This window comes from Rosa chinensis, chromosome 1 (genome assembly GCF_002994745.2).
Source record: "Rosa chinensis cultivar Old Blush chromosome 1, RchiOBHm-V2, whole genome shotgun sequence".
In the NCBI taxonomy this organism is placed as follows: domain Eukaryota; kingdom Viridiplantae; phylum Streptophyta; class Magnoliopsida; order Rosales; family Rosaceae; genus Rosa; species Rosa chinensis.
In genome coordinates, this window is record NC_037088.1 from 1,574,266 (window position 1) to 1,634,021 (window position 59,756).

The following is a 59,756-nucleotide window of genomic DNA, read 5'->3' on the forward strand; positions in this document are numbered from 1 at the left end:
ATATATATATATAGACACACATAGTCATCCACTCAAAAATGCCACTAGTACCAACTATAGTCGTAGTTAACCTAATAACTCTAAGACAATAGGGTAATCATGCTCATAACAAATATCAATCATATTCATAACAGATATCAATCCTATTCATAACACATATCGATCCTACTCTTAACAAATATCGATCCTGCTCATAACAAATATCGATCCTGCTCATAACAAATATCGATCCTATTCATAACAAATATCGTGAGATTTACTCACCAAACGATAAAGGTAATCCGTTCAATAATGAACCTTGTGAGATTTCTCACCTCGAAACTCCCGCTGCGTCTTCAATACAAAACAAGGTAGCCAATCCACAAAATAGCCGTCCAAGGAGTACTACGTCACGTACCTAAGGAATTACAGCTCTCATTCAGTCAATGAAACACAAGGAATAACGTTCGAAACCCTAAATCGAACCAAAATTCCCAACGTGATGCCAAAAGAGGCAAAACCACATCCGAGACCACCCAATGTCTCCGGAACACTTATACGATCGATATGTCAAAATCACAAGTCGATCGAATGCTCAAATCCTCAAGGATCGAATAAATCGATCGGTATGAAACTGCAAAAATCATAACAATTCCATACGAACTCCAAAATTTACATATTATATATCGAAACGCTCGTATCAACGAGTAGAACATATATAATATCAAAAACAGTTTCTTAAGTGGCCGGAACACCGCCGGAACGCCACCACAGACAGTGGTGCACCGCCGCCGGCCAAAAACTCATTATTTCTCAAAACTCTCAACATCAAAAAGCTTCATCTAAGCATGCTTGTGAACTTTCATAACTAGCTTGAAGTCAGAAAACAAGCATAAGGGGTCGAAAACTACCTCACAAGCCGTGAACAGTAATCTCAACTGAGTTGAACTATTTCCACGTAAATCGATCAAAACAAACACCATAGATCGATCAGGAAGCCTATTCTGAACTCAACCAAGGAAGCATGAAGCCATGAAGTCGCCGGAGTTGTGTTTTCCGGCCGGGTCTGAAAACGCTAACTGCACCGCCTTGCAGCGCCGCACACGGTGGATCTCGTCGCTAGAGAACACCACAGGGACGACCGGACGGAGGAGGCGAACTGATCTGGAAAGTCTCGTCGCCGGAGATGGCCGGAGCTCGCCGGAAAAGCCGGGTCGAATCACCGGGTTCGGGTCGGGTCGAGCGCAGGTGATGAGAGAGAACGGAGCGTTTCTGGTTTCCGGAAAAGGAAAATGCAAAAATGGAAATAGTAACTTTCCCGAAATGGAAACCTCTATATATAGCAACTTTCCAAATTTTTCAAACGCTCATAACTTTCTCATACGAACTCCGATTTCGGCGTTCCACATGTCTTCGAACTCGTATCGACGCGCTCTACAACTTTCGTGAAGGAAGTTTTAGGAGAATCCCAACGAATAAAAAGTCAACCTTTGGCAACCCCCCTAAAACCATATTCTTCAATTAATTATTCGCCCGAAACACTCCCGCTCCATCCACGAGCCACGAAACCATCCAATAGTTATAAAATTAATTCCGGAAAATCCTCTGAAAAATAGTTATGAATTTCAGGGGCATCAAATGCATAGAGGTCCAAACAGTGTCATGCACACAAAATTGTTCATTGCGCTATATTCAATACTCTTATTTACACACTTTAATCTTACATCCACATACTGCCACATGTTTAGTACCTCCATTGCTTATATCCACATGAAATCCCACTAGAAAGATCAATCCTCGCTCCTACCATGATAAATGTTCTCGATACTGGGGGGACTTGTACATCCTACTCGCCATGCTTGAACGATGTATATTCTAGGGGAATAGTACACCCTACTCGCCATGCCTGAACGACCCATACTCACATGCCTCAATGCCATATACTTGCCATGCTCAAGCGGCGTGCCCCCCATGCCTTAATGGCACATATTCTCCATGCCTCAGCCTCACATACTTGCCATGCCTTAGCCGTACATACTTGCCATGCCTCAACCGCACATACTAGCTATGCCTCAGCCGTACATTCTCGCCATGCGACAGTGGTGTACACTCACCATGCTCCAATGGCATATACTCGCCATGCCTCAGTGGCACATATTCGCCATGTTTCACTGGTATACTTACTCGCCATGTTTCAGCGATATATTATCCATGCTTCAGTGGCATACTCGCCATGTTTCAGCTATGTCTCACTTATGCTTCAACAGTATCTCACTTATGCTTCAACATTATCCTATCTACGCCTCAACGATATCTTATTTATGCTTTAGCAACATTTTATCTGTGCCTCAGCAGTTTATTATCTTTGCTTTAGCAACCTATACTCGCCACACTTTAGCAGTATATTATCCATGCTCCAACGGTATATTATCTAAATTCCTGCAATATCTTACCTATGCTTCAGCAGTATCTGATCCATGCTTTTATGCCTAAGCAGTATCTTATCTATGCTTCAGCAGTATCTCACCTATGCTTCAGCTGTATCTCACATATGCTTCAGCAGTATCTTATCTATGCCTCAACGTTATCTCCACGTACGCTTCAGCAATGTACTCGCCATGTTTTAATAACACACTCACCATGCTTTAGCCACACACTCGTGTAGTACCAAACTCACCATGTCCCAGCGATTCCCTTCGCCATGTTTCAGCGGTGGACTCGCCATGCCTCAATGGCACACACTCGCCATGCTTCAGCATGATATATTCTCCATGTTTCAATAGCACACTCACCATGTTTCAATGGCACACTCACTATGTTTCAGCGATTCCCTTCGCCATGTTTCAGCAGCGTACTCGCCATGCCTGAGCGGCATATATTCGCCACGCCTTAGCAGCATACTCTATGCTCATGCCTTAACGGCATTCTTTGAGCTCTATGCTCATGCCTAGCAGTACACTCTTGCAAACCTGCCCATGGCAGTATTATCTTTGCTTACATATAACCTCACTATATAATCCATCCAGGACTCTACTTTCGCCCACTCGCCTATGGCAGTTACATCATAGCTTACACAGCCTTGCTATCTTCTGTAAACTGGCTAAACAAACAAGCTGGAATAGCTCAATTGGCTAGAGCATATGTTTAACAACAACAAAGGGGCTGCCTAAGCAGACAACAACAATACACACTATCTACTTCTTCGGTGCACCCTTGAGGCAGCTATACTCATACTCTTGGCTCCATCCTCACAATACTAGTTCTCGCCCCAACTCCAAGATCTTATTTCTCATCATCACCATGTACTCAATACTCCAATGATCGCCATTATCCTGTCACTACCTATGGCAGCTCCCAATGAAATCGTTTCATTATCGCCATGTCATCTCTCTCCACCAAAATATCGCTAAAGACCAAGCTGAAATGGCTATATACATCAATATCACCAAAGCATGGGCAAGCTATATAGCAATCCCAAACTACTGCCTAACGCGTAATCAAACTGAAATGGCTATACACATCAATGTCGCTAACGGCTGGTTGTGCTGATATAGCACTACAAGTGCTATCAATCGCAAACTCTTGTACCGCCTATCGCGATCAAGCCAACCATGGCTCGTACAATAATATCGCCTAAGGCTAAGGGCCTAACTCCAAAAATATTGCTCAAGGCTAAACGCCTAAATCCAATAATATCGCCAAGGCTATAGGCCTAAATTCAATAATATGGTCAAGGCTATTGGCCTAACATAATATCGCCAAGGCTATAGGCCTAAATTCAATATTATCGCTCAAGCCTAAAGGCCTAAATTCTATAATATCGCCAAGGCTATCAGCCTAACATAATATCCCCAAGGCTATAAGCCTAAATTCAATAATATCACCAAGGCTATCGGCCTAACATAATATCGCCAAGGCTATAGGCCTAAATTCAATAATATCGCTCAAGGCTATATGCCTAAATTCAATAACATCGCTCAAGGCTAAAGGTCTAAATTCAACAATATCGCTCAAGGCTGTCAGCCTAAATCCAATAATATCGCCCAAGGCTAAAGGCCTAAATCCAATAATATCGCTAAAGGCTATCAGCTAAATCAAAGGCTATTAGCCCAAACAAAACAATATCACCAACGACGGGTCCTACTCAAACAGCTAAGTATTAGCACTCGCAAACCCTTGTATTGCCAAACAAGCGATCCGCAATCGAGCTGAAATGGCTAAACACGCAATCAAGCTGAAATGGCTAAACACACGATCAAGCTGAAATGGCTAAACACGCGATCAAAATGAAATGCCTAAAACTAAATATCGCTAATGGCATGGTTGCGCTGACATTGCCGAGCGCTATACCTCGAAAACCCCTAGCTTACCAAGCGTTACACCAAATACATACTAAATATCGCCAACGGCACGGTTACGCTAGTAACTTGACGCTATCCCAGCAAACACCTAATATCGTCACAAGCATGGTTACGGCATGCTTTATCCGATAAGATATCGCCATGTTTTAGCTCTCTATTATACAATATAACCATGAGTTACTTCTCCAATGCACGATATCGCCATACGTTCTTTATTATAGAATATCGCCATGATTTATCTCTCTTCAACACGCGAAATCGCCACACGTTGTCTCTCCATTATACGATATCGCCACGTTTTATCTTCCTCCATTATATGATTGCATGCCATGACATGCGAAACAATAAACAGCTGTGCTAGGCTTAACAACAGCGACATCGCCACGTACATTCCAGCCACTATCGGCTATATTCATTACAGCCATTATCGGCTTCACGCCAAAATTAGTAGTGCTATCGCCATATGCAAAAGTGGGCTGACATAGCCAAGGCTATCCCAGCAAACACCAAGTGTACCAAATACACCTTATAGTGAGCACACCTGATGCCATATGCTCACAGACCCCGGTGCAAACCCTATAACCTAAAGTCTCGGGGGACTAGTTACCCCAGGGAAGAAGCTCTCGCCAAGTGTCCAACTAGTGCTTGCACCATTTCTACATTAAAAAAAAAAAAAATCACCACCCCAGTCAAGACTCCTCTTAGCTAGAGACTTGAGGGACTGGGTGTAGTACCTGTACGGAAGGCATGCGTTGAGTATTCTCGCCTTGCACTTCCAATATTTCTACCATGATATAAAGTCCCCACCCAAAAGAACTCTTGACCGGGGACTTGGGGACTTGTTGGTATATATACTGCCCAGACACAAATATCGGAAGCACAAGGCTCACTAGCCACTCAAAACAATACTAATAATGCCCAGACATGATGCCGATATCATACACTTGCAGTATCGGATAGGCCACATCTAGGTCCATATTGGAAACAAAGGGATAACAAGCCCTAACCTACACTATAAATACATGCCTCTCAACTAATTCAAGATAAGCCACCATTCTCCACTTACTCCTACCTAGTTTACATTCTTACATGTAACTTACTTAAGCATCGGAGATTTGAAGGCTGGCTAGCCCGGTCTTCCCTCTGACCTCTGTTCATGGCTGGCAGATATGGAATCCGGAGATGGAAGCTCTCATGACCACCCTATTTCTTACACAGAAATAGAGTAGATGGAGAAAATGATGATAGAAAAGAGAGTGGAGAAATGATGAAGTAGTGGTGGTGATAATGGAAAAGATAGAGTAGTATGGATAATATGGCAACGGGATTTTGTTGGGAGGTGGAATGGAGGTTTTGTAGTGGAGATAGAGAGAAAGAAGATGTAATGGGGTGGTATGGATGATGTTCCTCTTCCTTGTGAGAAGATGTGCTTAAATAAATGGAGAGAGATGTGTGAAATGGTGATTAGAAGCCAAAGCAAACAGTCATAGCCTTGTAAGAAGTATGGAGGTGGAGTATGAGAGTGATAATTGATCACAAAATCAAAGGAAAAGAGTATAGGAGTCATGGTGTAGGTTAGAGTAGGTAATGATGAGAAAAGATGGTGATTACACCCTAAAACATGGAAGATTTTTGGGTGATGATGATAGTGGACTATTGAGTAATATGGAGAGTTGAGATGGTGTGGAAAAAAAGAAAAATGGATGGAGTTGATTTTGAACAAAAGGTTTGGGATTTGGTTGTGACAGAATGATGAAGAATGGATGTAATGGAATATGTACAATGTTACTCCTCCTCCTTACTCCCCCATGAATATAGCCGAAAAGTACATGGCACCACCATGAGTGGTGGTGGGCTGCCATTTGTGGTGGTTAGTCGGAATTTGGAATTTAACATTTTGGTTTACATTTGATCGTCATTCTTTCTAGCTCCAATTCTGATAGGCCCACCCCGAATTTCACCCTGAAATCCAAGGTAGCCCTGTGGGGCCCACCTTAGGAATAACTCTACCAAAAATTTGGCAGAGTCACCCTTAAAATGGACTACCTAAAACCTGTAGAAACGCATTCACACTTCTAATAAGCCATCCTTATTCTTCTAGAGTCGCCCTGCTCCCCAAATCACAACAACTCCACAATTAACAACTAAAATCTGAAAAATACAACATAATCTAATTACAGAAGCGTAACTCCCAAACTTTACAACATTTGTCCCATAAGTTATCAGAGCAATCTAAAGAGAAAAAGAACTCATAATACAAGTAGGTTCAGCGATTACCCTACAATATGAAAATAACAGTAGCAGATGTTATGCCCCTAATCCTACTATGTTGAACCAGTTACTTTGCAAAATGGGCAAATGAAACCGAAGGGCCCAGGAGGAAAGTACATAAAAACGTTAACGTGAGTGGACAAAAATAAGTAATTGTAAAGAAAAGGGACTTTATGCTTTCCCACATTTATTCCTTTAAAAACTCGATGCATGCAACAATGGTAAAACATTTATCTTTAAAATCGAGAACCTCGTAAAGACAAGTCAGCCCCGCTGATTAAGGAAAATTGAACTAGCCCCGCTAGTCAAAAATAATATAATAAGTAGGGAAAAAGGATAGCAATACGAGTGAGCCTCCCAGGATCGGGTGATAGCCTCTCAGGCTAAAGTACTCCCATACTACCGTATATACCCTTACGCTACTATGTGTGGCGATTAGGATACTGGGCTTCAGTATTACTATCACAAAGGCAGTAACCAGCACCACAAAGACGGACAGGCTTCCGTGATCCCATCACGTGGCCACAAAGGCGAACTCAATGCTAGCATGACAAATAATCACCCAAAGTATGGAATAAGAAAAATATTCGCAAACCAGTAAATCCATAAAGCTTCTCCAAATTCTCACAGTAAACCAAATATATCATCGACGTGTCTCACACACCAAAAGTATCTTCTCAAAACCAACAACAAATAAGCGAGAAATAATAGATGAGTATAATTCCCTCAAAAATCCCATTTTCGAACACCTTTCAGAAAACTCAAAATTGGCGAATGAAAATATAATATGCAATTCCGAAAATCACCTCGGAAAATAATTCGTCAAAAAAAATCAACATAAATCATAAATTCAAATCTGAGCATAACAAATTCATATCCGAAAGTCATGATGGAAGACCAATCAATAAATCAAAATAAATCTGAAACCAATTCATTTCAGAAATCAATTTATAATCTGAGATCAAAATATATGCTCGATAATTGAAACGATAATTGAGTAAATCAATAATTCAGAAAATACTTTGCATAAATCATTAAAATCAAAGGTCCACTCACAGTATACGGCTAACGTGGTACCCAAGCGTAAGGATCCTCGTTAAGCGATGGGTCAGTACATCATCCTGTACACAATTATATTCCGTAAACAACAATTCGACAAATAAATATGATTCTAAAACGAAACTCGAAACCCCTCGTAAATCAATATCTCCATTTCTTTCCGGATTCATGCCAAACTCCACCACTAATATCAATCCGTCGATTAAAGTATTCCATAGCGGAAACAAGGGAAATCCGAAGGTTGGATTCCCATAAATCGACCTCCGAAACTCCAAACTTCGGAAATTCATAATCGATGTTAAACTTCTCCAAAATTCACCAAAATCACACTGTCAACCTCTACAACAAATATAGGATTTAACTAGTTAAAAATCGAAGCCAGAAACCTGCTTTACGCACCACCCACAGTGGCGGCACATGGGCCCCACGCGCCGCCGGCCACCAAATTTTGGCAGCAACACCTACTCAACAAGCCTAACAACTTTCTCAACTGTGACAAAGTCAAAAAATACCTCAAAGTGGTCGAACAATTAAGCAGCCTGATTGTACAGTGATATTTTCCAATTATGCTTTCTTCCTCCATGCTTCAAATCGCTGCAAGAGGTTTGGAGAGCTTGAAGTTCGGTTCAAGGCGCTTCTAAAGAACCTGGTTTGGTCGCCTGTGGTGGCCGAAATCGAGAGAAACTGGCGTTGACCACTTCTGCTACAATAACCGTAAGCTTCTTAATGTTGGTTCTTCATTTTCCAGCCATGATGCCGTGAAATACCATCGTGGGTGTGGCCTGGAGGTGGAGACGATTTGATCAGTGTCGGTTGGGTGTCGTTTGTTGGCCGGAGTGGAGAGATAGCTGAAGTTGCAGAGGAGAGAGAGAGAGAGAGAGTTACCCGGCCACAGTAAAAAAAAATTGAATTTATCCAACTTACCATCTACAATAGCTTTTGTATTTTGCTTATAACTTTCGCATACGAATTCCGATTTTCACGTGCCACATATGCACGAACTCGGTTTAACGTCCTCTACGACTTCTATGAAAAAAAATTTCTCAAATTTTGACCCGAACATTTAGGGCCACTAAAAGTATTGAAACAGTGTACAAAGTGAAAGTAATTGTCGTTTACCATCCAAATGACTAGTAAACCGGTAAATTTAGGTTCGGGACGTAACAAATTCTCCACTTCAAAACCCAAAATTGATGTTTTCTTCCCTTTTGCAACTAGACCTGTAAATGGACCAGATTTGAATCGGATCGACCTGAATCCAAATCCGTTTACTTAAAAAAAATTCAATCCAAACCCGCTCCGTTTACTTAAAAAAATTCAATGGCGGATCATTGATAGTTCGATCCAAATCCATATCCGCCGGATTAACGGATACCCGATCCACTAATTTGACCCATTTATAATTTCAAAAATTTTAAAATTTTAAATAGTAATATTAAATTTATAATTTTATATTATGATACCTCATAAAATATTAAAACAACATGAACAGTATCACCAAAAGTAGAGTTACATTATCAAAATTCTTACTGCTTCTTAGAGTCTTGGGTGATGGACTGTCCCTATATTTTATATATTTTTTAAATAACAATATTTTATTATTACTAACACAGGCCGAATCATTAACAGATCGGATCAACCTAAATCCGTATTTGATCCGTTAAATAAACGGGTTAACGGATTCAGATTATTAACGGATCAAAATTTCACTCCAAACCCGTCCAATAGCCACGGATCTGGAGCGGGTCCGGATCAAAATCCGGTCTATTTACAGGTCTACTTGAAACATTCTTAGATAAATAAGAAAATGATTTAGTGAAAGCTAAAATAAACTCAAAAACAAGTTAAGATCAATATTTAGGGGAATGCATATATATATATATATATATATATATATATATATATATATATATATACAGATCCTATCTAGAGCTGAGGTCCGCTTTGAAATTAAAGTGTGAACTTGGAGTTTTTTGTCGCTTTTCGGTCGCACATCCACATCTCAACTGTTCAATTTTTAGGTACTAGTGTTTAGATCATCTTTGCAAATTTTCAGGCAAATTGATGATTGTTAAAGCAATGATTACTGCCTTAAAGCTAGTACGGTTCAGGTTGACAGATTCAGTCCGTCGATTGGTTTAAGCGAGTTATATATATATATAGACACACACACACACACAAGATTCTTCTCAAGTAAGGATATCCTTACCTAAGCTTAAGGAACGGATTTTCAGTTTTTAACCACTTTTCGATCACATATTCACATCTTAACCGTTCAGTTTTTATGTCCTAATGTATAGATCACTTCTGCAAATTTTCATCCAAATTGTTGATCATTAAGGCATCCAAAACTGAAATTTACACGAACCGAATCTGTCGAATCAAAACCGTTTGTGTTCATTGTTGTAAATTGCGGTTTTAAGTGCCTTAACGATCATCAATTTGGCTGAAATTTTACAGAGATGATTTATACATTATGACCTAAAAACTGAATGGTTAAGAAGTCCGTACCTAAGCTTAGGTAAGGACTACTTCACCCGATTATGAAGAAATCGAGTCGGGTTGCCAGCCGATTAGCGCTGTTAGATCATAATATATATACATTATGATCTAACAGTGCTGATCGGCTGTTAGATATCTAATATATATAATATATATTATATATATATAATATGATCTAACATTATATATTATATATAATGTTATATATATGTTATATAATAATGTTATAATATGATCTAACATTATATATATATATATATATATATTATCTATATATATAATATATATAATAATATATATATATTATTATATATATATAATAATATATATATATTATATATATATAATATATAATATATATTATTATATATATAATATATATATATATATATATATTATGATCTAACAGCGCTGATCGGCTGGCAACCCGACTCGATTTCTTCATAATCGGGTGAAGTAGTCGGTCAGCATGTAGGCGGGAATTCAACGGGATTAGGCGGTCCTTGGCTGGCCTGGGCGTTCCTAGTCGGGTTTGGGCGGGGATAGGCGCTTGTCTTCTCTCTCATCTGAGTCGTCTTCTCTCTCTGTCTCTGCCTCTCTGGGTCGCGACCTGACCCTCTCTTCTTAGCAACCTCTATCTCTTTGTCAGCCCTCTCTCTCCTCTTAAGTTTTCAGACCAGTTATGAAGCACAAAGTCTTCAAGATCTGTGCTCTGTAATAATGGCTAGAAAGAGAAAAACTAGGCAGGTGATGAAGAAGATGAATAATGCGGCTACCTTAGTTTTTAGAAAAATTATCTTCAATGACGCGGTCATCAAGAGTCATAGCTGCAATGACAGCTTTTACTTACTTGGTATAAAAAATAGAGTCCCACTCTCTCTCATTCTATCTTGTAACTTCGTAACTATTTGTTTTTGTCTTTCACTGAGCAAAGGAGAGTGGTTCTCTCCTTTTATTTTTTGGGGAAAATGATCATTTACCCAATTTTGAGGTTAATTAACCCCATTTACCCAAACACGCTAAGAGATTGCCCACTTACCCAATATTATATATATATATATATATATATATTTTGCCCCAATACCCAATTAAGTATTTTTTATTACTTTTATTTATTTTTAGGACAGTTTTGCCCTCTCCTTCTTTGTCACTTAGAGAGAGAAGTCATCGGAGACCTTGCCAGACTCCGGTGACCAGTGGCCGGCGCTGACTCCAGTGACCAGACTTCTGCGATTGGTGACGGAATTCGGCGACCGGTCCCCGGAATCCTGAATCCGGCTACCAGACTGGTGATAGGATTCCGACGTCTAATTTTATTGCCCCCTAATAATATCCAGTAATCATATTATTGCCCCTCAATAATCATATTATTGCCCTTCAGTGATTTGCATAACCTCCCAAAACCAAAATAAATACACTACAAGCACAATTGATCAATATGTTCAATTCTACATGTTCACTTTTTATTTTATTTTTTTCCTTCCCCATTATTGGAGCTCACAGTTTACCAAAAAAAAAAAATGGGGCCACCCAGAAAATGCTCTGGGCACCCACTTGAGTGTGAGACCGGTTCGTTTTTTCACCGGTGCTTCCTCGACGGCGGTTTGGAGGTTGTGACCGGTCATGACTGGAGTCTCTGTTTTAGCTTCTCGAAGACGACGATAAGGCCGCTACTCTCAGCCGTCTTGCCCCTCCGAAACGAACACGATCTCGGACCCAACCCGGACTCAAATTCAAACTCCGGCTGCCTCTCCAGCATTACTCCCATTCCTCACTGATTCTGATCCCGTTCCGGCCACTCAGGACCTCAACTTCGCCATGGTCTCTAGTCTCTGAGGAGACGGCCACTGAGCCAGCACGCTGCCAATCAGAGATTGGGGCCAACGGCGACAGCCACGTGTTCGGGTTCGTCATGTTGATTCAGGCCATGTCCACCGGCGAGACTGCTTCTGACAGAGCAATTCGATTTCACCATGAATGAGATGAGAGAGAGTCGTGTTGTGGATGGAGAGAGAGAGAGAGAGAGAGAGAGAGAGAGAGAGAGAGAGAGAGAGAGAGAGAGAGAGAGAGAGAGAGAGAGAGAGAGAGAGAGAGAGAGAGTCTGAGGAGAGTATTTGTTAATTAAAATGATGGCAATACTGTCAATAGATGTTAGATTGAGTAAATATGAGTAAAAAACTCTCAGTGAAGTGAGTGAGCAATTTTTAGGCTCAAATTGGGTAAGTGGTCACGGCCCCTATTTTTTATTTTATCATTCACTGGACAAAAGGGCGTGGGACACCTTTTGTTGTATAGCCACTTCAATTGATCAACAAAGAGACAAATCAATTGGATTAGTCTCCGTTTATAATTGTCATTTAATTATAAAAAAAATATATATCTTATTTCTAAATCACTTAAGCTATATAAGTTTTAAAAAATTAATAAAAAATAAAAACCACCTAGGCCCCGGGTTACCGCCCGACTAGAGCCTAGTGTTTTTTAGAATTTTGCTAACAGTAAAACCATACAATTTCCAATAGATTTAAGTCACAAACATTTGAAAAATTCATATAACTATCATTTATTATACTGTGAAAATTAAGTTCTCTTGTATATAAAGATACTAAGCTATTTTGATCATATTCTTACCCTTCTTGATAGAATTTCTAACTACGCCATTAGGTATGGCAATGATGGCCTGTCTAAAGACTTTTCACTACCAGAGCATCAAGCTTGGAATATGCCCTTTGGGCTCTGGGTGTTTGGACCTTGTCTGTGGGCTAGCCTATGTTGTCTTTTGGGCCATGGACAGCCAATTTAGTTTAGGTGTTTTATTTATAACAATTCCTTACTTGTGTAAGAACCTATGCTTGTTAGTTTTTAGTGAGCGTTAATGAGTTTTTTTTATTACTTTGCCTATTTACTATGTCGTAGTGTTGACATAATTTTATAGGCTTGCTTTCATTAAGTAAGCATGACACGTCTAATGAATGGACTCATCCTTTGTATTACTGTGCTATCACCACAACTTCTTGTATGTCTGTAAATATTAGCAGAAAGATATGTAATAATCATTCTGACAGCCTTACCTTTTACCAATGCAAATCTATGAGATGATTTATTCAAAAAAAAAAAAATTAAATTAGACTGTAATTTTTTTTTTCTTTTTCTTTTTGGTATTAGACTACAATTAAATTAAATATAAAAGAAGCAAGAAATGTTTTTTGGTTTATGGGGGCTAATGTATTTGTCCAGCAAATTAGGGTAGGGAGGAGGAGCCACATAAATTTACCAACCTATCCTCCATATCATTTGCCTATAAAAACCAGAAACACCAATCATCATCATCATCATCATCATCATATCTTCTTGTTTGGGTAATTGGGTTTTGATTAAAAAGTGAAGAGAATGCCTCTGACGGTGTTGGACGCGAATATCTCCAGCTTCGACAGCGTGTTTGAGAAATTCAGAGCAGAAGCACCAAAGAATAAGGCCAATCTCATCCTCTTCTTGGCTGACAAAGACCCTGCCACTTCTCTCAGTTGGTGTCCAGGTATCTATCTATCTATCTACTCAATTTCCCTCTGGGTATTCTTCAATTCTTTGGTCCTGTTCACTCCCCAATTTTCCTACTTTATAGTCTCACTTTCGATTCTTGCCAAATTGGTGTTACTTGCTGTCTCCTTGCTAAGGTTGCGCGTGTTCAGATCATTGAAAAGTAATCAACTTTCTGACAAAACTGATCCGTTAGGCTTACTAGAATCAATTGGAAAGTGTCATGTTGTGGTCCTGTTTATCTTCTTTCTCACTGTGGATGCTAAATGCACATCAGAATCGTGCTTTGGGAGTATCGTCTGTTTTGAGGGAGCCTGAATCTGTAGATAGGTTATGTTTATAAATGAAGTGTTTGGAATAGGATAGTTCAAATAAGAAACTAAGCTACTCTATGAATGTGAAAATGGATTCTTGGCATTGACCTGTAGTAGTCTTCACACTGGTTGGTGAGATGAGAAAAATTGGATTATGATCTTATGACTTCTGCTTATGGCTCCAAAAAGCCTTGACTTGATAAAAAAAAGCAGGTGTTTTCAGCTTTACCAAACACCTACTTGTCCAATGAATAACTATTAGTTGGGCATGTGACTATGTTATTTATTAATATGAGCTAGTATACTTGGGAGGAGGATCCTCTGATTCATTTTAAGTCGCTGATTTTCACTTTTTCTGTGTCAGATTGTGTGAGAGCTGAACCTGTAATCTACAAAAAGCTGGAAGCTGCACCCGGTGATGTCGCACTTCTGAGAGCATATGTTGGAGATAGACCAACATGGAGGACTCCTCAACACCCATGGAGAGTGGACTCAAGGTTTAAGATTACTGGAGTTCCAACACTCGTCCGCTGGGAAAATGATGCTGTCAAGGGTCGCCTTGAAGACTATGAAGCGCATGTTGAAAAGAAGATCGACACACTTGTTTCCGGAAATTAAGTTTTTATAATTCCAGCAGAAGGATGTTTGAATTTCCATATGTTATGTGACTTGTTAGACTTCATGTCAAAGTTTAGCACCAATGGAATTTGGGAAATAAAGGTTCCAAGCTAGGAATGTGTAATTCACAATATAGGTATTAAGGATGTGTTGCAGTTGGCAGTAGCCAATTGTTCTGATTTCTTCTGCCAATTTACAGTCTAAACTATGAATGGTCCTGCTTATGCAGTTTAGAAGTCATCCACATTACAAGCACAAAACGTTTAGATACATTGGGCATCAATACTGATTGATGCATAACATAAGCTCATTTGGATTTGCCCGCATTCTTTTCTCTCGCATAATCCGAAGGACAACCATTTAATCTGCATACGATACATAAACCGAAGGACAACCATTTTAATCTGTATACATACCCTGACATACAGAAGGATAATAAAGAGATGGATTCACAACATCAACATCAAGAGTTAACCTAGTAATGAAGAATCATAATCTTGATGAATTTGGTCTACTTGTCGTTTTTGAAGTATTTGAGAAATTAAGCTATTAAGCTAATGAAAAATTAGGTTATAATTCACTGGAGCTATGTTAATCAGTATAGATTATAAATTATCAAGAAAAATAGTCATCTGCAGCAGAACTTCATATTTCTTAGCTAGACAAGTCAGCAGTGCCTGATAATAGCGAGGGTAATTGAAGGTACAAAAGTTCAATGAAAATACCTAACATATTTGCCATTTGTTATATAAATTAGATTTGAGGAACAATTTATAGATTTATATATGGTGAACTGGATTCACTAGAACATGATCAGAATAATTTACCACAACCTCTACTAACTACACATGTGGACTAAACTTCTCTATAAGATCAAAATTTCTTTGCAATTGCTGTACAAACTCCTGAGCTCCCTTCTTTATTCTGTGACCTGGCAATTCCTGCAAAACTTCAGATAGAGTAAAATTAGCCTGCTTTTAGTTTACTAATCGTGGAACACATGTTGACATGTTACTCACAGAAAAGTAAATTGAAAAAAATAAAGCACGCAAGAAAGAAATGAAAGTCCTCAGTACAACATTATACCCATACATTACTGATAGTCATTGCTGATATAGTCACCAGTTCTCCTTAGTCTACCATTGCAAGGAGATAGTCTACCACTAATGTATTGGTACAACATTTTACTGAACGGAAACCAGAAAGAAGGATGACTGAAAAACTTAAAAAGTGGGTCCAAGTTCCAGAAGTTCACTCTTGCAACTGTTTAATAGACAACACCTCCCTAACACAGAAAATTCGGAAATTATATAACATAAATAAACTATTAGAATAGTTTATCCAGATCCCATTTCTAAGCCTGTCAAATATCAACTTCAGCTTCTTAGAGCTAGGGTCTACTCTTAAGTTTCATATTCATCCCACGTTCTCCATTTAGATAGATTCTCAAACAGATACCAAAATCATGTTTTTTTTTTATTAAAAAAAAAAACTTCTTTTCTAAGTAACACAGATTAAGGCATTAATTTTTTGACAAAACTTGCCCCTCATGCATAAATCTTATATATTTGGTTCACATAATCAGTAAGAAGGTATCACAGCATAGCAAATTGCACAATAGAAAAACATTAAACTCACTAATATCATTACAACACAAAGCTCAACCACAAAGACTGCCCGGAAGTAGCAATAAGATCCTTTACCTATATATGTGAAAGCCAAAAGCACATCATCAACCTCGGATCATCTTAGATTTGAGCCTTTGAGAGGGTTTGAGTCAACTTCAAACTAATGTCACCATAAGGGACTTCTTGTTTTACATCAATAAGATCATAACTCTTCAAGACCTGAAATATACCAGGAATAATTACATTTACTAATAATAACAGATGGCAAAAGTTTATGAGAACAATTACATACAAACACCTACTTAAACAGGCAGCAAAAGTTTTGCTTGTTTACAAGGTATAAAAGGAACAAGCAACTAACCAATTTAACAAAAGATTGAGCATCCAACAAGTTGCGTTTTTTTTTTTTTTATAAAAAAAAGGCAGAAAACAATTTTCTAAATAGGGACCAAGACTTGGAAAGGAAAATGATAATTATTAAATACTTATGCCTTGAGGAAACAAGTTGGAAACTTTGGCTGCTAAGCCATAAACTGTTAAAAGTGACTCTTACCATTTATTACAGAAAACAGATAGGAAACTCAAACTAATAGCTTAATTAACACCAAGCATATCAAATGGCTGAAAAGGATAAGAAAAACAGACTGAGATAGCGAAATCATACAGAAAGTTTTGTTTCCTCAAGGCATAAATATTTGATAATTATCAAGTATCCCGAATTGTATGCATACTTCATTTCAACGATCAGTGATATACAGTGGGCATGCTACACCACAAAACTTCAAGTAATTTTTATCAATTTACTTTCCGACCAAGACAATGCGAAAGAGAGCACATTTCTTTTACCATATTTAAACCACATGATGCAGCATAGAAATCATTTATCCAACAATATGTTGTCCATTGTTTAAATGCCACTTCATGCAATACGAAAAAATTTAGTCAATTTGCATTATCCTGCTGATAAAGAATTTGTTCAAAACATTTCTTTTTTGCCCTTATTTTATTCAAAGCAATAGCCTAAAAGAGATGTCGGAGAAAAATTACCAGTGTTTCAAAGAACATTCGAGCACATAGCTTTCTTCTTTTTCCTTCTAAAATTTTGTTCAAGCTGAGATCACTGGATAGGTCTTCTGGAGATTGGCTTTTCAAATATTGAGCTACAGCCCTGCACAGAAAATGAGAAAAAAACAATAAAATATGAAGGTAACTAGATACTGAGAATACAAACATACCGTGACAAACATCAAAGCATCCTTTACAAATAAAGAGAGAAAGGATAGAAAGAGAAGGACCTGGTTCTGACCGACAATGAATCAACTCCTTCTGTCCCTTGAGAACCTGGTATAAGCATAGATACATCATCCAAACAGTGGATGTAAAAGTAGAGAAAAACATGAATGAAAGTAATATACAAGTTATAGTTCAATCAATGATAAATACACAGATGAAATAAACATTTTTCAGTTACCAGCTGGTGTACGATCATCTGCTTCCAGAAACCAAAGATCCTACAATAAAACATTTCAGCAAGTTAGACAACTGTGTCATAGTTAACTAGTGCGCATATCACATTATTCATTTCATATCATAAAACATTATTCATTTCGTATCATATTATACATCACATTTATTTACCACATCATATAGTATTGTGTTAACTAGTGCGCTTACCACATTATTTCTTATATGTTTCACCCATTGATATTATAACTTGTACTGTAATTTTTGTCCTTCAATAGCCTATCAAGTGTATTGTATAAAGTACGACTACACACATAAAAGAAACTAAATTTTTGAAATTAACTAGATAGAAAGGTAAGCTTCAAGCTTCAAAGAGTATGGCATGTTCTTAATAAACATAGCTCAGTCAAGGCTCATTCAAGCATTATAAATCTCAAAAGAGTGAGTTGTGCACAATTTTTTCTTCTTCCTTTTAATAGGGAAAGAGTGAGCTGTACTTGGTACATCAAGCTGATTGCATCATGTTGGAACAAGCCTCGGGTTCTTTTTAAAAAGCCTCTAATATTATACTGGGCCTTACATCAAGGGAATCCAAAATCTAGTGCCTCACATAAACATAAAAGATAAACTGAGGTATGCATTTTTCAACAAAAGAACCAAATTGTAAAATGAAAAGCAGAAGGAATGTAAAGGATAAACACAATTCACATAAAAACACATATACAACCAAATACTTAAAACTTACTTCTGCTTCTGCAGTCATTGACTCAGGGTTATGTGAAGGACCAGTGTAATCAGGGTGTACCCCACCCTCTCCTAACATTGTCAGTGTTCCAAATTCAGATCCAGCTGACACTTGTAAATCTGGTGTCTGCAGTATTTGAGTTCCGGTATTTATTTCCAATGAATGAACTGAAGCTGATCCCACTTTTGGTGATGGGGCAGGAGTAAAGTCATCTATCATCAGAGAATGCTTGATTGTAGGCGAATCGGGTAAAACCCCATCATGTTCGACACCTCTAAATTGTTCAGCGTCTTGGCCAGACCCAGTTGCAGGAGAAGAAGGGGATTGTAGACCCTTCACTGGCGAAGATTCATTGGCAGGGACAGAGTCTCCAACCCTGTGCTCTAGGGAGACATCAATTGTAAGAGGAGAGAAAGGAGGAAGAGGAGACACCACAGCCCCATCTTCTGAGACCACTTCGGTTGTGGGAGAAGGAGACGTTGGCCTAGGGTCTGGAAGAGCTTCCTCAAACAAATGGGATTTTGTAGATATGTATGTTTTGTCGTAAATGTTACTAAGATCAGAGCACAACCCTGCAGACAGACACAGATTCTCATAAAATAAGCTCATTACTTTGGAAGACAAGCAGCAAGAGAAAACTGGTGAAGGAAATGACAGCTTAATTACTGGTTAATGAAGGCTGAAGGAACACTTGTTCCTTTCTTAAAACGTTTTTCAACTTCCAAATACCCAATGCAGAGGACGGAAGTTTCTTCCTTTTGCGGATTATATCACTGGCATCTTTAAGTCTCTTCCCAATAAACCTACAATTCACAACCTTGTCTCAGTAACCAATACCAGAAGAAAGTGGTCCTATAAGAATAATATCTGTAGTCTGTAGTCATACTTATTAGATAATACAACAGGATCATCAAAGTACTGCTTTTTTCTTTTCCTTGGTCTTGGCTGCTCAATAAGTGGCTGTTCAAGAGGTGGCTGTTCAATACGAGGTGTTGATTGGATTGCTGCAACAACAAGAGAAAAATTAAAAGGCAAGATAAAGTTGGGGATTTTTATTTTTACATCTAAAGCATATGATAAAATAGAGATGGTAATGCAACCGCACCAACTGAAACAGATGTATTAATATGCTGTCGGCCCTCTGACAAAGAAGCAACAGAAGCTGGTGTTTCTGAACTTGGCTGGACCGCTGGAGATGGCCCAACAGAATGTATACTTCCTTCCATAATTGGAGAAAGAATGGCTTTCTCATTTGTTGGTGGGTCATGTTGTTCAGTAACATCATTCCTATGACTGGAAGAAAATGGAAAGGTTTCTGAGCTAATATCAGAAACTGCATTGCGTTGAGCTTCTATTTCTGGAACATTTTCAGGGGAACTGTAGTCTCTATGACTCAAATTAAGAATTTCTGTAGGCTGACTGGGTCCAGGATCTTGACATCCAAAATCCTTCTGAGTCTCCTTTTCTGGACAGTCTGGAAGGGTAAAATCATCGCTAGGCCTCCGTTGTTCGTCTGTCGGACTAGGAACACCAGAAATTCCTTGAGAACCTTGAAGGTTTACCTCGTCATTATGTGTTGTTCGTTCATCTGTCAGATTGACCGGACTATGAGTACCCTGTTCCGGATGTGGGGGGATGGTGCTGTAACCATGGAAACATAATAACTTATCATACTGCTTTCTGAAATAAGAATTTAAAAGCATTACGTTGATAATTCAAAGTTCATTAGGAAGCATACTCCACATCCATAGGGGTAACATGTGAACCAAAATCCTCCATTTGATGCGATAGATCCTCCATCCGGATATCCTAAAAAGATTAAAGGTTTCAATCAGTAATATTGCATTTCCAATACCTTAGGATTGGAACATTACTATAAAAGAGAGCAAATACAAAAATAAAAAAAAAGATACCTCATCAAAAGTTATAGCAACATAAGGGTTTGTTGCAATGGGAAATTGTTCTGTGATATGAAATTAAAATATGTTAAGACTTGCATCAAAAGAGGAAGCATAGATAAAGACATAAGAAGAAGTAAGATGAATATTTCAAAAAGAAATTCACTTCAATAACCTGTTAACGTGATGTCCTCCTGATTCCCTAGATGATCATTGTGAGCCCTGAGGAAACAAAATCACTTGATCATAAATTGTTTGGAAAAAAAATATATAGAGCTGAAAGATGGACAATTGAGAATATTACCCGTCATAATCAAAGTCGGGACCGCAATCCAAAGCATCAAGGCATAATGTTTCAGGCAAAGTGATAGACTGAAGCGGTGCTTGCATTGCGTTCTCTGGCAAGCTCAAGTCTATAGAAGCAAAGGCCTTTTTGAGGCCATTCAATACAACGTTACAGTCCTGGTGAAGATACTCGACTTTCTTTGAGTAAATCCGAACAACCCCTAGTAGAAGGTGCCCCGACATTCTGAGTGCAATAGGAACCTCGGGAAACATGATGCGATCTAATAACCAATTCATTGGGAAAATTGTTAGCTAATCACTCTTAAACATTTAACTTTCTACGCAAATCAAATGAATATGAGAAATCAATCTACCAACAAATGACTGAAAAAGCATTCTGCAATGGAGCCTAGAAAGTGATGAAAAACCAAACCAAACTCAGAATGATTGGTTGTGAAGCGAAGATAAGTAGCAATGTTATTGGATGTATAGGAAAATTGAAACCAGCGATTGGAGAGAGAGATAGAGAACACCAAAACCATACCGAAATAAAATTGGGCAATTGGAATAGTCTAAAACTAAAAAGAGTATTCTTGGATGGATGAAATATAAAGATCTAAAGAGAAAGCAGGAAACTTGGAAGCAAAATTCGGAAACTGACCGACGGTGGAGGGGATGTCGGTGGCGGCGTAATGGGACTTCTTGAGTCTGTGCTGCAGATGGGCAGCGCACCATACGGTTCCCAATGGGCCCTTCCGAGCCAAGATTGTGTGCGAGTAGAACATTCTTCCTTGCTTGCTTTGCTTGCCCTCTCTCTCTCTCTCTCTCTCTCTCTCTCTCTCTTCAATTGAAACCGCAGCAGCAGCGGTTTGGGTTATAAGAGTTTTCCCCTTATGGAGAGATAAAGGGGTTTTAGGGTTATTGCCAAAAATTAAATACGCCGATTCAATTGGGGGGCGGGAAATATGAAACGTGCCGCCATTTTTTGGATTTACCAATACCCCACTCTTTTCTCCGGAATTACCTGCTCATGCCATTTATTTAGAGACTTTATTTGGGGATGGGAGGGGGCTTATATGTCAATTTCAAAACAAATTTATGGTTTTTGGAGACTTTTTAGAGAATTAATCGTATTGAATCTTGGATTATGTTACGAGCCAGCCCATAATTTAAGGCCCTTAATCCCCGTCTGACAGAAAATATGAGGGGTTTGAGAGTGAGAAGAACTCCAATGGGTGTGGGTGTAGAACAGAACAAAACTCCCTCAAGCGGGATGTCGTTGAAACTTGAAACACAACAAAATGAGTCTTAGGAATTAGGATAGTAACCTATAGTTTCATGAGATTTTTCAACCGTGCAGTTTCATGCATCCACTTTCCTCGAAGCCTATGAGTAATGTTGTAATTGAAGGCATTCCATCAGCAAATACACAAGCGATCCCCAATTGCTTGTTGAAAATTACTACCAACTTCTTAAATCACTATTAAACCATCACGGGCGTACAACTCATGTATTTCTAGCTCACAATGAAGACAAACATTTTGCAAACAATCACCAAATGAGTAGCCCTTCCCTTCCATCAAATGCTTATTCAAAGGAACCAGCTGCCAAGTCCATGCTTTAATTAGTACCTAAATAAAAAGACTATGAGATACCTTTCGCTGTTCCTTCAAAAAAGAGAGAGACGGAGTCGAACCAAACATTTGCCAACTAACAGAGCTAGCTGGTTTGCTTTGTTATTCTTTTCTGTTGTTGAGCACGTGTGTGAATGTTCTTAATTGTAAGAGGTAATTGTCAGTGTTTGATAACCGGGCTAGTAGAATTTGTGTTCTGTATGAAGTTAAGGTGAACATTATATATTCTCCAAGTCAATTTTCCTAGATAAATAAGCCAGTAACCAAAACACCAGCAAGTTTCCTATTGTTTTGATCATTCTGTCTTTTCAAAATGCTGTGAACTGGCCAGCTATTAATAATCAAAAACCCTAGCTACTGGTTCATAGCTACTGACGTAGAATAATTTTCCAAATAAGGTGTGGTAATATTGAGGAAAGAAGCATACTAGCAGAAAGCGGAATCAAAATGCAGTTCATCTCCATTTTACCGACAATGGTCATCTGAGAACCTATTAAATTTATCTAGTAGCCACAGTTGATATCTCAACGAATTCAATCATAAAGCTTGACAAGACTAACTGACTACAAATGATGATAAGTGATGCTTTAGAATCAAGACAATTAATTCAGTCAAAGTGAAGCTTGGACAGCACCAAATCTAACTAGCTCATTAACATCAGCTTCTACCACAAATGATAGCTTCAACTTGAAGGCACCAGTATTTCAGATCATGTGTTCTATTAACTGTCGGCTTATACGAGGATAGACTACAAAACCTCATGCCAGAACCATAAGAAGAGAAAATACTTTTGACTTTTGTTCTACATAGAAATGGTCTGTCCCAATTTTTGATACAATAGATACAATACAAACTCTCCAAACCCAAAATGTTCTGCCAGTTCACTATGCCTTGTTGACGCGAATTCTTTGGCCTTCAAAAAACTGCAGTGAACAAGATGTAGTAGAATAAATACTCACAGCATAACCAAAGTGGGTAGCAACTAATTCAGTAAGGAAACAAGTGCTCACATAGCTCCAATTATTCACAATAAAGCAGCAACCCATATCCATGCCAATGAAAACATAACCACCATAGATTATGACTACAATGTGAAAATCAGAAGGATGCAAACACAAGGAAGCATGCATCATGTCGAATGAGAACGGGTATTGTGCTTTGTACTACATATTGCTACAAAACAATTAGCAGGAAACTATGCAGATAAGAGGAGAACTAATGATGAAATTCCAAGCACATGCAAATTCGAAAAGAAGGCCAGTAATTCTCTCTTTGTTCATTGAATGGAATCATTGCCTTGGTAGTATGAGAAAAACACAAGAGGGATATCGATGAGCCTACAAAGTAACAGTAAAACTAAGTTAGATAAATGGGTGAACCTATATGTGTGTATGTATGCAGGGAACGGTTCTACAGCGGACTTGCACACTTTGCAATATTGCTGTTTCACTGTTCGATTCATTTACACGTACCTATATCCATGACTGACTGCAATTACATTTTCAACAAAGGTCATATGTTTATATCTTGTATAATCAGAAGTGCATGAAAACTTTAAAAACATATAAAAGAAAGGAATAAAGAACAAACTATGGTCAAGAATACTCAAGGGAAGATCCACACACACACACGTGTGTGCAAGTGTGTGTATGCCTATATAGTTAGATTCACCAATTCCTCTAAAGCATGACACAGAAGCTAAAACTTACAGTGCTGTTGAAAGATGAGATGGCAGCTTCTACATCCTCCTCTGATGAGAAAGAGACAAACCCAAATCCACTAGATTTTGAGGTTCCTGGAACCCGGGAGACCTTTGCACTAAGAACTTTTGCTTTTTCAGCGAAAAGCTTTTGGAGTGTATCTGTAGTTACTCCCTTTCCAAGATTTCCAACATAAACTTTGTGGGGGCTGTCGACAAATTGGGACTCTTCTGCCTGGACAAGTGATAAATCTGGTTGTAGAAGGGGTTTCTCGGTTATGTTTACCTTGATCTCGCGTCCTCCAACCTCCTGTATTAACAAGGAGATGGAAGCATACAATATGTCATCAATCAGTCTTTAACAGTGTTTATCAATAGAAACCTACGAATCTCAGAAACACTTACAGTTCCATTCAACTTCTCAACTATGGTATTTGCATCTTCAACAGTCTTTGCTGTAACAAATGCAAACCGGCGACTTCTTCCGGAGTACTTATCATACATCACCTATGACCAAAACAAAGGGAAAAAAAGTCAGTTTCTCATTCTCTTTTTACAATAAAGAAAGCAAACTCAAACTGAAAAGACATTCTATATATCGAAGGAAACAAATCCTCCTGTGTACTTGAGCAATACATATCTCCTAAGTCCCAACTTGGATTTTAAGATAGCAACCTCTTGAAATTATAAGCATTTAACATGTTTCAGCTACAGTTCGCTAGTTTAGGTAAATGTAAGCAGAGAAGCAATGAGATGAGGTACCTCAGCCTTCTCAACAGCACCATGTTCTTCAACAATTTTGGTAAGCTCGGCATTATCCACAGTCCTGGGAATGTTGCCGATGTAGACTCTCATGGCGGCCTTGGAAGACGGGTCGGCGGCGACTTCTTCGGCAACAGCATACAGCCTCTGCGAGTCTCTGGAGGTCAGCTTCAGATAAGAGCCCTGAAACGGTGTCGCTTTCAGGATTTGGAGGGACAGCTTCGGTGAGGCGTTGATGGGTTTTTTTGGGTGGTGAAGGAGATTGGGTGATGAGAAAAGTGATGAGATTGTCGCCATTTCTAACCAGAATTAGATGAACGCAAAGGTTTTAGAGCAGAGGGGAGAGTGAGAGTCTCGGAGGCATTATCTCATTATCTAAAAGGAAAAGCATCTCACCCGCGGGTGACGACCGCTTTTTATTTTTTACTATTTTTAGTCGTAGCCAAATTACCCCTTCTACTGTTTTTTCATGTAAGTGTGTGTCGATTTACTTCTTCTTTTTTTTTTCTTGTTTTTTAGAAAAATAGACAATATATTAATACACGAAATTACAAAAACGGAGATGACACTGAAAATCCGAACTACTTCAAGTAGAGAAGATGACTCACTCATACCCTTAAAATAGAACCAGTGATTACAGACACCATGAGCCGATAGAGGCTCAACTGTAACCTACATACAAACAACCTACCCTAGGAGTGTCGATACATACTTATAGCCAACCTCAAGAAGAGAGTAGCCCCTTCCGGCACCATATACCAAAATCGCCAGTATACGTGTAAAGGCGTCTTCCCATTACATTGACAACAAGAAAACATTGAAATTAGGAAAGCAACTAGTTCATGCATGGAGATGACACCAGAACAATGGCACAACCTTTAGACCTAACCCAATAACCCTCGCTCTAAGGGGTAGGGACTGATGAACCCTAAACACTTAAAAATCAAAATTAAACCCTAAAAAGAAACGATAACAAGTCGCCGCGAATCACCTCTCTTCACGAATGAGTCGACAATAGACCATGAACAGTGAGCACGGGAGATTCGGACCAGATCCAAAACCACAACAGTAATCCAATTTTTTCCCTGTCATTCCGCCAAACCCATCGAGACCATAAACCAGCCCCCATTACACAGGAGCATCACAGTGATAGCTCAAAAACCACCCAAGCAATCGCTTTGAACCACCGCCCCAGACTGCCGCCCTTCAAAATCAGAAAACCCATGGCACTTGGAATCCCCAAGCTCGGCCTCCGAGCAACCTGACGAATAACCTGAGAGTCCAAACTATCGAACTACTAGAGAAACAAATCAGCCCGTCCGACCGCACCATAGCCACATCGAGGCCAAAAGCCAACTCCAACGTAGAGGAGTGGTCGGACAAGCGGAGAAACCAAGTTGTTAACTGCCTATTTCCTGTTTCCTGTTTTTGCAGAGCAAAAGAAAGAGAAAAGAGACTCGTTCGTTATTGTCATAATCGAAGAAACTTTTAAAGTATATATTTTTAATATATGATCTATTACTCACTATCAATTTACATTCTGACATTTTAGTTTTGATAAATTGCTAAGTTATCCCATATCATTTTCAATTTAACATTTATTTTTCTGTAATTTCATCTAAATTTATAATAAAACTCAACGTGAAATTATTGTGATAAAATATTCAAAAGACATGTCTAAGCAACTTATTAGAAGTGAAAAACATCAAAATGCATTGATGTATTGTAGCATGTGAGTTAAACTTGACGACAAATTTAGACGAAATTACATAAAACTTAACCTCAAGTTGACAATAGGAGGTAAATTGACAGGGATTGAAAAAGTAACGGTGCAAGCGATCGAAATTGAAAAATCATGAGGTAAATTGACGAACATGGGAAAAAGGGGCCGAGAGGCCGTTTAATGCATAAATGGGCCGCTAACCTAAGGCCCGGTTGGTCCGCAGCATATATATATAAGTGGTAGTTTGCCTAGGGTTTTGTTCGGCCGAAGCATTTTCATTTAGAGAAGGAGAGGCAGTGTGATCTCGCGATGGCGCCGAAGCAGAGGAAAGCTCAGGTGAGCAGAAACCCGGATCTGATTAGAGGGATCGGGAAGTACTCGCGGTCCAAGATGTACCACAAGAGAGGGCTTTGGGCTATCAAGGCCAAGAACGGCGGCTCTTTCCCTCGCCACGATAAGAAGCCCGCCGCCGACGTCCCTGCCGTCAAGCCCCCCAAGTTTTACCCCGCCGACGATGTCAAGAAGCCTCTTATCAACAAGCACAAGCCCAAGCCCACCAAGCTCAGGTCCCTTTCCTTTCACTCCCATCTCTGTTTCTCTTGGTCTCTGTAGTATATATGTGTTTCTGTTGTGAATTGCTTCCAGGTATGGAAATGATGCGATTCCATGAAATTAATGTAGAGATTAGAAGTTACTGTGTTTACTTTCCAGCTGAAGCGATTGTTAACATATTTGATATTATGCAGGGCAAGCATTACCCCCGGAACTGTGTTGATCATTCTGGCTGGAAGGTTCAAGGGCAAGAGGGTTGTCTTTTTGAAGCAGCTTTGTTCTGGCTTGCTTTTGGTCACTGGTATGTTTTCTTTTTCTTAATTGTATGAGAAATTGTTTTTGCTTTTGGTTACCAAGTTGTGCCTTTTGTGTTCATGTCCCTGTGATCAATGTACATTTAGTTTGTTACGGTTGTGTGTCATTGTGCTGCTTGTTAGAACCTGCGGTATTGAAGCGATCAAGGGAACTTGATATTAAGTTGAAGAGAAGTATTTATCTGATAACCTGCTCATACGAGTGTTTCTTACAGAGCTAATTGTGTAACCTGTGGGATTAAAGTGATTAATTTTTTATAGAGTGCTTGATATCAAATTCAAGAGAACTATTCAGCTGTCTGGCAAAAATCTGCTCATATATGTCTTTTTTACAAAGCTAATTGGAGTGATATCTGTTGGTGTGCCTGACAACTTTTCATCAACATGTTCATGCCTTAAAACAATATTTCTTTCAACTATTTTATCCCAATATTTGCTTACTGTGTTTCTGTCTATCCAGGGCCATTCAAGATTAATGGTGTTCCTCTTAGAAGGGTGAACCAATCTTATGTTATTGGAACTTCAACCAAGGTTGACATCTCTGGTGTTAACGTGGAGAAGTTTGATGACAAGTACTTTGCTAAGGAGGGTCAAAAGAAGAAAAAGAAGGGAGAAGGCGAGTTCTTTGAAGCAGAGAAGGAGGTTGGTGTTTTATCCTTTTTTCTTTTCAAGTGTTTGGTGGGCATATGCCCATATTTTTGTCCTCTGCTTGATCTTTCTTCTGATCAGTGATAATTTTCTTGTATTGCAGGACAAAAATGTACTCCCGCAGGAGAAAAAGGATGACCAGAAAACTGTTGATACTCCATTGATTGAAGCCATTGAGGGAGTTACAGATTTGAAGACTTATTTGGCTGCAAGGTTTTCTCTCAAGCAAGGAATGAAGCCACATGAGCTTGTTTTCTAGAGAAGAAGTTGGAAGTATTAGGATTTGCCTTTCTTTCCTACATTTTTTCTAGTTTTGTTTGAACTTGGTGTCAGTGCTTGTACTCTATAAAGTTTTGTTGACATTTAAATATCTAATCAGATGTTTTTGGTCATGCATTTGAAGTTAATCATATAAGTCTTGCTTTTTTTTTCGTTTTTTCTTTTAAAGTTTTGATACAATATATGCATTTGAACTTGATGCGAGATGGATAATATAATCACGTTGGAACAAATAGATCAAGCTTACTCTGATGGTTTTCTATCTGAATAAATCTGATGTCCAAGAACAATCTACAAAATCATCTTGAATTGTTTATTGTGGTGTACTCCTGGTACAAAAGAAATTTAAACACAATTTATTAAAAAACAAGCTCCAGTAAGGTGGGTTAACAAAGAACATAAGGAACTGTAAGTTTTTCCAGTGATTAGTTTCATAGTAAGCTGTCTGCCCGAGCTGATAATCTCCTGAAGAAATTGCTTGGTGCAGAAGGCAGCTTGCTTCGAAACCTTGGGTGCCTCAAGTAATACAATCCTGCAATCAAAGCAACCACTCTAAAGGGGGTCACATAAAGAACCACAGCTGCACAAAGACTGAACATTATGAAAAGGCTGGTTGCTCTTGGGTCTCTCCAGCTGAGTAGAGACTGAAACCTTTCTCCTTGTGTTGCTATGTCACCCACAACGGTCTGTATCCTCCCTGCCACACTCCTAATCCTGTCATACCTCATTCGAACAATATCGTGTGGTCTTGAGCTCGGAAATGTGTCAAATTCTTCATCAAGCTCATCCGGGTGAACTGCTTCAGCCCATGAAAGCTTGATATCCATATGAGGAGGATGTCTAGGCCTGAATCTATAGTTCCACATTCCAATGAGGAACATGTAGACAAAAAGAGTTGGAAGTATCAACTCCGGGTACCAAATCAGTATCAGAAACAAAATGTGAACGAGGACTGTTGTCATGGAGTTTTTCCAATTGCATACATCACCAAACCATCTGCTCATGGAGAACATGCTGGAAAGCAGTGACATGATTCGAAAGAAGTTGGCTTTGCTCCTTCTCATGCTCCACATGTGTGAATCAACATCTAACATGTACTCTACCACCTCCTTTCTAAGCGGGGGTTCAGCTCTGCCAAGCCTCACTGCTACAATGTTCATTGCTTGGTATCGTAAGTTGTCTACTTGGTTCACTGTGAAAGGATGCAAGTAATGCGTTTTTGGCAGCAAAGGGTGTCCATAAACATAGATCATGTTAGCTAGAGATAGGGTGGTGAACCGAACTGCTAGTTGGAGTTCTCCCATTTTCTTTACTCCATTAGGTTGCAGAACAAGGAGTGGATATGAGTGTGTATACATTCGATGAGCTTCAAGTGTTGACAGTCGAATGCGTACCTTGCCAATTCGTGAATCTCTTGCTGCACTGGCTGCCATAGGTGTTGGTTTCTCAGAGCCACCAAGGTGGCAATTGTCGAAAACTCCCAACGTTATCACGGTGCAGGGATCATAAACTTCCCATGTGTACTGCTCATTCCATTTAGGACTCAGTGTGTCGAGAATTGTTCTGGTGCGAACCCATTTCTGGCCATATTTAGCTACACAATAAGCATCTGTACTTCCTCGGCCATCCTTCATCTTCATTGGAAGAAGCCCTTGTGCACTTAGAATCCCCACTTCCAAAATCCCAACAGGCTGCTTCCACAGCTGCCTTGCAGTTGGCCTTTGATCACTTATGTACATGGTTGATTCATCTAGAACATGGTATCCACCTTCAAGACAGACTCTCAGGTGAATTCTACTCGAAAACTTGAGTTCTTTCCTCCTATCAGCTTCCAAGATACCAAAGCCATACTTCTCAAGGTTGAACCAGCGCGAATGAACTGGCCTGTGGTCAAGCCGCTTCTCAAACATGTCAATGGGCATGCTCATCTTTCCCAGCACTTCATCTTTTGAAGGGTGGACTCGATCTTCAACAGTGACAATCAGATGCTCTTCAAAAGGTTCAGCTGCCACAAATACTAAATCTTCATTCCACAGTGGATTAGCAGTATTGCTTGGGCATATCTTGGTTCTGAGGACTTGGTTTCCAACCTGAGCTTTAACGAAAACTTCTGGGAGGTGGCTTCTGTCATTAGGCAGCACATCTTGAGCTTCAATCACATTCACTCTAAGGTACCACAGCTTTGGTGAGACGTATACCTTGGATCGGATATTGTAAACACCTTCACCATAGACTGTTGCAGCGTCTGAATGCCATGCATCTGGGAATGCTTCATCAGCCTGTGTTCCCATCCAAACTGCAACCATGATTTCACCTCTAACCTTGCCTTCTCCACGGCGGTGCTCAAGTCTGTACCATTGAGGAGCAAGTGGGCTATCCGGTGGAACTCTGGTGGGAATCTCATTCAAGTCGAAAACCACTCTTCCAAGATAATCGTCTCTTCCAATCATCTCTTTGTCTTTGACAAAAACTTCTAGTACAGATGACTGAATGCGGTCTTTTGAGAAAGCAAAGACCTGGTTCCACTCCGGATTTATTTTTCTCTCGAAGTGCCTTGTTCTTCCCTTATAGTTGCCCAGCTTTACTTCCACATAAGGATCACAACTTGCGGTAATGGAGCTGGGAGGGAGATCTTTGGCCTTCACAACTCGAACATAGAGATAAAACATCTGCTCAACAAGGTCATAAGTGCTTGCAAATCTCTCACCACCACTCATCCATCCTCTTCCTCCGTATGCTCCACCATTTGGCCACCTCTCACCAAGCTGAGGGTTGGTGTCCTTGAGGTCGTAGTCTTCTTCGTAGCTATGAGGGGCTTGTGGACGAACTGGCTGCATGGTTATGCTTGCTGCTTTCTGCACTTGATATTTTTGTAGGTGATGGAATGTTACCGCTTCCTTCGTCGCCTTCTTTGGATTTGGAGCGGAGGAAGTACCAATCACAGAAACAGTAGCAACAGCTTTCGGAACAGCAGCGAATACTTTGCTATGAGATAGGACTTTGTGTATGTCTGGTAGTTGATGAGACTTGGAAGGAGGGGCTTCTAGTGTTTGGGGTAGAGGAGATTTTGGTTCAGATTCTAGTGAAATATAGATTTTTAGGCCAATCTCACCCTTGACAGATGAGAAAAACCACTTCTTCTCTAGTTGGAATCTTTGATAAGCTTCCTTGCCTTTTTTAACAGTATTTGAGCAAGGAATTCTTACACTTCCAAGGAAATGTCGGCTAGGAATAGGGACTCTCCTCTCGTTGTACACAGAGACTTCAATGGTTTTGTGATGGAAGTTTTCAGTTTGGTGGATGTCGAAGACAAGTTTCTGGTTCCAAATGGGGTTGAGGTTCTTTGGAACAGTTTTGGTTCGGCTAAGCTGGTTCACAAAATCAACTTCTACAAATGGACTAGCAGACCCCTCTCCGTCTTTGGGCATAAGATCATGAGCATCTACAACTTCTACCACCAGCTTCATCTTGGCTGCTGTGAGAATCTATGAGGAAGTAACACCTCACAAGTGATCCAAAACTAGTTTCAGAAGCAAAGAAGTTGTATAAAGGAAGGAACACAATTTACAAGGATAAAAGAAGAAGAAAGAACTCTTGCACAGTGGTGCTATTGTTATTTTCGGAGAAGCAAGGAATGTCTTGATGAAGAGATGCCTGCCACTTCTTTAAAGATCGAAACCAAAAAATGGAGGGAAGCCTTGAACTTTTTCTAGAGTAGGAAAGTGAACATCTGCCATACCTTAATTCTCAAATTATGATTAGTTTGGTTACCAAGATATCATGAATTTGGTTCCAAAGCTCAATGCAAATTTTAATTTTAGGTTCATCCTTTTGATTTGAATAACCAAACAGGGCATTATCAGCTAGTATCATTAAGGCATCACTGACCTGACAAAGAGAACCTTTAGATATATATAAAGATTATTTTGTGTTTTCAAGCTGTGTTCGTTTTGCTTCTCTTAGGAGCCATATTTTACTTTAAAGCTTACGTTCCTTAATATCTATGAACCATCAGAGATTTGATTATAGAACTGGCAACTATTTTTCATATCACCTACTTTTGCACGTGGACTTCATAGTTCTTTTGCTGGGGAATCCTACCATTCCAATTGTGTTGCTTTTTGTTTCCTGAAGATGAAGATCGATATATCTAAAGCTAGTATTTGTTTGATGCTGCAACTTTCTTCCGGATCGATCACTTGTGATGCATTCCAATTGGAATCCTAATTACCATATTCCCATTTGACCCTTCCCTTTCTGTTTTGACAATGCAGGTCTTGTGCTACAGTAATAGGTGTTTGATCAAGGGCAAACCTGTCAGTTGATTGAACTCTGATTAGTTTGTTCAAGGAACATCCCTTTCTTGGGTAGGCAGTAATCAATCTGTATGTGAACTTTGGAGTAAAGTAGTTAGGAAAAGAAAGGCGCGCATAGTTGGAGGTCATGATTTGCATGCAAAAGCAAATCTGCAGGGCTTGTGTTGTGAGCTATCTCAAAGATGCTTTTCTTTCTGCTTAAATTATACACTAGGTTTCTTCTTTAATCTTGTTTTTAATTGTTGTCTCCCTCATATTTTCCATTGTTGAAACTGTTCAACATCATGTTCAAGCCAGCTCAATTCCTTTCTAAAGTACGTGGTTCAGATTCATTACATATGGTGGGCCGGATTGATGCACTTTCATAGAACTGCATTAATGGGCCACAAAACAAATAAATAAACGAAATTTGTTAACCATATGTTATGCTCTTTGAAGGCCGTTGTGAAGATCATTACTAAGATTTTGCTCTTTTAGACTTTTTAATCTAACACAGCTTTGGGTACATCACTAGAAAGAATGCCCGTCCGTTGCTGTGGTTTTTATTGTTGAAGGAAATCAGCTATTAGTGTGCCTAATCAAACTAGGAGTAGTAATAGGAGAGAAGATTCTAGAATCCCTAATCCTACGCTGATTAGTATTCCTTATAACATTATAATATGTACTTGTAATCCCTATATATAAGGCTCATATTCTCAATAATATGACACACAATTCTCTCTACATTCGCTCTCGAATCTATTTTACTTAAACACGTTATCAGCACGAACCCTAACCCTGAAATAAAAACCAAAAACAGTTACGCTGCTCCTAGCCCGAGCTAGCCCTACCACACCACCGCAGCCCATGCTGCCCTGTGCGCTGCCCCTGTAGCCACATGCCCCTGCGTCGCTGCCTGCTGCTTCGCAGCTCCCACGCACTCCTGCACGCCCGTGCGCTTGCAGTTTTGCGTTAAGCTGCTACTACTCCTGTAGCTTTACTGCATCTCTCGGCCAGCTGCACTTGCAGCCTTCTCGGCCCAACCTCCTACTGCGCCTCTGCTGCCCCTGCAGTCCTGCCGCAAGTCTGTTGCTCCTGCAGCACTACCGCAAGCCTGCAGCCCCTGCAGCCCCACGTTCCAACCATCTGCCACGACCAGGATTGCAAACTAGTTACAATCCTAACTTAGGATTGAACAGCTACTGCAATCCTAGCTCCGGATTGAAGCAGCTTTCGGCCTGCATCCTTGCAACCTTCGGTAGCAACTCAAACCTACTACCACCATCACCACCGAACCATTAAGCCACGACCAAGATTGTAAATAACTTGCAATCCCAGCTTAGGATTGAACAAACACTGCAATCCTAGCTTAGGATCGAACGACATCTTCAATCCCGACTTAGTATCAATCAACATTCTTCCAAGCTTCATAAGTTCAAGATTTCAAGCTTCAAACAAACAAGTAAGTATTTACATTAAAGTTCCCGCTTTCCGAATTTAATTTCTCCTTCTTTTCTTCGGCGACTTACAACCTCCCTTCTTCTACATCCCACCTTTCTTATAACGTGGGTTCGATTCTTGAGAAAGCAGAATCGTGGGGATTCACGCAATTAACGAACTAAGAGCGTTCGTAAAACTTCAGACTAAGAGCGTCAGTAAGCATCGATTTAATGAACTAATAGCGTTCGTGAGCATCGATTTTGACCATTCAAACATCATTGTTTCAGTCTAATCCAAATATTCTTGGAAATCAATTTCTTGGTAGCATTAAGGCTAAGAAATCTTATATTAGTTTTCGTGGAAGCATTGACTCCGAAACTGATACGTTCTTGCTTTCCTTTTTAGGATGTAAGACTTGAACGAGCTCGATTTTACTCCATTGGATTCTACGGGCATGGAATTTTGATGTGGGCTCAAAATGTTGAGCTCCACCTAATTGCCCTTGATTTATTGCCTACAATCCGGGAGTCTTGTTCTAAAAGAACCACTCAAGGCCCTCAAACTGAGATAGATAATACCAGGGCATTTATCCTGAAGCGCCATATGAAGATAGCCCTCCAGTTTGAGTACATGAATGAGGATAACACTAACAACCTTTGGGTTGCGCCACGTGAATGTTTTAGTAACATTCACAATTTTCCGAACTTAGAAGCATGATGGAATAATATCCGCTTCTCTAAACTTTGAAAGAGTTAAGAAATATTGTTCGGAGGCTCTCTACATCATATTATTGATGCATGATTGTGAAAAACACAAAAGAACATATTGATTGAGAAAACCCTAACATGACCATAGGAGTCATGACGTTGAGGGTATAGGGTTGGACACCATGGCACCACTTTCGGCCATGGTTGCACTATTCCAACACCATTGGTCCTAGGGACCATATGTATTGTGTCAATACATCTCAATCAAGAGAGCATCCTCTTCATGGTATTTTATGGAGTACCTGATCAACGGTAATCAAGATATCGAGCTATAAAAGACTTTAAATCTGGCGATGAAGACAACATACCGCAGATCTTTATTTAGAATAGTCTTTATTATTTCCAAGAATTATGTAATAGCAATATGCCTTAGTCAATAAATGACATTTTGTATTAATTCTATCTTATGTGGCGCATCAAATTAAGTATGATGTCTAGAAGAGTAATTGAGATTAGTGGTACTTAAGAGAGCTTCGCTCCACCGACATCTCTCTACTTCCCTGGTCATATTTGATTGGAGTTACCAAATGGATAGAGTGACTACGATTTGTCTAAATTTGATTTTTATGTTGGATTAGATTTTGGTCACGAAACTTTGATGTAATCATTGGCTATTATTAATAAAGCATCGATTTATATTATTCAATGTTGTGGACATATTTTCGAACTTTATTACTACAAAGATATAAGAGCCAATGATTTTCATGCGGAAATGCATTGTGAGAATAGACAAGAGTTCCTTTACATCACCTCTAACGACTACATACATAAAAGAGTCTTAGAGAAACTTATGTGTCGATCTAGTGGGTTGTATGCAACCACTATTAGAATAATTGAATCCAATCACATCATGAGAGATGATTTATGGGATTCTGACACATATAGGCTTTGGCATGACTGTTTGGGACACCCAGGTCTTGATATAATGATCCATATATTAAAGACTTCACACGGACATCCCTTTTTTAGAACGAAAAGTAGTAAATCTCGAATTTCGGATCAAGGAGGAGCACCTGCGCCTCACGGCGCCTTTCCCCTTCAAGTCCGGCTACCACAGGCCGGTGCCTCCATCCCCCTGCGGCTTAAGGGTGGCTTTGACTCCACCTCTGCTCCCCTGACTCCAATCTCTACTTCTAAAGTCAATTGTGACTTTGTGGCTCAACCAAAATCCTCATTGGTTGTTTCTAAAGCCCATCATTCGTTCTGCAAAGCCTGCTCTTTAGCAAAATTAGGATCGAGACCATCCTATGCAAAGGACACTAAGGAAAATATATCATTCTTACAACGAATCCAAGGTGATATTTGTGGACCTATTCAACCACCATGCGGACCATTTAGATATTTTATGGTGTTGGTTGATGCATCGACACGCTAGTCACATGTCATGCTATTGTCCACTAGGAACGCTGCATTTGCTAAACTCCTAGCCTAAATAATTAAGCTAAGGGCTCACCACCCTGATCATCCTATTAAGTCTATAAGGTTAGACAATGTTGGGGAGTTTACATAAAAAACTTTTGATGATTATTGCATGTCCATTGGGATTGAAGTTGAACATCCAGTTCCTCATGTTCACACCTAAAATGGTCTCGCAGAAGCCGCCATTAAAAGACTACAAATGGTCGCTAGGGCATTGGTAATGTGCACCAATCTCCCTATTTCTGCTTAGGGCTATGCAATATTGCATGCAGCTGTGCTTATTCGTCTGAGGCCCACTGCCACTCAACCCTTCTCTGCGTCCAAGATGGTGACTGGGTATGAGCCTAATGTCTCACACTTATGCATCTTTGAGTGTGCAGTTTATGTGCCTATTGCGCCGCCACAACGCACCAAAATTGGTCCTCAATGACGATTAGGCATTTACGTTGGATATGATTCTCCAACGATTGTCCGCTATTTAGAACCCTTGATAGGCGATCTCTTTACCGCTAGATTTGCGGATTGTCACTTCGATGAGCCAGTCTTCCTGTCGTTGGGGGGAGATAAGAATATCAATGTTCAACAGGAACGACAGGAATTGTCGTGGTCTGTCCCCACTCTATCTCATCTTGATCCCCGAACCGTACAGTCCTAAATTGAAGTGCGGAGAATTCTCAATCCTCATAACGTAGCAGAATTGATGCCTGATGCATTTTCTGATATCGCTAAAGTGACGAGATCACATATACCTACTGCAAACGTGCCTGCAAGGATTGATGTCCCTAAAATTAGAGGACATGACGCCACCTCAAGAGTACTTGAGTATGGCGCCAACGTCCCCCCCCTTGGTGACGTTCTGGCTAGGCCTACGACGCCCGCCAGGAAGCGGGGGAGGCCTATAGGTTCGATGGATTCTCACCCAAGAAAGAAAGCGAGTTTGGCAAAAAATAATCCATTAATCATCGATGTAAATAATCCATCTCATGAGAATATTCCGGATTATGGTTATGTCCAAGAGACATCATTGGGGGACGCTCCAATGTTAGAACCAATTCCAGAGAATAGAGAGATCTCTATGAATTACACTAGTGTACATGAGATGATGGATAGAAATTCTATGGAAATTGATGATGCATTTGCATATCATGTTGCAAAAGGAATCATAGAATATGATGATATCGAACCTCGCTCTGTCGAAGAATGTCAACGAAGAGCGGATTGGCCTAAATGGAAAGATGCGATCCAGGCTGAATTGGATTCACTAGCAAAGAGACAGGTATTTGGGCCTATAACGCAGACACCCCCAGATGTAAAACCTGTTGGCCATAAATGGGTCTTTGTTAGAAAGCGTAATGAGAAAAATGAGGTGGTTAGATATAAAGCCCGCCTCGTGGTGCAAGGTTTCTCACAACGCCCTGGAATTGACTACGAGGAGACATATTCTCCCGTAATGGACGTTATAATGTTTCACTACCTTGTCAGTTTGGTAGTTTCTGAAAAACTTGACATGTAGCTTATGGATGTGGTTACAGCTTATCTCTATGGGGATCTAGATTCAGAGATATATATGAAGGTTCCAGATGGACTTCAATTACCCAAATCAAGTGGCTCTAAACTACGGAGCGCGTTTTCAATAAGATTAAAACGCTCACTATATGGATTAAAAAAATCCGGACGGATGTGGTATAACAGTTTAAATGACTACTTGATTGGGAAGGGATATATTAATAATGAAATATGCCCATGCGTGTTCATTAAAAGAACAAGTTCCGGATTTGCAATCGTAGCAGTTTATGTCGATGACATGAACCTAATTGGAACTCTAGGTGAGTTAAAGGAAACTGCTAAATACTTGAAATCCAAATTTGAGATGAAAGATCTTGGGAAGACACGGTTTTGTCTCGGTTTAGAACTCGAGCACTGTAGTGATGGAATTTTGATCCATCAGTCTGCATACACTCAGAAAATCCTAAGGCGCTTTAATGAAGATAAAACAAAGCCTGTGAGTACTCCCATGATTGGTCGTAGTCTTGAGCCCCAAAAAGATCCGTTTTGTCCAAAGGATGAGGACGAAGAACCATTAGAGGCCGAAGTGCCCTATTTAAGTGCAATAGGCGCATTATTGTACTTAGCTCAATGCATAAGACCGGATATCTCATTCGCAGTGAACTTGTTAGCTAGACATAGCTCTGCGCCAACACGCCGCCATTGGACTGGTGTAAAGACAATCTTTCGATACCTAAGAGGTACGATTGATATGGGCCTATTTTATCCCTACAAAGAGAATAGGAATAATGGAAGGATGGGATTGGACCATATTGGATCAAGAACCAACGTCCAAAACTCCATGGTTGGTGAGATTGCCGCCACCACCACCAAGGGTGGCTAACCTCATCCTACTCCCCTCCATCAAAACGACAATGATGTTTTGATGGGTTTTACTGATGCAGAGTACCTCTCTGACCCTCACAAAGGTCTCTCCCAAACAAGTTATGTCTTTACCATGGGAAGCACTGCGATATCTTGGAGGTCTACAAAACAAACCCTTGTTGCTACTTCCTCAAATCAAGCAGAGATTATTGCTCTACATGAAGCTATGCGTGAATGCATATGGCTAAGGTCTGTAATTGGACATATTCAAGGAAGTTTTGGTTTGAAGTCTACCACGGATGAACCTACATGCATTTATGAGGATAATGCAGCTTGTATTGAACAAATGAAGTTTGGTTTCATCAAGGGCGACAACACCAAGCATATATCGCCTAAGTTCTTCTATAATCAGCAACAACAATCACTTCTAAAGATTGAAGTGAATCAAATCCGATCAGAGGATAATGTAGCAGACTTATTCACTAAGTCGTTACGTAAATCCACCTTTGAGAAACATGTAAAGAGCATCGGATTGAGAAAGTTATCCGAACTCCCATGATTGTAGCAATCAGGGGGAGATATAGACATCAGGGGGAGTTATGATGTCTACATGTTTGATCTCGAAGAGTAGAGGACGTGTTGTACTCTTTTTCTCCTCCTCGAGCGTGTTTTTGTCCCACTGGGTTTTTCACTCGAGCAAGGTTTTTAACGAGGCAACGGATGAAGCGTCACCACCAAGTTTGAGCGGCACAAGGGGGAGTGTTGAAGGAAATCAACTATTAGTGTGCCTAATCAAACTAGGAGTAGTAATAGGAGAGAAGATTCTAGAATTCCTAATCATACGCGGATTAGTATTCCTTATAACATTAGAATATGTACTTGTAATCCCTATATATAAGGCTCCTATTTTCAATAATATGACACACAATTCTCTCTACATTCGCTCTCGAATCTATTTTACTTAAACATTTATTTATTTATTTATTTATTTTGTAACTCAAATTTATATATATTACAAATAACATATAATTAAATATTGTTGTGAAAGACCTTATTGTTTAAGGAAAATATGATTTGAAGATCTAGAGAGAATTGATGGGAGAATTGTAGTAGTATTATTGATAATGTGAGCCATATATATAGGGATTTACAGAGTACACAAAAGGTAATAGAATCCGAACATAATTAAGAAAGGGTAAAATCTTTATATGGTACCTGAACTATCACGAAATGCACTTTTTGATACATACAAATTTTTAGGGAGTCTATTGGTACCTGTATTATCCTCCGTTAGCCATTTTAGTACTTCCGTCAATTATTCCGTTAAAGTGTGGATAAAATCGAAAAACACCTATTTTTCATATTTCTTTTACAAATTTTTTATTAAAATAAATTAGACTAGGTTAAAAGAAAGATCTAGAATTGAATTTAGTGAATATCTAGATTTACCTACCATCTGTATTGATTAATCCTATTAATTGTTCAAGAAAAAAGTTATCTCCAAATTAGTATATATTAAATTTTCATAAAATAAAAAAAACTAAACAAAAATAAAAGTACTTAAATTAATTGACCCAAGTGTCCCCATAACAGTGAAGAATAAATTGGGTATTATTTATCTTTTTTTTATGTGTCAAAATATTTTTTTAATTATAGATATTCAATATATTAAATTCTACAATTCTAATTATGAATGAAAAGACTATTTTACCCTTACTATTTTACTCACATGAGTACCACATGACCACCACATAGGCATTTTTAATGGAATAATGGACGGAGGTACTATAAGGGCTAACGGAGGGATAGTACAAGTACCACTGGACTCCCTGAAAATTTGTAGGTATCAAAAAGTGCATTTCGTGATAGTTCGAGTACTATATGAGGATCTTACCCATTAAGAAATCTAGAACATTTTCCTATTACAACTCTAAGACTAAACCCTAGTTTGAAGAGGCACACATGATGTCGACTTCCTTCAACACTCCCCCTTGTGCCGCTCAAACTTGGTGATGACGCTTTGATCGTTGCCTCACTAAAAACCTTGCCAGGTAACAAAAACCCTGTGGGACAAAAATAACCCTGGTCGAAGGATAAAAAGACCACAGCACGTCCTTCACTCCTCGAGATCGAACATGTAGACATCATACCTCCCCCTGATGTCAATATCTCCCCCTGATTGCTACAATCATGGGAGTTCGGATAACTTTCTCAATCCGATGCTCTTCACATATTTCTCGAAGGTGGATTTAGGTAATGACTTAGTAAAGAAGTCCGCTACATTATCCTCAGATCGGATTTGATTCACTTCAATATTTAGAAGTGCTTGTTGTTGCTGATTGTAAAAGAACTTAGGCGATATATGTTTTGTGTTGTCGCCCTTGATGAAACCTAATTTCATTTGCTCAATACAAGCAGCATTATCTTCATAAATGCACGTAGGTTCATCTGTGGTAGACTTCAACCCACAAGTTCCTCGAATATGTCTAATTACAGACCTTAGCCATATGCATTCTCGCACGGCTTCATGTAGAGCAATAATCTCTGCATGATTTGAGGAAGTAGCAACAAGGGTTCGCTTTGTAGACCTCCAAAACATCGCAGTGCTTCCTATGGTAAAGACATAACCCTTTTGGGAGCGACCTTTATGAGGGTTAGAGAGATACCCTACATCAGCAAAATCCATCAAAACATCATTATCATTTTGATGTAAGGGAGGAGGATGGGTGGCCGGCGGCTTTACAGATCACGGCTTCTTGGACGGTGCCACTTGGGCTAATGAGATCCGTTCTCATTCTTCCAACATTCTTTTCTCTCTGCAGGGATAGAATAAGCCTATATCTATTGTACATTTTAAGTAACGAAAGATTGTCTTCATACCAGTCCAATGGCGTTGCGTTGGCGCAGAGCTACATCTAGGCAACAAGTTCATAAAAAATGAGGTGTCCTGTCTTGTATTGTGTTAAGTACAATAATGCACCTATTGCACTTAGGTAAGACACTTCTGCCAATTAACACATCTTTGTCATCATCCCTAGGACGAAAAGTATCCCTCTTAGGATCAAGACTACGGATGACCATAGGAGTGCATCTTTGACTTTATCAAAATGCAAAGCATTTATTGACATGGTATACAAGTTCTAAATCTAGACAAAACTGTGTTCTCCCAAGGTCATTTATCTCAAACTCGGATTTCAGGTGTTCAGCAGTTTCCCTTAACCCTCAAGTGTTCCAATTATGTTTATCAACATCAACCATGACAATTGCAAATCCAGAACTTGTCATGAAAACGCAGGGGCATAGTTCATCATATCCCTTCCCAATCAAGTAGTCACTTTAGTGAGCGTTTCACCCTCATTGCAAATGGGCTTCGTGGTCAAGAGCCACTTGATTTGGGTAAATGAAGTCCACAAGAACCTTCATTATATTCCGTGTCTAGATCCCCATAGAGATACGTAGTGACCACATTCATAAGCTACATGTTCAATTATTTGGAAACTACCAAACTGACAAGGTAGTGGAGTGCAATGACATCCATTACGAGAGAATATGTCTTCTCGTAGTCGATTCCGGGGCGTTTTGTGAGAAGCCTTGCGCCATAAGGCGAGATTATCATCTCTTTTTCTCATCACGCTATCTAACGAAGACCTATTAATGTCAACAGGTTTTATGTTAGGAGGTGTTGGCATCTTAGGCTCGGAATCCTTCCTCTTCGTTATTGAATCCAATTCAACCTGGATCACATCTTTCCATTTAGGCCAATTTTCTCTACGTTGGCATTATTCAATGGAGTAAGGTTCGATGTCATCGGTCTCAATAATTTCACGTCCTCATGTACATTAGTGTAGTTCGTAGAGATATCTATATTCTCAAGAATTGGTTCTAACATTGAGGCGTCCCCCAAAGATGTCTCTTGGACATAACCACAATCCAGAATATTCTCATGAGACGGATTTTAAGTATCAATGATCAATGGATCAATGGATCAAGTTGTGCCAAACTCGCTCTCTTCCTAGGGCGAGAATCCATCGAACCTATGGGTCTCCTATGCTCTCTAGCGGAACCCATGGCCTATGACGCCATTATGCCACCTGTGGGGTCACCATACCACCATCCATGGTGGTGGTGCCGTACCCATCTCCTCTAGGTGGCACCATGTCCTCTTGTGGGGACATCAATCCTTGCAGACATGTTTGCAGCAGTTATATGTGATCTCATCACTTTTAGGGGATCAAGATGAGACATAGTGGGGACAGACCACGACAATTCCTGTCGTTCCTGTTGAATGTTGACGTTCTAATCTCCCCCTAACGACGGAAAGACTATCTCATCAAAGTGACAATCCGCAAATCCAACGAAAAAAGAGATCGCCTGTCAAGGGTTCTACATAGCGGACTTATAGTTGGAGGCTCATGTCCAACACAAATATATATATGAATTCGTTGCAATGACTCATGTTGATGCGCTGTGGCGGTGCAATTGGCACATGAACCGCACACTCAAATATGCATAAGTACAAGATATTAGAATCGAACCCAGTCACTAGCTGTAACGCAAATAAAAGTTGAGTGGTTGCTATGAGTCGTAGACGAATTAGCATAGCTACATACGATATTGCATAACCCAAGCGGAAATATTGGTGCGCATTACCAATATCTGGGCTACCATCGTAGTTGTTTAATGGTGGCTTTTTTATGAGACCAATTGGGTGTGTACATGAGAATATGATACTTAATATCAATACCCAATGATATGCAATAGTCATCAAAAATTTTCAATGTAAACTCTGTAGCATTTTCAAGTCGAATTGACTGAACGGGATGATCCGGGTAGTGAGCCCGTAGCCATATGATTTGGGCTAGGAGTTCATCTTTAGCAGCATTACAAGTGGACGATAGTGCGACACGTGACCAATGTGTCTGCATATCAACCAACAGCATAAAACATCTAAGCAGTCCGCAAGTTGGTTGAGTTGATCCACAGAATCCCCTTGGATTCTTTGTAAGAATGAAATTATTTCTTTAGTTTCCTTTGCATAGGATGGTTGTGATCCTTAAAAAAACAGGCTTTATAGAACGAAAGATTGGCCTTATAATCAACCAATGAAGGTTTTGGTTGAGCCACAATGTCACAATTTACTTTGATAAGTAGAGAGAGGAGCCAAGCCTCCATACATGACGTCAAAGCCATGATTTTCCTGCAGGGGGATCACGGCGCCGGTGTTGGCCGGCCGGTGGTGCATGGCGGCGGCTCCCCCAGGAGCGGCGCCGGTGCAATGCTCTCTTTGAATCGACTTTTGATTCTTACTTCTCTTCTTTCTAAAGAAGATATGTCCGTATGAAGTCTTTAGTATCACGGATCATCATATCATGACCTGGGTGTCCCAAACGGTCATACCAAAGCCTATATGTGTCAAAATCCCATAAGTCATCTCTCATGACATGGTTGGATTCAATAACTCGAATAGTGGTTGCATACAACCCACTAGAGCGATACAAAAGTTTCTCTAATACTCGTTTATGTCTGTAGTCATTAGAGGTGATGCAAAGGAACTCTTGTCCATTCTCACAATGTGTTTCCACATGAAAACCATTGGCTCTTATATCTTTCAAATAATAAAGTTCGAATTAAGGTATGTCCAGGACATTAAGTAAAAGAATCGACATTTTATTAATAGCCAATTATTACATCAAAGTTTCTTTAACCAAAGTCTAATCCAAAATAAAATCAAACTTAGACAGATTGTAGTCACTCAATCCGTTCGGTTACACTAATCAAATATGACTAGGAAAGTAGGAAGAGATGTTGGTAGAGCGAGGCTCTCTTAAGTACCACTAATCTCAATTACTTTCCTAGACATCATACTTAATTAGGTGAGCCTAGAAAGAAAGAGTTAATACAAAATGTCATTACTGCCATTACATAATTCTTGGAAATAAAAGACTATAATAAAAATCTGAGGCATTTTTTTTTCTTCATTGCCAGATTTAAAGTCTTCTTGAACTCGATGTCATGATCGCCATGAGGCGGCTACCTCTTTAGGTACATTGCAAACTCAGGTCCATTGATTAGACGTTCCATATCAGAAATAGACACCATGAAGAGAATTCTCCCTTGATTGAGGCGCATTGGCGCAATGTGCATGGTCCTTAGGACCAGAGGCGTTGGAAAATTATGACCATGGCCAACGTTGGCTCTATGGTTTCCAACCCTTCGTCCCTCAAAGTCACGGCTCCTACGGTGGCGTGATTGTCACCTTTGGCGACTACCTTTATGAGCATTTCGATCATATGGATCATGACGTCTATGGCGACTTTTTCTAGCCATGGGACGATGCTCTGGATAGCTATCTCGAAGCCTATCAATTTCTCTTCTCACAAGCTCGTTGCCTTGCCTTTCAGCAATTTTTATAGCTTCAATAAACTGTTGAAAGCTTGTGATCCGTCTTGCATTTATATGAGTCCGAAATAAATCACAGAACCTCATAGCATAGACAGGGAAGGTATTGAGGGTTTTCTCAATCAATTGTTCTTCTGTGATCGTCTTGCCACAGAAGCGCATCATTCCTATGATGCAAAGAGCTTCCGAATAAAATTGTATGACTGTATCAAAGTCAGAGAAGCGAAGATCATTCCATTCTGCTTCTAAATTCGGAGGCATAGAGTCACTAACGTTGCCATAACATTCACGAAGCGCTTGCCATAGCTTTATAGCGCTATCCTCATTCATGAACTCAAACCTGAGGTCCCTATCCATGTGATGCATCATTAGGGCAAGTATACCCTAGAATTTTCGATCTCAGTTTGAGGGTCTAGAGCAGTTCCTTTATGACAAAGCTCTTGGATTATATGCAATAAGTCACGGGCAATAAGGTGGAGCTCAACATCCTGAGCCCACATTAGGTATCTTTTGCCTGCATAATCCAATGGAATAAAATCGAGTACGTTCAAGTTTGACATCTTGAAAAAGGGTGAAATAAGAACGAATTATTTTTGGAGCTAAACTTCCACAAAAACGAATAATAATAAGATTTCCGAGCTATTCTACCAAGAAATCGATTTCCAAGAATATTTGGATTTAGATCGAAACATTGATGTTTAATATAGTCACAATTTGATGCTTGCGGACGCTCTTAGTCCGAATATTATGAACACTCTTAGTTCGAATATTATGAACACTCTTAGTTCATTGATTACAAACGTTCTTAGTTCGTTTAGCGTGAATCCCCACAATTCCGCTTATTAAATAATCGAACCCATGTTCTTATATTGAAAATCCTGCAGCAAATAAAGAAATTTAAAAGACAAGAAAGCAGGAACTTTAATCACAAAAACTTACTTGTTGAAATTCCGAGCAAATTCACTTCTGAACAGCACCTACTTCGAATGGTGTATAGGTCTCAAAACGACTCCAATAGGGCTGAAAGTTGAAGGTCAGATAGAAGAGAAAGAGACAAACAACTTTTATGAAGAAAGGATTTTGATCAAAGATCCCGAACTAGATGTTTCGAGGCATACCGACAGACTGATATGCACAGGCACGAGAGGAAAGGTGAGAGGAGGAGGATGCAACGTGCGTGCGGCGGTGCTGCAAGGGCAAAAGGTGGCACACAGGTGCCCAGGGATTGCAGGGGCAGCGTACGGTATGGCTAGCTAGGGATAGGAGTTTGCGGTAGTTGGTATTGGCCGAAACAGGAAAATCAGGGCAAAAAGTCATTTCTGCCTGTTTTTCTGCATGAGGATCAATTGGTGTGACGGCCGGTTCAGGGACTTCTGAATAGGTTCTTGGCCTTCCACTTCCGGTTCCTGAATCCTAGGACAGAGATGGTGCTGCTGACAAAATTTGGTGGCAATTGGGTGTTCGGAAGGTGGTGAACCGGTGGAGAGATCGCAGCGGACGGTTTGGGGCTTTCGGCGGCCGGTTCGGTAAGTTTTTGGCCAGTTTTGATTGTGTTGCTGCCAGTTCCGGACTCCGTAGGTCTGGGGCTACTAGTTGGAAGGCGGAGGCAATTAGGGTTTAAGGGTTTCGACTTGTTTTAGGTTTTGGTTATTTTTTTCAGGGTTAGAGCTCGTGCTGATAACGTGTTTAAGGAAAATATGATTTGCAGAGAGAATTGTAGTAGTATTATTGATAATAGGAGCCCTATATATAGGGATTTACAGAGTACACGAAAGGTAATAGAATCTGAACATAATTAGGAAATCTAGAACCTTCTCCTATTACAACTGTAAGACTAAACCCTAGTTTGAAGAGGCACACATGATGTCAACTTCCTTCAACACTTATTCCAAAAAAATTTGTTAAAATCAATACATGGGAGTTTGTTCACTAAAAAAAAAAAGTTATAGGAGCTTTTGACACCGTTACAAAAGAATAGAGCAGTATTTCAAATAACTTATGAAGGCTAAATACCAACAACTCAATGGTTATAGGAGCTTTCGAAGCTGTCACCGCTAGCTTTGCCGCCTCCTTGGCTCTTGCTAAGGGTGGTCACGTCCCAGACCTTGGAAGAATTGGTGGAGGCCCTGTGAAGAAATCCTCCCAATCTTTTCTTCTCAGAAAACCTCTCACTCGCAGACCTGTGGACTCTGCCACCTTTAAATCCCACTTCCTCCGAACTTGGATGGTGGAAAAGGAATTTAGGGTTCAGGAAAAGAATGATAACCTCTTCCTATTCTCTTTCGAATCAGCCCGAGACTAGAATAAGGTTCTCAAAGGTAGAGTTTGGTGCTTTGATCTTGCTCTGGTCTGTCTGGAGGAGTACGAAGGAGTCCTGCCTATTGCGGAGGTTCCACTGAAGCATGTTCGAATCTGGGCTAGGATTTTAGGTATCCCTCCACTCTATGAAGAACCTGAAAACCTTATCCTCATTGGGAATCTGTTGGGGGGCTTCCTGGATTATGACAAGGAGTTTCGAAAAGGATCTATGCGCATCTTCTTCTTGCATGATATCTCCAAACCTATTCTCCTTGAATGTAAGATCTTCTTGGCTGCAGGGATTGAACCGATCCTAAAGTTTCAGTTTGAGCATCTCAAAGGAAGGTGTTCTCAATGTGGCTTGATTACGCATTCTGGGACCAAATGCATGGAACCTAATATGATCATATCTACCCCTAGGGTTCTGCAGTTTGGTGGTCCTCCAACCATAGGTGGATCCTTTTCCTTTTCGGCCCAGGCCAGCCGGGAACTCCCGAAACCCTCCTCTGCTTTCCTCAAGAAGAAAAAGCCAGTAATCAGGAAATTGGACAGATCACCACCAGAAGATAATCCATCTGCTAGTTCCATGCAAGATATGACTGCTGAGGAGTCTGGTGAGCATGCTGTAATATAGCAACCAGACAAAGTTGGGATTGAAGCTTCGGGCTCGGCCTCCATGGTTGGCGGTTCTGAATCCAGTCTACTTGTCCAGGCTGTGCAAGTGGAACCTCGTGTTTACAAGAAACGAAGCAGAACTGGAGGTTGTACTCCCTCCCCAAAGAAGCTTAAAACAATCCTAGGTGGTAAGTTGCCTACACTGCAAGCAGATGCCTTAGGATTGATTGGAGCTAATAGTGAGAGTGAACAAGGAATTCTGAAGAAGAAGGTTGGAAGACCTCTAGGTTTAGGTGAGTGGGGCACTGCGTCTGACTTACCCTCCTGCTGATGCTGCTCAAGAGATTAGCCCTAAGAATAAGGGCAAAGGAAAGCTCCAAGCTTCCTGCTTTCGGTACCTAGCATTTGATTCCAGTCTATTGCTATTTAAGTTAGTTTCTCTGATTGTATGCCAAATGAGGTCTCTAGGCAATTAGGGTTACTCTAGCAAGGATTTAGATAGTTGTTGGATTTGTCTCCTTATGGCTAGGTCTAAAATTTATGCTCAAGTTGTTTCCCAATGAGGGTTATCTGTTATGTGCTTGACAGCTTTGACCATCTAGGTTTTATTTGGTGTAAGACAGCATATGATGTACATGTCTTCTGGCCATGGATAAGGAATGAAATTATTTACTTCTAAAAAAAAAAATAACTCAATGGTAACTCAGTACATACATAACATTCATTGCACTTTCAAATGAACCAGTTATGCAGAAGGATTCTCCATGATATACATAACATTCATTCCACTGAAACCAAAGCGGCTCTACACTTCTAAAAGCGGCAATTCTCCATGAACCTAAAGCAACCAGATGCACAATTCAAATATTCAATCCAAGAACTTGTCCATACATATAAACACAATCCAATCTTATTGAAAAAGAAAAAAACCAAAGTCTTTCTGGGCTTCTCTGCAACCAGATTATACAACAAACACAATAGACAAATATGAGCAAATTGAAGAAAACCAGAAGGAAGACAAATTACTACGCAAGCCAGAAGAAAGACAAAACTTACCAATGACCAAGAGCAAGCCAGAAGAAAGATGCTTCAAAAAGACAATTATGTTGCCTTTGAAACTTCCAACCAGAACAATCAACACAGTTTCAGAGGTAATACTTGCCCTACATAATATAAAATGTTAGCAATCCCTTCAGGTGCAAAGTGAACACAACAAAAAATAAAAATTGCATTTCACATTAACTTCTAATCAACCCTGAAAAATCAAAATGAGCAGAGCACTTCTTTAACAGTGGAGTCATGTTTTAACCTAACTAATTAATCGACAAAAAACGCAATATTGTCTCGTAGATTAATTAACAAACAAACAAACAACAAAGGTAAAACTAATACAACCTCTATTCCAGAAAACAAAAAAATTATGGTAATTCCCAAACTCTGGAGAAACTGAGACCAAAGTAATGTCCAGAATTTAACTCTAGCTCATAGAAATTCAACCACCTCTCATATGTAATTTTCAAAAATCATTCAAGTAAACAACGAAAAAAAATCGCTGACAGTCCTTAGTTCCATTTGGCTTTACCCATCATAATCCCTATACAATCACACGTTATGCTTCTCCATAAGTGGATCATAATCCCTATACAATCAAACTCAATCAAGGTTTCAAATTTCGGTTTCAGTTTCGATTTCGGTACTTCAAATTCAAGGAAATTTTGGAGAAAGTTTCGATTTCGGTAGAAATTTTGGTTAAAAATAAAGAAATCACCTTAATTACACTTATAAAATGATAATTTTGAATGAAACTTTTACATAGACTAAACTAACCTATAATAAAGATATTTACAATGTAACCTCACTAAAATCATACATAAATAATAGAATTGTGATATTTAATATGGACGAGTAATTAACTAAAACTGTAGTAAGTTGCTGAACTAGTGTTTTTATATATATGTAATTATAAATGTTTTGTATATTGATAATGTGAATGTGATTTACTTTTTATTATTTTTTTATTTTATTTTTTTATGGCTGGAACCCAGTGGGAGGCTTAGCTATCACGCCTTTTTCACTAATAATTGGTATTACGTCCCCCCCTCCCCGCGGTTGTATTTTTCTAATTATTAGTGAAAAATACGTGATGGTCAAGCCTCCCACAAGGAGCAGTATTATATGATACTAAATGGAAGCAGTTAGACCATATGGATCGAACCACATCATAGTAACAATTATTCTTAATACTTTATATTGCTTTTATTGTACTTGTTCATTTTCATTCATGGGGTTTTGGTATTATGTCCCCCCCGCCTCCCTGCCGCTGTGGGGGCGGTTGTATTTTTCTAATTATTAGTGAAAAAGATGTGATGGGCCAAGCCTCACACTGGGTTCCAGCCATAAAAAAAGAAGAAGAGTAAATTACATTCACATTATCAATATACAACATAATTATAATTACATATAGATAAAAACACTAGTTTAGCAGTACTAGTTAATTACTCGTACATATTAAATATCACAATTCTATTATAAATGTATAATTTTAGAGAGGCTACATTGTAAGTAGGTTTATTATAGGTTAGTTTAGTCTATGTAAAAGTTTCATTCAAAAATATCATTTTATAAATGCAATTAATATCATTTCTTTATTTTTAATCGAAATATCCACCGAAATCGAAATTTTCTCCGAAATTTCCTTAAATTTGAAGTACCGAAACCGAAATTTGAAACCTTGGCCGAGAGAGAGGTAGGCAAGTAGCCCAAATTATTTGAGAGATTCCTAGAGATGAAATCCCTTCAAGGCGTATCTGAGTAAAGTGGAATCAGGTTCTAGTCAAGAAATAGGCAGAGAGGGAGGCGGCCCAACATATTCCTCGGCCAGATCTAGGTAAGATGGAATCAAGTTCTGATCAAGAAATGGGTCAAGAGGGAGGTGGCTCAGTCTATCTAAGAAATTACTCGAGGCGAAATCCCCTCAAGGTAGATCTGGATCAGGCGGAACAGGTCAGCTCGACCGAATCCATTGCAAGCGGGAAGTACTCCTCCACTTCGTCTTAAGGGTGGTGTTATGGACACAATAACGCGTGACTTGCAAAAGTTGCACACCACTATGCACATTAATTAAAGATATCTGCTCAGGTTTACCTTTAAATACTTGATAAGGTGAACAACCTTTCACTTCTACTCCAGTCAACAAAATAAGTGAGGAGAGCTTCTACTGAATTGTTCCGCACAAATAGTTGATATATGAAATATAAGAAGATTTTTTTTAGTAGAAATGTCAATTTTTATTAAACAAACGATTAATTATAACTGAGAAGATATAATAACAAATTGATGAGTCAAACTCAGGACATTCCACTGCATAAAATGTGAAAAATGCCAATTATGCATTATCTTTTAAGACACCCAACAAACATAAACATTAAATTGTTGTAAGGTAAAAGATTTTCTTAGATCACAGAAGCTATTATTTCCAAGTAGTAGTATCGAATGGTTCTTAGAAAGAAAAATTAATGGATGTTTCAAAGGTATAAGAAATTTGCTCTCTGCCTCTTTGGTCAAAGTAAGAGGTTAAAACAGTACTTTTAATTTTAGCTGAATTAAAATGTAGTTTGATCTTGGTAAAAGACGAAAGAATTAATGGAGTTAATTTTCAATCAAAAAATTAATAATGGGTAGAGTTGACAAAAAAAAAAAAAAATTGGAGGGAATTGAGAGAAAAAGAACATTACAACCACAGACTCCAATATTCTTTGGAGATGAAAAACATTACGAGAAAGCCACAGACTCCTTATGCTCATAAGGTGTTCAACAGAATGCCTAAGAGAGGAAGCAACCAACAAATAACACCAAGAAGTGAGTTTTTTTTTTCCAAATGCATAATGCATTCCGAAGGCCCGAAACTAAAATGTTGAGATATTGAAAATGAAAATGATAATGGAGTAGCTTTGAAATTGAGGAGGGTAATGAAGGAGTTGAAGAGAAAGTGTTTTCTACCGGGTTGTGCTGGACTTTTCTTGGGAATGTGAAGGCAAACAACGTAAAAACCTTCCTCTATCTCTATCCGTTTGACTTAGAGCTGGTAATTATTTGAACACAGGTAGTATTTCATTGTATTTGTTTTTATAAAGTTTTTTAAAGTTGGTAATTTCTAGAGGGATTATGTTGATATTTGATATAAGCATAATATGAGCACAGAGCATAAACGATGCCCAAGAATTAGTTTTTTTTTGCATTCAACTTATTTATGTATTGTGAAAAACCGCCAATATTCAGCTAGCTGATGATGATGTGGTTCTAAAAACTTGAGTTTGAAGAGGTTTATAAATGTCAAACTAAGAAACTGTCTTATCTGTCTAAATTCCGGAATACTATAAAACTTTTGAATGTACAAATGTCACAATAAATTTGTTCAATTTGCTTTTAGTTGCTTATTTGATTATTGAACACAAGCAAATATAATGGAAATTATTCTATGCACTGACGGTGTAAGTGACCCAACCCTTATAAAATAATCTCAACCCTTGATATTTATTATCAACTTTATTTTTAATAAACAAAAAGTGTATTTAATGCAATCTAACCATTTATTTGTGTTGGTGCAAGTGCACGGCGGTGCTCTGAATACTCCCTGCAAATATAAATGGCTGAGTTCTCAAATAAATCTAATCAATAAAGTGAACTGAACGTCTTGTGGATTGTCGGATAACGAAATTTGTTAAGCAGTGAAAACACTGCACATAGATGATGGATCAGTAATGAAGTTTCGGTGTCCTGGAAATAGGAAATTATGACTCGTTGTGAAATATAACATTTAACCGTATGTTCTTTCTGGGGAAAGTAACAGGTTAAAACAGTAATTTTCATTTTAAGCTGGATTAAATGTCGTTTGTCCTGGTAAAAGATGAGACTCAAAAACCGAACAGTCCAAGTAGTCGACGTCCCTTGAGATGGATGAAGGACATTACGCAGAAAATAAGCTGTAGACTCGAAATATTCGAAGGCCTCGAACCCGAGTCAACCGGAACGTGTTTGACGTAACGCCTGAGAGAGGAAGCAACTAAGAAATTGAAGAGGGCAGTGTAGGTTGTGCTGGAATCTACTTGGAAATTTCGAAGTGTCATATTGCTACCTAGCTTTTGCTAGGATACAATCTTTACGTGTGAATGCATGGAAGGTGTTCGACATAATGCCTCAGTCAAGAATTGAGCTTTTTTCCAACTCAAATTTCGAGGTAAAGAGAATGAGAATGAGAGTGGGGTAGCTTTGAAATTGAGAAGGGTAATGTAGGAGTTGACAAGAAAGTGGGATCTGCCGGGTTGTGCTGGAATTTTGTTGGCAATGTGAAGGCAGACAAGGTAAGGATGTTATTTCCATCTTTATCTGTATGATTACAAATGCATTTAGAGGTAGTAATTTTTTTGGAAAAAAAATTTAGAAACAGGAATGTTTGTTGTTTGTGGAGGGATTATGTTGATTTTGCTGCTTTGCATATAAGCATAATATGAGCACAAAGCATAGAAGATCCTCAAAGATTAGTGAAGTAGACCAAGTCACCAAACTAGCAAATTGTCTTGATTCTCTCACTATTATTCAGTGTGCAAGGTTGCTCTACCTTTATTATGGAGCACTATGAAAATATTAAGTATACAAATATTAGGATAAAGTTCACTACTACAAAAAGTTAATCACACAACACTAATCACACAACGGAACAGAAATCATCCGTTGTGTGTTTAAGTAAGCTTTATTGCACAACGGTACTTGTTATATTCTGTTGTGTGAATGCCAACAAAGTGATAACTTTTTTATCAGAACTACATTACACAACGGACTTAAGTAATGTATGTCGTCTGAGTCTTAAAAAAATTAGCGGCAGATTTCCCTCCACTTTGGAGCCTTGGTTGCCTCTTGAAATCTGAAATTTGTGCTACTTGATACAACGATGCTTTATATTTTCCGTTGTGTGATTGAAAACTGGATGCCAAATTTTGAGGAAGCTTGATTGAATGTCTTCCACAAGATAAACCTAGTGCAAGCTGTAGAAATTAGACAACAGAAGTTATACTTTTCTGTTGTGTGAAAGTGGGAACATATAGGCGGCAACATTTTGAGCCAAATTGCTGTATGCGGCAGATTTCCCTCCATGTTTTGACATTTTGATACTCTTACAACAGTTTGTTAGGTTTCTGTTGTGTGATTGCTTTGTTGGAAGTTTAATTGTGCCTCCCACCCAGGCCAAGCCACATCGTGTCGAAAGAAAAATGAAACAAATTCTCTCGAGCTCTCTCAGTTATGAAACCCCGGCCCGTCTCTCCACCCCCCTCCCTACGACTCTCCCAATCGTGAAACACCCCCCCCCCCCCCCCCCAACGAAACCCCTCTCTCTCAGTCTCTCGATATCTCTTGTCTCAATTTCATGCTCTCTTCTTCTTCAATCTCATCACCCCTTTCAAACCCTAACCCTAAAATCTTCCTCCCCCAGCAATGGCCTCCTCCATCATCGACAACGCCACCACCGCCGCCGCCATCGTCCTCCAGCAGGCCGCCTGGGGCTTCTCCGAGAGCAAGTTCGAGCAGGGCGACAAGGGGAAGGCTAATGGTAGGTTCTTTTGCCCGCCGTCGATTGCGTTTTTGTATATGTACGGAACTATGTTATGAAGTCATTTACCTCCACTCTCTCTGGCACCAAGGTCCCCCTAATCGCCGAAACCCCATTCCCAATTCCAAAATCCGAGCCACGCCAAATGGCGGAAAACCCCAATTGCCGTACCCGATTGCCGCCCAAGAAGGCCCCACCACCAAGAGGAAGACAAGAACCGAAATTGAATTGCCCAGCAGCAACAAGAAGCCCTCACAACCCGACCCGCGTTGGGAATGCCCGCATCTGGCCTCGAACGATGACTCAACCTCTGAGTGGCCAGTGACTTCAGCCAAGCTCAATTTGGCTCCGGCGTCGGCGGAAGAGCAGCTGAGGCACCACGCACTTCGGCTACACAACCGGGCCTTGGAGGCCTGTGGCGGATTCTTTAAGGGCAATGCCGGGTCGGGTAGTGGGTCCGAGAGTGAGGAGGGAGAAGAGGATTGCAAGGTTGGAGATGAGGAGAATGAGGAGTACAAGTTTTTGTTGAATTTGTTTGTGGAGGAGAGTGGGTTGAGGAGTTATTACGAGGGGAATTGGGATGGTGGTGAGTTCCATTGCTTGGTGTGTGGTGGGTTGGGGAAGACGAAGAAGATCAAGGGTTGTGTCGGGCTTGTTCACCACGCGGTTTCGATAAGCAAGACGAAGAAGAAGAGAGCTCATAGGGCTTTTGCTCAGGTTGTGTGTAGGGTTTTAGGGTGGGATTTTGACCGGCTGCCCATTGTTGTGCTCAAAGGCGAAAGGCTCAGTTTTTATTTGGCAAAACCGGGCGATGAATGGGTGATTAGAGATTGTTTTTCGGGTAATGTTTGATATTTGAATGCGGTAATTGTTGCGGTTTGATTGAATTTGGTTCTGTTGTGATGGTGCAGGGTGAGAGTGAGGTAAATGCCGGTGCTAGTGAGGCTGTTTCGGGTGCTGTTAAAGACAATGTGGGAGATGAAAGGGATGGTAATGCCGAGTCAGGTGAAAAGGAAGCATCTAATGGAGACCTAATGATTTGTCAGGTTATTTATGTCTATCACTTTGAGTTAGTTTTTAGGGTCTTGAACTATAAGTGAGCTCCGGCCTTGTTTTACTATAAGTTGATATTGGTCGTGCTGTTGCAGAAATCTTTGAAAGATGATGATGCAAATCAATGTAAAGAAACCCTTAATAAGGGGATATCAGAAATTAAAGAAGAGAAAGAAGAGGCAATGGATACGCGGGTGAGATGATTGTTCTAAAATCATAACTGTTACGCCATATCTTTTCTTTTATGTTTCTTCTTAGGGGGCATGTTGGGTCCGAAATAAGTTCCTTACATTTTAAAGATTTTAATTCCCTCTTGGTTTGTAGTTGCTGAGGTTTATATTAATTGGGTTGAGTTGTGCATATTCAGAGTGAGCCTGAGTTAAATGTTGACCAGTTGGATAGTGCACTGAAAGACAATGTGGCAGCTGAAACTGATGCTCCTGCTGAATATAGTGAAAAGGAGGCATTTGATGATCATCAGTGCAATGGTAAAGAACCAATCATCTGTCAGGTTAGTCATCACTGTAACTAGGCTTTTGTTTTTAAACTGTACATAAGTTTCAGTCTTTCAGATGTTTTGCATTGTGGAAAGGGAAAATCTGTAAGCAACGCCTTTGAATTGTACATGAATTGTAAAGACTTCGAAGCCTTTATTTCATCTTAAGAATATAACCATTGATAGTGCTCAGACCTTAAAGTTTGGTTAAAGCTGTAAAAGGCAAGGGCATAAGAAAGAGAACTAAACCCATAAAAGAGTGCAACACTTGGTTATATATCAAACTTTAGCCGATCAAATTTTTTTATAATTTAGTGCTGGTTGTCCTGTTTCAGAGCTCTTTGAAAGATGACTGTACAGATAAAAGTATAGAAAGCCTTGATGAGGGAAAGACAGTATTAATGAAGGAAGCAATTGGAGAAGAAGCAAAGGATGCATTGGTGAGATGATTGTTGTGAAAAAGAATTTACTAATGCCATATTATTGGTGAGATGATTGCGTTTTGTATATGTTATGAACTATGTTAATAAATTCCCCTGAATGGATGCAGGTTTCAATTTCGAAGACATGCAAGCTTTTGAAGTCAATCTCAAGGTTGAAAGCTTTTGAAATATTGTTATTTGTTTTCGTCTGAGAGGGAATTTGTTTTTTATTCATATTGACTGATTGAATGTGATGTGAAATCAGAACCAGAAACCGGGGTTGTTGTTGTGGATGAGGATGGAAAACTAGAAGACTGAGTTGGAGTGGCCTTGAAATGTCTTCCAAACTATGATCCTGCTACCTGTTTGTTCGAAACAGTTTAAAGCTGCAACGGAATCACCCCCTATACAGAAAGTGTGTGTGTAGGATTGGAGCATGCACAGTCTTTTTTCCAGTTTCAAAGCGCAGAGACAGAGAGAGACTACACTTTGTTAGATCGCAGGTTTTGTTCCTTGGTTTTGGTTGGACTCTAAGGGCTTCTGCTTTTTGTGTCCTTCCCCTGCTGCATTGTGTTGTTAGATTTGGTTTGGATTGGATTGTTTGTTTTATAGGATTCTCAGAAATTGGTCAGTTGTAAAAGAACTGCATTACTAGTATTGATTGTTTAGATTGATTGTTTGTTTTTGGTTCAGAACACGTCATAATGGAAGAGAAGATGAGAATTGGAGGAGGGTTGCTTAGTGGAGCACAGTCTAGTATACTTGAGGAGATGAAGTTGTTAAAAGAACTGCAGGATCATTCTGGTTTGTTAATTTGTTCCCTTCCTACGTTGCTTTTTTTTTTTCCTTTTCTTCTTACTTAAATTTTTGAATTTGGGTGGTTTAAACATATAATCGAGTCTTGTGCTAGGTGGAGGTAGAGGAGAAGTTACTTGGGTTTCAGATAGCTTTGAAAATGTTTGATCTTTAGTTTTTGCTGGATGTAATTTGCTCATGGTTTGTTGGTTTTGGATGGTTTTTAGACTCCGCTTATGTTGGCTGCAATGCATGGCAAGATCTCTTGCGTGCGAAAGCTTCTTGAAGTAGGAGCAAATGTATGTGAAAAATCACAGCTTTGGTTTGGTTTGGGTTTCTGATTTTTTTTTTCCTCCAGATATGGAGTGTGAGGCTAATGTGTGCTATTGTGTCAGGTATTAATGTTCGATTCCCTTCACGAAAGAACTTGTTTGCATTATGCTGCTTACTATGGCCATGCCAATTGCCTCCAGGCCATTGTTTCCGCTGCTCAATCAAATCATGTAGCTGTTTCATGGTAAGTACAAACTCTCTGAAGTGATTTGGTCCTGCTTTGGTTGATCTTACTAATTTGGTAAATGATGACCCCGTTGCATTTAGCATCGAGGCGAAGTAGGCCTGAATGTGTACGTATATTGTTAGACAACGGAGCTCTTGTTTGTGCTTCAACTGGCGGATATGGGTAAGAATTAAACTCAAAGTTCTTAATCATCATTGATCTGTAGTGTCGATTTTACTCTTAGACTGAGAAATTGGTGTTTACAGCTGCCCAGGAAGCACTCCGCTGCATTTGGCGGCAAGAGGGGGATCTCTGGATTGTATACAAGGATTGTTGGCATGGGGTGCAGATCGCGCTCAAAGAGATGGATCGGGGTATAATTCCATTTCCATCTATATTCAAAAATCAAATTCTGTAGTCTGTAACACACACAGATCCCCTTGTGTTGTTTATCTCTAAATCAGTGCATGTTCTGTTCTTTCTGTTTCATCTATCCAACCACCATAGTTTTGTAAAAAAAAAAAAATTCTTTCTTGATGGAGAGAGCAAGAATTGAATCTATTTGCATTAAGTGACAAACACTAAGGCCAACAAGTGTTAAACATTAAGGCCTCATTGGGGGTCTAACTCTGTTTTAAGATATTTTGTTTTTTTTATTCAAGAAAACCTGAACCAATGATCATATCTCTTAACTTGATTTTAAACACTTTATTTGAAAGTTTGATCTTTATCTATTGTTTTTTTTTTTTTTTTTTGTAAATATGCAGGAGAATGCCATATATAGTTGCTTTGAAACACAAACATGGAGCTTGTGCAGCTATGCTAAATCCGTCATCAGCTGAGCCTCTGGTGTGGCCATCACCTTTGAAGTTTATTAGTGAGCTTAGTGAGGAGGCAAAAGCTTTGTTAGAACAGGCCTTAACGGAGGCAAACAAGGAGAGGGAGAAGAATATCTTGAAAGGAAGCGGTTACTCTCTTGCATCTCCATCGCATTCTGATGTGCATTCTGATATAGGGATGGATGACAATCTTTCTGAGGTAATTTCCTACCTTCCTGTCTATTTCTAAGTTCTGTTCTCAAATATTTTACACATTTCAATTTTCTAGTTACTACTCCTACTAGTAGGATGCACCTCAACACCTTGATTTCCCTTTTTTACAGAGAAAATAATTACCCACACCCCATCTACATCTATCTGAAACTTTATATTATGGGGGTACAGTTACTGCTGGCAATGCTTTTATCATAAGATTATTTATATATGTGTCTGTGTTTAGGTACTTCTCATAAATCATAATGGTCTCTCATTTTTAACAGTGCATAATGGGTTGTGCTTTTCTCTTGAGCAGTGATGGTGCAGCTTCATTGGTGCTAGTGAGTGGGGAAAAGGCACTTGAACTTGGGTTACATGCTCTTGTTCTTCATTCCTCTGGAAAACCAACCCCTTTGGTACTGTATCATGCTCTTCTGCTGCAATATGTGCTAACTCGTGAAGCTTCACAATAAGCTTGGAGGTGATGCAAATGAGAGTATATATAGTGCACAGGATGCTTGATAAAATGGCACAAGAAGGTTTTGTTGAAGCGAAAAGATATTATATCAGCTTTTGATTCATGTGTAGCTAGCTAGGAATGCTTTCTTGTTTGGTACATTACCTAGTCACTTGAATGTATGGATGTTTGAAAAATGGTAATGGAATGATATGGATTTGAGTACTTTTGATGTGGTAATTACTGTCCAATAGTCACTGGTTTGTTACTCAATTTGATTACAATATTCACACTACAGCTAACCAAATAGAGTAGTTGTGTGAACTAACAACCAACAACAAAAGAAACAAACTTCTGTTGTGTGAGATTCATAACACACAACAGAAACCAAATAGAGTAGTTGTGTGAACAAACAACCAACAACAAAAGAAACAAAGTTCTGTTGTGTGAGATTCATAACACACAACAGAAACCAAATAGAGTAGTTGTGTGAACTAACAACCAACAACAAAAGAAAACAA

General features: G+C 39.4%; 5 protein-coding genes across 7 annotated transcripts; 2 read left to right on the forward strand and 3 right to left on the reverse strand.

The window, feature by feature from the left end:
- Positions 1-13,495: 13,495 nt before the first annotated feature.
- Positions 13,496-14,869, forward strand: LOC112196333 (thioredoxin-like protein Clot). Its single transcript, XM_024336650.2, has 2 exons — positions 13,496-13,707; positions 14,388-14,869. Exons 1-2 carry the CDS (start codon positions 13,563-13,565, stop codon positions 14,639-14,641), a joined length of 399 nt encoding a protein of 132 aa, XP_024192418.1. The 5' UTR covers positions 13,496-13,562; the 3' UTR covers positions 14,642-14,869.
- Positions 14,870-15,399: 530 nt separating this feature from the next.
- LOC112178964 (sister chromatid cohesion 1 protein 3) lies at positions 15,400-21,576 on the reverse strand. 2 transcript variants are annotated; one of them, XM_024317256.2, is made up of 14 exons: positions 21,323-21,576; positions 20,681-20,942; positions 20,552-20,598; positions 20,392-20,441; positions 20,217-20,287; positions 19,584-20,119; positions 19,365-19,482; positions 19,145-19,281; positions 18,479-19,050; positions 17,741-17,780; positions 17,565-17,610; positions 17,317-17,437; positions 16,345-16,488; positions 15,400-15,582 (listed from the first exon to the last, which is right to left on the reverse strand). In XM_024317256.2, the coding sequence occupies exons 1-13, from the start codon at positions 21,444-21,446 to the stop codon at positions 16,390-16,392; spliced, it is 2,223 nt and encodes a 740-aa protein (XP_024173024.1). In that variant the 5' UTR covers positions 21,447-21,576; the 3' UTR covers positions 15,400-15,582; positions 16,345-16,389. The 2 variants fall into 2 exon arrangements, with proteins under 2 accessions (XP_024173024.1, XP_024173016.1); XM_024317248.2 differs by having other exon boundaries at positions 15,400-15,590.
- A 1,279-nt stretch (positions 21,577-22,855) lies between these two features.
- On the reverse strand, positions 22,856-25,120 carry LOC112202028 (30S ribosomal protein 2, chloroplastic). Of its 2 annotated transcripts, XR_005801834.1 has the most exons (5): positions 24,757-25,120; positions 24,400-24,501; positions 24,005-24,304; positions 23,675-23,783; positions 22,856-23,218 (listed from the first exon to the last, which is right to left on the reverse strand). XR_005801834.1 is itself a non-coding variant. In XM_024342934.2 (4 exons), exons 1-4 carry the CDS (start codon positions 25,051-25,053, stop codon positions 23,180-23,182), a joined length of 738 nt encoding a protein of 245 aa, XP_024198702.1. In that variant the 5' UTR covers positions 25,054-25,119; the 3' UTR covers positions 22,856-23,179. The 2 variants fall into 2 exon arrangements, 1 of the variants encoding a protein (XP_024198702.1); XM_024342934.2 differs by lacking the exon at positions 23,675-23,783 and having other exon boundaries at positions 24,757-25,119.
- Positions 25,121-26,724: 1,604 nt separating this feature from the next.
- On the forward strand, positions 26,725-28,400 carry LOC112195728 (60S ribosomal protein L6). Its single transcript, XM_024335925.2, has 4 exons — positions 26,725-27,045; positions 27,226-27,332; positions 27,806-27,987; positions 28,097-28,400. Exons 1-4 carry the CDS (start codon positions 26,789-26,791, stop codon positions 28,250-28,252), a joined length of 702 nt encoding a protein of 233 aa, XP_024191693.1. The 5' UTR covers positions 26,725-26,788; the 3' UTR covers positions 28,253-28,400.
- Positions 28,401-28,507: 107 nt separating this feature from the next.
- LOC112188806 (FT-interacting protein 1) lies at positions 28,508-31,827 on the reverse strand. The gene has a single exon (XM_024328016.2). It carries the CDS (start codon positions 31,737-31,739, stop codon positions 28,704-28,706), a length of 3,036 nt encoding a protein of 1,011 aa, XP_024183784.1. The 5' UTR covers positions 31,740-31,827; the 3' UTR covers positions 28,508-28,703.
- Positions 31,828-59,756: the final 27,929 nt, after the last annotated feature.

Coding starts and splice junctions, on each gene's coding strand:
- LOC112202028 (XM_024342934.2), bottom strand. CDS start 25,053: ATGGCGACAATCTCATCACTTTTCTCATCACCCAATCTCCTTCACCAC. Junction 24,305..24,399: donor TTGAGAAGTTGAATGGAACT/GTAAGTGTTTCT, acceptor TTGTTAATACAG/GAGGTTGGAGGACGCGAGAT. Junction 23,219..24,004: donor TCTCATCTTTCAACAGCACT/GTAAGTTTTAGC, acceptor TGTTCACTGCAG/TTTTTTGAAGGCCAAAGAAT.
- LOC112195728 (XM_024335925.2), top strand. CDS start 26,789: ATGGCGCCGAAGCAGAGGAAAGCTCAGGTGAGCAGAAACCCGGATCTG. Junction 27,333..27,805: donor TGGCTTGCTTTTGGTCACTG/GTATGTTTTCTT, acceptor CTGTCTATCCAG/GGCCATTCAAGATTAATGGT. Junction 27,988..28,096: donor TCTTTGAAGCAGAGAAGGAG/GTTGGTGTTTTA, acceptor CTTGTATTGCAG/GACAAAAATGTACTCCCGCA.
- LOC112196333 (XM_024336650.2), top strand. CDS start 13,563: ATGCCTCTGACGGTGTTGGACGCGAATATCTCCAGCTTCGACAGCGTG. Junction 13,708..14,387: donor TTCTCTCAGTTGGTGTCCAG/GTATCTATCTAT, acceptor TTTCTGTGTCAG/ATTGTGTGAGAGCTGAACCT.
- LOC112178964 (XM_024317256.2), bottom strand. CDS start 21,446: ATGTTCTACTCGCACACAATCTTGGCTCGGAAGGGCCCATTGGGAACC. Junction 20,120..20,216: donor GTTACCCCTATGGATGTGGA/GTATGCTTCCTA, acceptor CCATGGTTACAG/CACCATCCCCCCACATCCGG. Junction 19,282..19,364: donor CCTGTTGTATTATCTAATAA/GTATGACTACAG, acceptor TGTGAATTGTAG/GTTTATTGGGAAGAGACTTA.
- LOC112188806 (XM_024328016.2), bottom strand. CDS start 31,739: ATGAAGCTGGTGGTAGAAGTTGTAGATGCTCATGATCTTATGCCCAAA.